The sequence below is a fragment of the Sceloporus undulatus genome, chromosome 9 (assembly GCF_019175285.1).
Source record: "Sceloporus undulatus isolate JIND9_A2432 ecotype Alabama chromosome 9, SceUnd_v1.1, whole genome shotgun sequence".
Classification (NCBI taxonomy): Eukaryota; Metazoa; Chordata; class Lepidosauria; order Squamata; family Phrynosomatidae; genus Sceloporus; species Sceloporus undulatus.
This window is the reverse complement of record NC_056530.1, coordinates 17,010,228-17,081,702: the sequence shown is the minus strand read 5'-3', so window position 1 is coordinate 17,081,702 and position 71,475 is coordinate 17,010,228. Positions and strand designations below refer to the sequence as shown.

The 71,475-nt window shown below is 43.1% G+C and overlaps 3 protein-coding genes across 7 annotated transcripts in view; all 3 read left to right on the top strand.

Moving 5' to 3' along the window:
* Positions 1–21,389, top strand: part of FXYD1 (FXYD domain containing ion transport regulator 1) — a 30,967-nt gene extending 9,578 nt beyond the window's left edge. For all 3 annotated transcript variants that reach the window (XM_042440493.1, XM_042440492.1, XM_042440494.1), the window contains exons 2-8: positions 8,411–8,475; positions 11,297–11,341; positions 12,513–12,587; positions 13,705–13,741; positions 14,921–14,970; positions 16,749–16,787; positions 18,726–21,389. In XM_042440493.1, coding sequence (XP_042296427.1) covers positions 8,418–8,475; positions 11,297–11,341; positions 12,513–12,587; positions 13,705–13,741; positions 14,921–14,970; positions 16,749–16,771 — 288 coding nt within the window. In that variant the 5' untranslated portion in view covers positions 8,411–8,417 and the 3' untranslated portion in view covers positions 16,772–16,787; positions 18,726–21,389. The remainder of the gene's footprint in view (positions 1–8,410; positions 8,476–11,296; positions 11,342–12,512; positions 12,588–13,704; positions 13,742–14,920; positions 14,971–16,748; positions 16,788–18,725) is intronic.
* Positions 21,390–33,197: 11,808 nt separating this feature from the next.
* FXYD7 (FXYD domain containing ion transport regulator 7) lies at positions 33,198–56,920 on the top strand. The gene is made up of 6 exons (XM_042438955.1): positions 33,198–33,404; positions 52,007–52,039; positions 53,547–53,621; positions 54,907–54,940; positions 55,077–55,111; positions 56,121–56,920. The coding sequence occupies exons 1-6, from the start codon at positions 33,377–33,379 to the stop codon at positions 56,138–56,140; spliced, it is 225 nt and encodes a 74-aa protein (XP_042294889.1). The 5' UTR covers positions 33,198–33,376; the 3' UTR covers positions 56,141–56,920.
* Positions 56,921–65,239: 8,319 nt separating this feature from the next.
* LOC121915066 (FXYD domain-containing ion transport regulator 5-like) overlaps positions 65,240–71,475 on the top strand; it is a 13,221-nt gene continuing 6,985 nt past the window's right edge. The window contains exons 1-2 of one of the 3 annotated variants that reach the window (XM_042438905.1): positions 65,240–65,447; positions 69,443–69,494. In XM_042438905.1, coding sequence (XP_042294839.1) covers positions 65,400–65,447; positions 69,443–69,494 — 100 coding nt within the window. In that variant the 5' untranslated portion in view covers positions 65,240–65,399. The remainder of the gene's footprint in view (positions 65,448–69,442; positions 69,495–71,475) is intronic. The other 2 variants (XM_042438904.1, XM_042438903.1) reach the window with 2 other exon arrangements.

Below are 71,475 nucleotides of genomic sequence, written 5' to 3'. Positions count from 1 at the left end.
GTGTGCTCTGCCTTAGTTCTGGCACTCAAACCAAATTCCTGGGCTCAGAATTTTGAATTCTTTTCAGTGTCTGAAAAGGCTCCAGTAGCTGGTAGATCTAGGTGGGGGTTCTCCTAAGGCAACTCCACAAACCTGAAGTCTGTCTGCTTCTGCTATAAGATGACCGTGGATTGTACAAAATGAGGCAGAGGAGAGGAGTCAAAAACTGGCTCCAGAGCAACTTGTGTCACAACTCTTCAAAAGCTCAGGAGAGTCAAGAGAGTATTTAAAAATGTACTTTGTAGGGCAGAGGCATTAATGGAAGGGGTTGATTTGCTTGCTGTATTCTGTCTGCTTTTCACAGAATTTAGGATGGTGGACATGGGTCCCTGATGCATTCCAGTAATGTGAAATGGGGAGGGATGTGTTGCCCATGATCCTCCTGTGCAGCAACAGCAGCAGCAACAACAATAACAACAATTTTTATTTACTTCTTGCCTTTCCTGCATCTCCTTGGCCCTGCTTCATGGCGATCCTTTGGATGAGACATCTCCAAGCTTACTGTACTACTGTATTTAATAGGACTTGAATATCCATATATATTGGTATTTTGTCCTGGAACCAAACCTCAGCAGATACCAAGGGCCCACTGTAATAGGATGTCATCTGCATATGTAAGATAGTTGATGTTCCTTCCTCTTTTCTTCACTCCTGAGTCTAAATCTATTATTCTTATGATGTTTTCTGCATACAAGTTTAACAATAGAGGTGAGGTCCAGCATGTTAAAATAGAAAACACAATTAAAACATATAAACCCACAGTTAAATTACATAAAACCATTAAAATAATTCATAAGAGTACATTTAAAATTAAAAAGTCATGATTTAAAATGGACTGGGTAAGCCTGCCAAAGAAATATGTCTTTAATGCTGTTTTAAATGCAGTCAGCCTTTTCAGCTGTCATATCTCCTCCAGCAGATCATTCCACAGTCTGGGGAAGCAGATGAAAAGGTCCTCTGGGAAACTATTGCCAATCTGGTCCTAGCTGGTTGGAACAGATATTTCCCAAAGGACCTGAGGGTACAGGATGGATTGTACAGGAGAGGGCAATCCTATAGGTAACTGGGACTCAAACCATGTAGGGCTTTAAAAGTAATAATCAACACCTTGTACTTTGCTCAGTCAAAAGAATGATTTTATTGGCAGTCAGTAGAGTGGTTTTAAGATCAATGTAATGTGCTCCCTCCTGGTTGTACCTGTAATCAGTCTGGCTGCTATATTCAGGACCAGTTGGAGTTTCTGGACTTGGTACAAAGATAGCCCAATGTACAGTGCTTTGGAAAAGTCCAACCTTGAGAAGTCCAGCATGTCCAGTACCATCTTTAGGTCCTCCAATTCTAGGAAGTGGCACAGTTGGTGTTTCTGCCAAAGCTGATAGCAATAGCCATGCTCTTTGGGCTGACAAGTCTCCATCACAACCTGAAGGGCCAGATATTCTTCAGCCTGATACAGAACAGGGCGAGTGTCAGATTAACAGTAACAGACATGGTTCGGATCTATTGGCCTTTCCCACCTGCAACTTCACCCTTAAGCAGTCAAGTTGCTTTGTGGTACCTGATCTGAGAAGTAACGTGGTGTTTTGGGACCACTGGGTGCAAGATACCTTACTTTGCTCAACCTTGCTTCTTCCTCTGGATCTCAGTAGTGGAGTGACAGTCTGAGTCATTTGTTTGATGGAATTCAAACATCTCATGGTTACTTCTCATAATAGCCAAACAATAGGTTACAGTCTACATTTTTACATCTTGCTTTTGGTTTGTTTGCTTGTTCTCACCCTATTTACTCTCATCAGAGAATGATAATGGGACAGGTGATGCAGAGTCTGTTAGACAGAGTGAAGCAATCTCCTCAACAAGACTAGATTCTCAGTTGTGCAAGACCATCAGTTTGCCTAAATATAGGCACCAGGTCCGACCTGATTATGGAGGCTGAGCAAGTTACTTGGATGGGATTCTGCCAACAAACACCAGGTGCTGTAGGCTATATTTCTATATTGTGCAGGCTAACTCCATTCCGGGAATACAAGCCATCAGCCGGTTCAAAAAAGCTTTATTCAGAAGGCAGAGCTGATCAAAGTACATAATTGTTTGCCAGAATGAAAGGTTTTCCCAGTTACACAGTATACTTAGAGTCCAAACAATTCACCCATTACAAAAACCTTCATCCCATTTGTCAGCAACTCAAAACCTACCATCTTCCCAGGTCTTACCCCTCTTTCTTTTGCCATTACCAAGCCACAGCTTTCCACAAGAACCACCTTCTAATTTGCAGCTCATATTTCCTTTTCATACACTTGCTCATTATGTCAGGCTGTGAATGAAAAACAATCTTTTATTTTCCCAGCGTCACCAACAGGATCGTATACCCCATCATCCTGCATTAACATGCCTTTGCTCAAGGACAGAAATTAAGCATGACAGGACCCATGAACCTGACATTTTTAGAGGAAGGAACTGGGAAAACCACCTCTGTGACTTAGAAAACCCCATTAAATTTATGGGGTTGCCATAAGTCGACAGGCAATCTGAAAGCACATACACACACAATAGGAGCATCATGGCCATGATGTGGGGGAGGATTTTGAGAATCATCATGTAAAAAAGTAACTTTCTCAAACTTGTTGTGGTAGTTCTCCCAGCTGTTCCTGTTTCTTAGAATCATAGAATAATAAGAGTTGGAAGGGACTGCAAGGGCCATCCAATCCAACCCCATTCTGCCATGCAGGAAATCCAAATCAAAGCATCCCCGACAGATGGCCATCCAGCCTCTGTTTAAAGACCTCCAAAGAAGGAGACTCCACTACACTCCGAGGGAGTTTGTTCCACTGTCGAACAGCCCTTACTGTCAGGAAGTTCTTCCTAATGTTGAGGTGGAATCTCTTTTGCTGTAGTTTGCATCGATCGTTCCGGGTCCTAGTCTCTGGAGCAGCAGAAAACAAGCTTGCTTCCTCCTCAATATGACATCCCTTCAAATGTTTAAACAGGGCTATCATATCATATCATTCTTGGCCATATCCCTCTCTTGGAGAACATTGCTATACAGTAGAAGAGTTCTAAGTGTGAACAATTGTCAGTGTCTCATTCTCAGCAAGTGAGAAATTCAGGGACTGAAGGGAAATTAATTTGGGACATAATTTTTATTTGGGGGCAGTGTCTTTTCCCAGCTGCACTCCTGCCCCACACTCTTGTCAGTGTTGAAGTAAAGTTCAGTTCTCAGTCATGGAGTGGAGATAGGAGTGCATCTTTTCTGGTTTGTTTATTGCCTTGGGCAGGAAAAGGACTTGAATCCTGGGCTGGCAGAGTGGGGAAGACCTGAGTCTGTTGCCCAATGATTGGGATTGCAGTCTGCTGCTGGAAGAAGAACTGCTCAAGCCTCCTTCTTGGCAGAGCCGACCCTGCAAGAGTGAGCCTGGCAGCCCAGCAACCTCACCTCCAGGAATGTGCTCCTTGCTGAGATTGGGGTGCAGTTGCTGAGCAGCAGGGGAAAAGCTGGTGCCATTGCTTGGAGCAATGCAAACAAACAAGAGGGATTTAAAAACAGGAAAAAATAAAAGCAAAATGGATGAGGAAGGGAAACATACTAGTTGGTGTGGCAGACGGCTACAATCTAGTAGTCCCCAGGGGTGCATTGTCTACATAATCCAATTCTTTTTTGTTTTCCCAATAAGGAATGTGGATCATAGCATCTCTTTTGATCCTGTGCCACAGATCTCAAAATTGGGGCAGGCCGTTGTTGTTTGCCCTCAAGTCACTTCTGACTTATGGTGAGCACAAGACAACCCTATTATGGAGTGTTTTTTAAAAAATAATAGAAGATTGGATTATTATTATTATTATTTATTAAGCGCTGTAAATTTACACAGTCCTTAGGACTGGAACATGGCTTTGGCATGGCTTCTGGCCTCTTAGGACGCATGCATCATTTAAACAGCATACCTCCAAAGCAGCTTTATTTTGGCCTGTCTGTATGGGCCCTAAATTATTTTTGGATAGTCTCCATCTTGATAGTGGACATCTAAAGTATTCCCAAGTTGAATGTCCATATTCCTTGTATTATAATAGTGGATTCCATTGCAGAGTTTGAAAGAAAAATAAAATGCATTGTTCTTTCTTCCTCCTAGTTTTGAGCAGAAGTGATACCCAATGTCCAGAGCTATAGAGCTCTTTCATAGGATACAAATACAGAACTATGATTTAACTGCTTTATCCTATGGAATTGTGAAATTTGTAGTTTGGTGAGGCACTAGAGCCATCTGGTTGAGAATTCGTAATGTGTGTGTCTGTGTGCCTTCAAGTCACCTTCTCTAAACTGCTAATCTCTGGATTCCCATAAAATGGGACCATGGCAGCTGAAGGTGGAGTTGAAAGGGCTTCTGGATGCCTTCTGCAGAAGAAAGCGCTCTAGCTTGATGTTTGCATTGAAAAGTGTTAGAGCATAGCCTTTTGAGAAGACAATAAGCCAGTGGACAATAGTGTTCCTGTTTCCTTTTCTGTTGGTTAGTGATAACAGTCAAACTGTAACTCAGAGGTTTATTAAGAGGACCAGATTGTCTGAGAGGGTAACTAAAATGGTGAAGGGCCTGGAAACCATGTACTATGAGGAATGACTTAGGGAGCTGGGGATGTTTAGCCTGGAGAAGAGAAAGTTAAGAGGTGATATGATAGCCCTGTTTAAATACTTGAAGGGATGTCATATTGAGGAGGGAGCTAACTTGTTTTCTGCTGCTCCAGAGACTAGAACACAGAGCAATGGATGCAAGCTCCAGGAAAAGAGATTCCACCTCAACATTAGGAGGAACTTCCTGACAGTAAGGGCTGTTTGACAGTGGAACAAACTCCCTCGGAGTGTAGCGGAGTCTTCTTCCTTAGAGATCTTTAAACAGAGGCTGGATGGCCGTCTGTTGGGGATGCTTTGATTTAGATTTCCTGCATGGCAGAATGGGGTTGGACTGGATGGTCCTTGCGGTCTCTTCCAACTCTATGATTCTAGGAGGGCGGCAGAGAGTTGTATAACTGAGCCAAGCAAGCCTCTTTGCTTTATGCTTAAAGGAGACAGATTTCCCTTCCAGCATTAATGGGAAATAAATAATTAAATAAATTGGTGACGATGGTAGTTTCTGAACAAGGTCTGCTGATGTAGGAATCTGGAAGCTTTTTGGTCACACCATTCTTCAACTGCCAGATGCAATGCTCTGTATGAGTTGGGAGCCTCTGTGTCTGTGTGTGCACCCAAATCAGGGTTTTATTTGTTGTTGTTGTTTTTTTTGGGGGGGGGGGTTGTCAAAAACCCCACTTAACTCAGGATAATCTGTATGATGCGAATGGGCCCAGATTAAACTCTGCATACCTTGAATGGGTTTTGAATATGTTCTCCATAGTATGATGCCCTTCCATAGTATGAATCACAAACCTACAAAGCATGAGTGAGGTTGCTTGCATTGTTCCATAACCAACAATGACATGTGGATGATCCCTCAGATTGTGAATGTGTCCTGCTTTTTTTATTAAGAGAAGGAAGAAACAACTCACATGCTCCCTAATACATTCTGTCCTTAGAAGGTATAGTGGGGCCAGATCTTCTCTGAAAGTCTGGTGACTTTCATTGCCTGTGGAGAGGCAGTCAGCAGAGTACTCTGAAATGGCCCTGGACACCCTGAAGACAGGTTATCATATGCAAACATTGGCAAGTGGGTTTCCAGCATTGCTAAAAGCCTCATTGCTATGGCAGCAGGCCTTTGCCCTCCCTCCCCAGGGCCACCGAGGCCAGTTCAGGATGTGAAATAATGGCTCCAGCACCAGCTGTTCCAGAAACAATTTCCTCTCCTTTCCCCAATCTATTTCCTTTCCACTTAGCCCTTCTAACCTGGACACTCCCCTCATCCTGTCTGCATAATTCTTGCCAGTTTTTCAACTGTTGTTTCTCTCCTCCCTCCCTAAACAATTCCTTGCATTTTCTTTCATTTTCTGCTCTTAGCCGAGATCTCGTTTTTAACCGAATTCCCGCTCCTTGTGGATATACTTTTTGCCCTTGTGTTGTTAAGAGCGGCCAACTTTGTGTTCCTATGGGGCTCCAGTGTTTTATCCTGTGGACCTCAGGAGCAGAAACAAAGCACATTGCTTTTGTTTAACTTGGTAGCGGTGCAATGGATGTGGGAACCTTTGCCTGTTGAGTTCCTGGTGACTCCATCAGATCAGTAGAGCTGTTAAAAGCACATGCACTCTGCCAGGCAAAAAGGTGGCAACTTCTTTGAACATGATTATTGAGAGAAAGGGAGGAATGGGGGAAATTATGACCCTGGAAAAGTGTAAGGCCAAATAGCTAGTGTGTGTGTGTGTGTTTTTGTGTGTATTTAGTGAAGAAACAGGATGAAAAAGAAAAAGATAACCTACTCTCTTGTACAGCAGTTGGACTCTGGACTGTCGCTATCTAGTGCTAAGTTTGCATTTTAGAAATCATAAATAACATCGTGATGGGGCTGACAACCAGACCAAAATTCCTGTATGAGTCCAAAATATTAACCTGCATTCATTAAATATGAAGAGAAAGGCTTAAGATATATGCTACAGCTAAGCCTCATCTCTTTTGCAGTCCCAAAACATTTCCAAGCTATGCATCTGCCCCATTCCCCACAGCTCCCTCCCAAATGGTGCTATTTCATCACATAAAGAGAAGTCCATGGTGGTTCTTCATAGAAGTGGCCCTACTGTGGTTAGCAGACATGCTGTCCATGCAAAGCAGATAGCAGCCAAACAGGGTGAGTTGAGGGAGGACACACAACGCCTCCGTCCCTTGAAACACCAAAGAGAACTTTCAAGTCCAAAGATGTTAAACATTTAATGGAGCAACAAGATGCAGTCTGTGTGCAATGCATTATGCTCTGAATGTATGCCACAATTTGGCTATGGTAGTCTTGATCTCTATCCAGCACCCCTCCTGGAGCTTTCCACACTACACAACTGTAGTGCTGTGATTCAGCATTTACCTGCCATGGTAATATCATATGGAATCCTAGGATATACAGTGGGTGTAGGTGCACGCATGTCTGCCTTCAAGTCCCCTGTCAACCTCCTCATGAATTTCATATGGTTTCCTTACGGAAGGAATATTTACAGGTGTTTTTGTCATTCCTTCCTCTGAAATATAGCCTACAGCACCTTGTATTTGTTGACAGACTCCCATCCAAATACTAATGAGGGCTGACTCTGCTTAGCTTCCAAGATCAGACAGAATCTGGTGGCTTTAGGATGTTTCAACCAAGTACAGTACAGAGAGGAGTATAAGGAAGGGTATTTACAATTCTCAGCCAGAGGTCTCTAATATTTGACCAAACTGTTAACGGTGGCATTGCATAAGAGATAATTTCACACTGCAGAATTATAGTACTGTGTTCACCTTTAACTGCCCTAGTTGCATCCTGAGGTTTGTAATCTGGTGTGGCCCTAGAGCTGTCTGGTTGTCTAAATACCACTCCCTAAACTGCAGATCCTAGAATCCCATAGAATGAAACCATAGCAGTTAATGTGGAATCACAGCATTTATAATTCTGCAGTGTGGAAGGGCCCAGGATGCCGCTACGGCAGTCAATAGAGACTCATAATGCTATAAGTAGGCAGTGAGAATGGTCCACTGATCTTTGGATGAACATTTTGGCTCACATATAGTTGTCTCATGGATGTAGCCAACCATGGGGAGGTGCTTAAAGGCACATTTCCTCAACAAGAAATGGCCCACAAAATGGTGGTGAATTGTTACCCCACATTAACTGTGGCCCATTACAGACGGGCACTTTAGTACGTGCGGAGCGCGTACTAGGGTTAGGAAGGGGCGGTGCTTCCGCACCCCCTAACCCTAGCGCACAAAATGGCAGCGGCCGTTCTGCACGGCCGCCGCCATGAGGACATAACGACTGCACCGCCTCTATACGGGGCAGCGCGGACGTGATGTCCTTGCTCCAAGCCAGGGCACTTAGTGCGCCCTTTCCACGGAGCAGGAAGGAGCTCCGTTTCGGAGCTCCTTCCTGGTTTGGTCCGCTGGGCGCAGCCTTTCTCCTTCTCCCTGCCGCCGCGGGGTGTCCTTGGGGCTTGAAGCCCCAGGGACACCCCTTTTCAGGCTGCGGGGAAGCAGCATTTTGCTGCTTCCCCGCAGCCTGAAAAGCGGCGGATCAGGGCCTCAGCGGCTGCCATTCTGACAACTGAGGCCCCGATACACCGGGGAAAGGGGTGGGTGCAGCCTGCCCCAAATGGGCAGTCTGTAACCCGCCTAAGATTGTTCAGGCTGATGGGATGCGGAGGTTAAAAGCAGAGTATAGCCAGCCCTATCTCCTTGGCCCCAGGCAGCTATCTGACTATGATTTCTCTTCTGTCTCCTCAGGACAGAAATGGACCTGTGGATCATTCTTCCTTTCTGTGGGATCTTGATAGGCTCTACAGTTGCAGGTAAGATTGGAGTGTGTGTAGCCTAAAAACACATTTACGTTACCACTTATTAATGTATAACAGCACTAGACCAAAACATTTTCAAAACTGAAAATAATTAATATGAAATGTATTATTAATACATAATTAATAATAAATATGACACTGAGATATTAAGAGCACATAGGCTGTAAGCAGACCAAGCACAGGTAAGGATTGTATACTGTTATTGAATATGCATGTAAGCTGGGATACATTAGGAGCCTACAAACATTTAGAAGTGATATTAATCTTATTGTCAATTGCATCTATATCTATTCTTTTTATCTATTCTTAATATTATGTGTTTATTAATTTGTTTTTTATTAGTAACATCTATTAATATGGCCTAAATACCCTAAAGGCATCAGATGCAGGCTAATCTTGGAAGTGAAGTAGGGTCAGCCCTGGTTAGTACTTCGATGGGAGACCACCAAGGAATATCAGGTGCTGTAGGCTATATTTAAGAGGAAGGAACTGGCAAAACCACGTATGAATATTCCTTGCCAAAGAAGACCCTATGAAATGCATGCAGGTTGCTATACGTTGGCAGGTGACTTGAAGGCATGCACATTCATATGTACACACACACTAATAGTTAACTGTTTTTTAAATAGCATATAGTTTTATCTCCATGTAGAAGATAAAAAAGTCAGGGATATGACACCAGTAAAACACGTATTTCACAGTACAAGAACATTGTGAAGGAAACCAAGTCAAACACAACTTGTTATCACGGCTGTTGTGGTCGTTTTCAATGTGGAAGTCTACAAAAGCAGTGTGAGGACACTAAAGCATATGCTGCTTTAATAATTCGTCTCAACATCTGCTTGCTAAAATCGATCTTTTGCCAAGTACACAACAATGGGAAGAATTCCTTCCCACCCCGAGTATTGTGTGGGTGGGAGGTTTCAAAATCTGCGGTGTTATGTAATAGGAATTCTGTCAATAAGAAGAAGAACTTTGCTAGGTGCTGTTCAGCATGTAAAAATAGTGTTTAAAATGTTTAACATTTTAAATTGAAACAAGTGCCATCTGTGTGACAGACAGGAGAATGTTAATGCTTGAAAGTGAAGGCTTGATGTTCCTGGGCACAAAGACAATTTAACCACAATAGATAAGACACACACAACTGTTCTCTGAAGGAAAAAAAAGATTGAAAAGGAAAGTGATGCCAATTCTTGACAAAACTGTAATCGAATCGGGAGTCTCAAATGACCATGAAATGAGTGGCCTCTGAATATAGTATAGGGAAAAACATATCAAGATACCTATCAAGTCAGGAGTGCCTCCCCAAACCTGCATTTCCCAGAAGCAATACAACTGTCCTCTGATTGAATGAAGCTACAAAAGTGGGACAAAGGCAGAAAAATGGTGATCAAGCTAAAGGCAAAGATGCTGTTGTGTGTTTGCAATTCCCAAAATGAGTATGCTGTATTTTATTTACAATGTTGTAAATTGCCCTAGCATCTAGACTGAGATGCGAGGGCAATGCTGTACTAAGTTCAAAAGTAGCTGAACTGCATTTCGTAAGATGTTAGATGCCTTTATCTATTGGAATGTATTGGAAGTGTATTGGAAATGCTGAATAATTATACAAGAATCCCTCAGTAGATGAAATAGGAGTTATGATGCCTCAATATTGTGTGCATTTATGTTCCTTACCTCTTCAATGTGCTACCAGTACCATGTGCCTTATGTCTGAGATGTGCTTCTTAGAAGAGATAATCTGCCTGGACTGTTAAAAGTCCATAGCAGTAACATGCCTAGTCTTTGTAATATATATGAAGGAGGAGATACCTAGACTGGAAATGCTCTGTGTGATTTGTTGATCCTCTGCAAGGAGGGTGTGGATGCATACGCTGTTTATCTCTAAAAAGTGAGGAAGCCACATATTTATTCCCCGGTAATATACATTTTTTAAAAGTCCAAAGTTGAAGAGATTCTTACTGATAATGATCTGCTTACCAGACGTACTGTTCTCTGCAAACTGAGCACTTAGGTGACCAAAGTGGTAAACTTTAAGGAATGCTAGCTAGATATAAATCAACAAGCGCAAGGCAAAGAGCCTTCAGTCCCACAGCTAAACTCTAACTCATAACTGATGACTTGAAAGAATTGGATAACAATCAAGTGATAGCGTATTTCAGACCACAATGTGGGCAGTATTCCAGCATAATATTAGTATAGAAAGAAAGGCATTTGAAAGCCCTTGACAGAGAAAGAATCTCTATTTGGTTCTCAGAAGAGCTTGCTGAAAGAGCTTGCCGAAAAAGAAAGTTGTAGAGTTGGTGTGCCACAACCCCAAAGGCCCTATTGCCAGTCCAGGTAGTGCTAGATTGCCATATACAAAAGAAGGCAGGGCTCCTGTATCTTCAGTAGTTGGACATAGAGAATTTTAGCAGGTGTAACAAACAACATCATACCTGCCCGAATCCATTTGCCTGTGGCCACCACAAAAGGCCACCTAACTCAACTCAGGTGACCTGGAGTGAGCAGACCAAGAGAAGGAGCCCCAAGGAAGAACTTAATTCAGAGTTGGATGGATGCCTGCGAGAAAATTCATTGGTTAAACACTAATCTTCTCAGAAGACAAGCATCCTTCATAACTTTCTCACATATTCTGTGTTTCTTTTTCTCAAAGCAATGATGAAACCCAAATATTTTCATTTGTACAACTGAGTTATTTTATTTTACATAATTGATTTGCCAGCACAGTTAAGGCTACTGCTATCATTAATTGTCTTTTCCCCCTTTCTTCTTTCTCCTCTCCTCCCCATGTCTATCTCTCTGCTTTTTTCAGAACCTCCACCACCCAAAGACCAGCCCCATGACCCCTTCAATTACGGTAAGTAAAAGATTACTAACAGTCTTACTCAGGTTCAAGAACTGTAGCACACAGAATCCCCTAAACAAAGCTTGAGGAGTTGATTGAATGTCTTGCGATGATGATGATGATGATGATGATGATGATGATGATGATGATGATGATTTTCTAAAGTGTAAAAAGCCAGACTTCAAATGTAAGCACAACAGTGATGCTGGTGAGCAGTATTTAATAGGAGATACATGCTTGATACACAGCCGTAACCAAGTCCAATTCCCTGGTACCACAAGTTGGCCAACTATTACTTGTGGTAAGAATAGGGAATGTGTGGTCCTCCAGATATTGTTGGGCTGCAACTCCCATGATTTCTCAGCCCTGGCTATGCTAGTGCCAGGAACTGCCCAGTCTCTTCCGTTCAGTAAACCAGTGTTTTGTATTTTAACAGCAAACTTTATTTCAGTAACCAATGACGTTAACAGTATGGCTTCTGCAGACAAAACTACCATTATCCCCAAATACTCACATAAAATTAGCAGTGTACCTGTCCCATACATCCCCATTTGATCACAAACCAAGACATTTCTACATCCAGTGTTATTCACTTCCCACCCTTTTCACATATATTAAGTCCTTTCAAACTGGTCACAGGGCTGGCCTTGGTTAATACTGGCACTACCAACTTCTTCCACACATCTGTTCATTATCCTAAACAGATGCTTTACTGCTCTCCCAGATTTCCACTGGCCAATAGCCATGTTTGTTACACCAGCTACAAGAGGGTTTAGTTTGGAGAGGTACTGTAGTTCAGCCTGATGGAACTTTACATTAAGTTTTCCTGCACGAGGAGCTGCTACATATGAAAGGAACGTGAGATCTAGCTGTATTTCACCTGGCAACCCTATGATGGGAGCTGCAGTCTCACAACAGTTGGAAACTTGCACGTTTCCTTGACCATGAAACAGTTGTCAGCACAATGCAGCCTGTGGTCTCAATGTGGCTCCTTGATTCCTTGTTTGTGGTCCCTGAAGCTTCCTACTGCTTAGTCATTTAGTGCACTTTAATGATAAGGCACAACAAGGTAGGAGTCTTGATGGTCCAATTTCATAGTGGGGGCTTGAGCACCACTTGTCCCATGTTCCAGGGTCCTTGCCCAACACTGACATAGCTGTTGCTTTTTTAATTTCCTCCCCAGATTATGAATCGCTGAGAATCGGGGGCTTGGTTTTTGCAGTTGTGCTGTTCCTGCTTGGCATTCTCATTATCCTGAGTGAGTAGATTCCTCCAACATTTACAGGTGAAACTGCCTTATTCCAGGTCAAGCCCACAGTCTGGACGATGCATCAGTTTTGTCCCTAATATGGTCCTCTAATAAAATACAGCTGTAAAAGCTACTGTGTGTTCATCTTTGGGGAAAGCTTTATAGCGTTCATTTTACTCATTGCCAGTACTGCCATTAGACAGAGTTAAGCAGCTGTCTCTGGTCAATTTGGTAATCTATTAGGCAACGTGAGTTCAGATTTTCAGCTTTGTAACCAGCCCTCCGGAAGGTAAAGCATGGCCACTGTCAGGCTATAGTCTCAAGATCATAACCGAAAAAGATCAATTGGCTTATTGATATGGAGTGTCTTGATTTATTTTGGTTAAAATTTAGCATCTATGGACTTTTGAAACCATTATTATCCAGGACTGACCCTGCTTAGCTTCCACAATTGGACAGAATTTGGTGTTCTTAAGCTATTTAGGCCCTTCAAGATGAGACACAGTAAGAAAAACAACAGTGTAGTGTTTGTTGTACTGGGAATATGCAGTGTAAAATATGAGAATAGTCAACGGATCAGCTCACAATGTATAGATGCAGCAAATAACTTACAAAGAGGCTAATCCTGGCCACCTTGCAGAATGGGATAAGACTCAGAGTATTCCCTCCTTGCACACATACAGGAATCAATAAGAGTGTGTGTTTTTGTTGGAGAGGATAGAAAATGAGAGGTGGGGGATTGGAAGACCATATAGTGGAAGAGAGCACAGCTGGCTGGCTAGAAGCCTGGAGTCACCATGGCAATGTTGTATTGAGAAACCACTTGTAGTTGTATGTGAAGTTTGACTTCCAGATTAATTGTCCATCTAGTTCAATATCTTGGTTCATTGTGGCTCTCAGGTCTCAGCCATGCTGCCCAGTCCTGCTACTTGATGTCATTCAGTTCTAAGAACTGGGGCTGGAGAACATCTCTAGGTGCTCTGCCACTGAGGATGTAAGCTTTCTGTTCCAACCATTAGTCAGTAGTCCCTCCCAGAGGACTGGAAAATTGAAATTAATACCTGTCGTTGTTCTAGTTTGCATGCAAAGCTCACTGCCTGGAATCACCTCTCTCTTTCTTATCTAGGTCGGCGTTGCCGGTGCAAGTTCAACCAGCAACAAAGGTAAGGCCTTTCCTTTCAAAATCTCAGTTGAGTGGGTGGTCAGGAACAGTTGTTTCCACTTCAGGAAACAATATGAAGGTGAATTACAACAGTTCCTCTGTTTCCTTCATTAATGGGTACATGTCAGCTTTTCACAACAATCAGATAGTTTTCCAGAAAAGTACCCATCAGACCAAATACAGAGTAATACATAGTTACCAGTACACTGTATTGGGACATGGAAGAGGGCCTTCTCACCTTTAAGCTAAAATACACTGACATTCTGGGTCCCACTCTTTTGCCTTCCCCCTTGCCCAAAGTTGAAATGAGGCTCCTGGGAACCTCTCTGAAGCAAAGTCCAACTCTAAGGTGAAAAGAGATCCTACATCCTTGCTATATGTCTACCTAACCAAAATTACAGTGAGATCTCATATAAAATAGTGTCATGTTGAGTGCTTATTTTCAGGAGTTTGCTAGGTTACTACCAACCATTTTTTTTAAGGGAGGATGTATTCCAATCCATTTCACTCCCATCTCACCACAATTTTCAATCTCCTTCAGTCATTCATGCAGTTTGAGAACATAATACTAAGGAGCACCATGCCCTGTTCCCTGTTGCAGCCTTTTCACTGATGCATTCTCTCTCCCCAACCCCATCACCATAAATACATTGTACCCAGAGTTCAGAAAACTGGCTGCAGGATTCTGGGTGTTATGATCCCCGAAAGTAACTTTTCCGAGCTTAGGTCCTCTCTTGTTGATGAAATCATCTTGTTTGACTACTGTGTGCTGAGTAATTACTTCCTCTGTGTGCCAGCAGGGGGAGCAATTGCTTTGCTGTTGTGCAAAATGTCCCAGTCTATAGGAGCAGTAAGTCTTGGGGGAGAGAACCCCAAAAGGGGGTAGCTCTCCAGCTTCTGTTCTGCATGCGATTCGGTCCTGTTAGTAAAATAAGTCCGTCTATTTGCACTGTAAGATATGAACACTGCTAGATGATTATTATAATTATTCTTACATTTATTTATAGCCTGCCCCTTCCCAAAACTGGGAGTCAGGGCAGCTGACAATATTTTAAAACGAGTATAATTAAAAGCATACAAAAATTGTACATTAAAACAGAATTAAATCACTACAGTATCAAAACAAATTGCATGTTACAGTATAAAAAGCTTGACATGACCATTTTATTTCTTTTCCCAGGACGGGTGAACCTGATGAGGAGGAGGGGGCCCTACGCAGCTCAATCCGACGTAAGATCTGGTTTCTTTTGATCATCCTTTTGTTTTTCCACCCTCTTTTCCTCAAACTTGAGGATGGGAAACTTGAGCCATCTGACAACAGGTTCTACAAAGGGCATATTTTGGGGGATGCCTAGAGAAAGCACAGATGCTATTAGACATCCTTTAAAAGATGGAGTGATCAATGTGAAGCAATTCTTCCTTTATCACAGGCCTTTTCACCTTTGCCAGTTATAGCACTATGATTCCATTTTAACTGCCATGGCAATATCATTGGACTCCAAGGATTTGCAGTCTAGGGAGGGATATTAAGATTCTCAGCTAGAGAGCAGCAGCGCCTCCCTAAACTACAAACCCCAGCATTCTGTAGGATGCACCCAAGGCAATCAGATAAAAATTATAGGGCTATAAATATTTGAAGTGTGAAATTATAGTGCTATAAAAAGCGTGAAGGAGCCCCATGTTAAGGCCTTTGGCAGGGAAATTACAAGGAAATTATTGAATACAGTGGTGCCTCGGGTTACGAAATTAATTCGTTCCGCCGCCGCTTTCGTAACCCGAAAAGCATTCGCAAGCCGAAATGCCATAGGCGCTAATGAGGAAAAGCCACGATTTCGTGTGAAATAGCGCCGAAAAGCACCAAAAATTTTTTCGTAACTCGAAAAAACCTTCGTAACCCGGAACAGTTATTTCCTATGGGATTTTTTCGTATCCCGGAAATTTCGTAACGTGGGTATTTCGTATCCCGAGGTACCACTGTACAAGCCATTGTCTGAGCAAGAGGGCAGTCTTCCCATCTCATATGGCCCTAGAGCAGGGGTAGGCAATCTTTTTGAGCCGGGGGCCGGGTTGCTGTCCCTCAGACAACTGGGGGGCCGAAGTCAAAAAATAAATAATTAAATAATTTAAAAAAAATAAATATATAAATAAACCAGGACAAATGTAGGACAAAATTTTCAAATGGAAGACACTTTTTTAAAAAAATGGAGGACACGTGAAAAAATTTGCTGATTTTTAAAAAAATGTTAATATAAATGCATGTTTCTGAGGCTTCTATAGACAATTGCCCCCCAAAGGCCCCGGCGGCAATCGGCGGCAGGACCGGGCTGGGGCCGGTCCAAAGGCCTCGCCGGGCCGCATCCGGCCCGCGGGCCGCAGGTTGCCTACCCCTGCCCTAGAGCATAGAAAAGTTACTTTTAGACTAGAGTTTTCCTAGAGTTAAGGGACAGTTTCCTAAATCCTCTTGGAGGGTGGTCATGATGATTAGGGGATTCCAAGAGCCAGGGACATAGCTAGGATTTTAGGAAGGGGGGGGTCCAGACTAAGTGCCACCATTATAATGGGGCTTGAGTGCGGCGGCGCAGCAGCACACACCATTCATTTTTCTAATGGAAGGGGGGGGGTCCGGACCCCAAGAACCCTCCCCTTGGCTTCGTCCCTGCAAGAGCTGTAGTCTAAAAGTAACTTTTTCGAGCTCTGTGAAAACATGAGACACATAAATCACTTTGCTGTTTAGACAATGTTTTGATGCAGTCAAACTAAGGGTGCCTTTAGGACAATGCAGTCATTCACAGTGGGAATTATTAGTCTTCTGCATCATGTGTCTACTAGATCTTTCATTCGGGAACAAGATGGGCTTTGGGCCTGGCTTGGTCTGTCATGTAACAGACACCACAGGCGACAGATTGTCCCAGCCTGAGGTATAGACGCAAAAGGACAGAATTCATTATTTTGGACAAATAATCCATGCAATAAAAATTGTATCTTACATCTTTCTGCATCTTCACTAGGTTTATCTACCAGGATGAGATAGAAGGAGCCTAGGAATGGTGAGTCATGTCTGGAATGCACAGAGATGTGCAAACACTATGAGGGAGAGGTCTTTCTCATCTCCTGCTACCTGATTCCTTTAAGTCAGGGATGGGGAATTGTGGAGGTCCAAGGGCCAATTTTCTCTGCTGGGATACACCACAGGCTGCACTTTCTGTTCATGTACACTTATTTTTGTTTGTATCTTCAAGTCATTTGTGACTTCAAATGGGGTCATAAGTGGCCCTAAGGTAAACCTATCACGGGTTTTTCCTCTGCAAGATTTGTTCAGGGGAGGCTTGCTATTGCTCTCCTCTTAGGATTAGTATGACTTGCCCAAGTTGGTTTCTGTGGCTGAGTGGGATTTTATACCCTGGTCTCCCAAAGTCCTAGTCTAATGCTCAAACCACTACACACACTAGCTCTAAACTCTCACACACAGACTCCTCAAACCAGAAGGGTCCGATTCTTGTTTCATGAAACCCCTTTTTAGGGATACAATGGAGTGGGTGGGGGGCTGCACCTTGTTTTACTCCAGAAGGCTTCCAGTAACAACAGTTGTAGTTTTTGATTAATTCACCACCATTAGAGAAAAGCATGGTGTAGTGGTTTGAGCATTAGACCATGACTGGCGACCAGCATTCAAATCCCTATTCAGCCATGGAAACCCTCTGGGTGACCTTGGGCAAGTCACACTCTCTCAGTCTCAGAGGAAAGAAATGGCAAACTGAACAATTCTTGCCAATAAAATTCTGTGTCGCTATAAGTCAGAAATGACTTGAAGGCACACAAGAACAACCATCACCTGATGGCTGCACAAATGGTCAGGGTGTATGTATGTCAGTTGCATGGTGCCCACATCTGCTTTAACTGGAGATGCCTCAGAGAGTAGATGGGAAGTTGCCATATAGCAAGTCAGACTGTGGCTCCATCGCACCTAGTATTGTCTACTCTGACTAGGAGCAGTGGCTCCTCTTGGTTATAGACAATATTCTTCCCTAATGGTGCCTCCGGACAGGAGTGCCAAGCCCTGGGAGGAAAAAGAACAGGGACATTTGAGGGGTTGTCTTTTCCTTACATATAGTAGCTCACATCATTGCAGTCCATGGTGTTACTTTCCTTTTCTCGGTTCTTTTTATTGGAAGGAATGTTTTATATCTACTGGACACTATAAGAGACACGATTATATTCTTTGTTTCGTTAATGCTGATAGTGTTTTCTGGTTTTATTGTTTTGTTTTATTTTCTGGCTGCTCTTTTGGGCAAAGCTAAAGAAGTTCATTGCAGTTCAGGTGTTCCTTACAATTCAGGTCCTTGTAATAAATAATTCAGGTAAAGTTTCATTTGTAATTATTGCCTGGATCTCAGGAATTCCATAAAATGGATTCATAACAAAATGGCCTTCTGCAATTATATGGCACAGATAAATTCGGAGGCCTCTTCCAGAGGGACAAAAGTGTTGAGAGGTTGCAGTATTTGTTGTTATAATTATCAGGTTTTTAAACATATCCAAACAACATTCCTGTTCTCCTGGACTCTTTTCTGGCAATTCCCAGCACCACTATTTATCCCCACCTTTGGGTGGGTCTCTTTTTAATTCCAAAATACTCCCTTCTCCTCTTTTCCTTTGTGTTTTTTAAACGATAGCCACAGTACTATAGTGCACCAGTGAAATGGTACTTTTGGACTCTAAAAAAGAAATTTTTAAAAATTGGATAGCAGAAATTTTGCACTTCAAACATACGTCCATTTCAGCAAAAGTTTTTAAAGACCTTTGGAAGAGCCCTAGTGTAGAGCCTTGAAATTGACACTCCAACACAATGGAACAAGTGGATACAAAGGCAACAACAAGTGTCAAAACCTAAGGAACTATATTGTAACAAATTGCATTTATTTAGACCAGTCTGGAAGAGCCCTGACTTCCTCTTACATGACTTAATTTCTTCTTTCTCATTGCAGGCTACTCCCAGCGCATTCTTCTTCCTGGACCCAGAGTGTTCTCTTCCCTGCACTGCATTGCACAGCCTTATCCTCTGCTCCCCGCAATGCTTCCATCTTTTCCACCGAACCTAGAAAAATCTAGGCCTGATGCCTCCATCCTAATGTCGCCTATAAGCTCCCTTTCCCCATCCCCACGTCTTAAACTGCTGCTCCTATGCCACTTTCTTTCATGGAGAGAGGATTATGGGACAGCCATGTCGATTAAGCGTAGTCCTAGGCAATGGGCAACGTTCAAGAAAGTTATTTTGGGGAATATAATTTCCAGAGACCTTCAGTGGGTATTGTAGTTCAAACAGTGAACCTTTCCAAGCTAAAATCTGCATTCTTACACTATTGTTATGTTTGATGGACCTTCCTAAGACCAGCGGAGGAAGGCAAACATTTTTCATGCCTACCTGAGGTCTGTAGGTGGGCTGAGAACCAACTGTCCTATTCTGTCACAAGGTATCACAAGAAAATACAAATAGTATTTGTGCTCTTTTGGTGTATGCCTTGTTGTAGATGGAGTTACCTAGAGAAGCAAACAGCACACCCAACGTCAGGTGTTAACTTCATTTACTTCCAGCAGTCCATGCTGGTTTGAGGACAAGAAGATAACTAAGAATCAGCTGCCCAGATGACCATAGCACTATACATGGGGACATGTATCACCAAAGCACATGGAAAGCCACTTCTGTGTAGTGGCTCTCCTGTATCATGACACAAAGTCCCTTTCTCTCTCTAGGCCAATGGAGCAACAATGAAAGGATTTGATCTGGCCTACCAAAACATGTATAAAAGAGCAGGCTTGGAGAGAAGATGGTAGCACATAATGATTTTTTTAAAGTGATGATAAATAATGCAGTCCTAACTCGCCAGTCATGATTTTGCATTTCCCTCCAGGCCTGTTTCTTGTTTTTAGCAGCTGGCATCAGGTCTACAGTGAGAAATGATCATCTTGTACTTGTCTGCTGGCGTCTGGGATTGCAGCCTTGCCAAAAAAATGCCTCCCCCCATTTAGTGTCCTCCAAGGGTGCTACTCCCTTAAAAGGAGTGATGTGGGATGTGGTCCCATACTTGGAAAATACAATATTAGCGAAGGCTAGTCCCCTTATTCTAAAATAAATAAATAATGGATAGCTGGGAGGGTGGAAAAGGTGCAACTCCAGTTTTGTAGCTTCTTTCCTGTCCATTACTTCCTTTGTCAGTGTAGAGTGTAACGTGCTTTTTTGGTTTAGCTCAAGAGTGGACAATCTCTGATCCTCCAGAAGTTGTTGGACTGCGACTCCCATCATCCCCATCGAGCGTAGCCAGTATTGAGGTATAATGGGAGGTACGGTCCAACAATATTTATGGGGATATATGCTACTCGCCTCTGGCTTGCACCTTTGCATGTAGTATTGCAGGCAAACTTGATGCAGATTTCTTCTAAAATTCCCCACCAAATAAATAAACTTCATTGAAGTGGGGATGTCTTGGAGCACAATACTGGAGAGATACTCTAGTTCTCTTCCTTGCCTTGAGCAATGGATGACAAAATGATAAAAGCATTGTTTCCAATGGCGAAGAAGACAAAATCCTTTGTATCTGCTTGTGTTTCACAAGCATGCATGTCATTTTCACCAGAGATGGCACTGGGATGAAAGACATGTGCATGCGCACACAATGAGACACAATTCACCTTGGTGCAGCTACTCCACACACTTGTCTCTCTGCATCCTTATCTTTTGTACAAGGACTTTGGAGTGGTCTCCCTGCATTTGCTGGGGTTAGGGTAAAGGACCCCTGTGAATGTGGAAAAACTGCACATAAAAAAACACTATTCTTTTTACCTGAGAGAACACCTCTCTAGAAATCTACAGGTCCTTCAATGCAACTCTGTGGTCAACATTTGCCAGAGGTTGCTCACAGAATCATGCTGGAGGACCTACAAATGCCTAAAGAAGCATTTTCTCTAGGAACTTCTAGGTTCTCTAGCACAACTCCATGGTCAACGTCCAGCAGAATTGTAGAATGATCTTGTAGCAGCATGAGTGCTCAAATGGAAACGATACACCCATGCACCCATGATTCGCGTCCTGATCTGCGAATCTGCTTTCTCTGAGGAAGAAGACTGAAGTCTACGAAAGCTCATGCTGCCAGTTTCTTTCTTTCAGTTAGTCTCAAATGTACTACAATATCTCTCTACATACTGATTCCACAGATTAACATGGCTATATCTTTGAATTCCAGCAGAATTGCACTGGGGGACCTGGAGATTCCTAGAGAGAACACATTTATCAAACCCACAAATAATCAAAGCCACAAAGGTGGAGGACAATTGTATACCATTGAGAACAAGCAGAATTCTCTCACATGGAGCAGTATGGTTTCTCTTCAGCAGATGGCAGTACTAACATTTGCCTACTGAAATGCCTTGCAACGGTGCAGGAGTCATGCAGCTGTGATGGCCTACAAAATCTAGCGCCTGACCTTCTTACAGCGTGGTCCTTGCCTCTATCTAGAAGAGCCTTATTCTATGGTTTTACTGATCTCTTTGTATGTTTCTGACCTTTGTGAGCCTGGCAAGTGCCTTTTATAATGTTAAAATGTACATAGATGGAGTTCTATAAATCAGTCAATAAATATGCTACTTTCTCCAAACCTGTGAGGTGCCAGGTTTGCTCTTGAGTGTGCATGCATGAACACAGATACAAGGATATGTGATCTTCTAAGACAGGGCTGGGCAACCTTTGGAATGCTAGATGCTGGTGGACATAAGCAATGGTAGTGTTGAGGGATGATGGCAATAGTAATCCATCACTCTTTGGAAGACTACAATTTGCCCCCCTTGGTCTTAGGCAGGGATGGGAAGTGGGTGCCCCTCCAGATTCAGGCAGATTCATCCAGCAGAGCCAATGATGAGGAATGATGGGAATTGTACTCCAGTGATATCTGGAAGCTGCACAGTTCCCACCCCGAGGCCCTTTCACATTATGTAGTTATAATGCTGTGATTCACTTTAATTGTCATAGGAATGTCTTGTGGAGTCCTAAGATTTGCAATTTAAGGAGAGATGTTTACTATTGCTCTGCTAGAGAGCTTTAGTGCTTCTCCAGTCTACATTCCCCAGAATTCCAAAGGATGTAGCCATGGAAGTTAAAGTGGAATCATATTGCTATAATTGTGCAGTGTGAAAATGGCCCTTGCTCTGAGCAATTCTGTCCTCTTCACAAATACGGCCCACCAAACTATCCCAGTTACCCGACCCATGGCCACCATGATGTTCCCATCCCTAAAATGCAACTTCAACAGGTTGTTGAATCCACTGTGTGTCTAGTGTACTTGAAGTGTGTCCTTGTGTGCTTCCTCTTGAATTTTTGTTTGCTGATAATTGAGCCATTAGAACTGTGAACATCCCTTTTGTATGAAGGGTGTAGCCATATAAAGGAGTGGTTCCCTGTATTAGTGTGGCAATGAGGTTGTTCTGAAAATTAGGCTGAACTTTGAAGGAGCTATTGAAGTTGCTAAACCTCATCCTCAAAACATGTCCAGCATGTACTTTAGTCTGAACTAAAACTTAGAGTGGATTCATCATTGCACAGAGTGGAGAGAGGTTTTGTATACAAGACACAACTCCTGTTCTCTCATACATGCATCACCCCTTGCTGTGGGGCTTCAGCTCAAATTGGGACCACACCAAAAGGCTTACCTGAAATGCCTTTCCAAGCGGAGATCACTTTCTCTCCTCCCCACCAACCAATTACAGGGCTGATTTCATGACTGACGTACCAGCCTTAGCTATGCCCAGCTGCTGCCTGCCAGATGTCAGCCTCTTGGGGATGCGAAGTAGTGGCAATGATCCTGTATAACAAAGCTGAAAAGGGGAGAGTATCACAAACCGAAAAACAAACAAAGCCAGTGCATAGCTAAAGAAGGTTTATTGTCTATGTGCCACTCTATTCTGCTTTGGTTAGGCCTCACCTGGAATACTGTGTCCAGTTTTGCTCCCCTCCCTTTTGTTTCATTTAGCCTGACAGGACTAGTTAAGAGCTTCACAGTTTCTTAAAGCTTTGGAAATGCCCGCATGAGCCACACTTCAAGTCTTAATGGAAAAGAAGAAAATATCAAGGGAAATGCAGGATGACATTTTGAGTTTCCATCTCTTGGGAACTTCCGTCTCCAATACAGAGTATCAGCATCCAGGGAAGTAGCAAGCGTATATGAGTCTGCAGCAAGAAAAACAACGAAAGGTGTGTTACCTTAAAGTCTAACAGATTAACTACAGCATGAGTTATTGGGAATGAGGATCCATCAAATGCATGAAGTATTTATTCTCAAAGGTGTGTACTGTATATGCCTGTGCAGATTGTGAACAGCGATATCAAATGGCAAGAAAGAAATGCAAAGAGAGACAGAAAACATTTCATGGTAATCCTGTTTAAGGCAGGAGGGGACAACTTGTGGGCCACCAGGTATTGAATTGAAATGTCCACCATCCATAACCATTGGCTATGCAGGTTAAGACTGATGGGCACTGCAGTCCCAATAATATCTGGACGGTTGCAGATTGCTCTAACCCTTAAAGGATAGCAGTAAGGGCCCCACCAATGACACTATCTTTTCATGACAATGGGATTGTGTGCTCCTGTGAGGCAAGAGGCTATGCTGACAGCAGCAGTGCTGCTGGTAGGATCTGCAAGGACAGAGAGGAGCCAGACTAAGGACCTGAAGAGACACGCCAAAATAAAGCTGCTTCAGGTCACTTTGGAGGTATGCTGTTTAAATGACACACATATCTTAAAGAGGTCAGAAGCTGCACCAAAGCTGTGCTTCAGCCCTTAGGACTGGAGTGTAGCTTTGGTGTGGCTTCCAACCTCTTAGGATGCATGCAGCATTTAAACAGCATACCTCCAAAGTGACTCAAAGCAGCTTTATTTTGGCCAGTCTGTTCGGGCCCAAAATGTACCAAACACCCACTGGCAGCAACAGTAGTGGAGGCTGACACTGGTAGAGACAAGGGCACCATAAGTAACGTTTGTTAGCACTGCAAAGAAAGAAGCACAGTAAATCACTTTTGAATGTCTTTTACCATGAAAGCCCTATGATGAGACCGTTCAAAATGAAGTGAGTTAGTGACAGAAGATTAAGCTCCCTGGTAGATGTCATTTAATGAGCTGCTGTGGTACAGCAGAAGACTACAGGTAAACTCACAATGGCTAATGATGCAGCTGGACTCAAGCTAAAAGGATTTTCAGTTCTTGACCTGTTCAGCGGTGAAAGGAAAGTACAAAGCTGCACAACACATATTACAAGAACACAGAATGTGAGAAGTATGAATCAGGGGAAGCTGTAAAACAAGAAATGGAATGTATAAACATTACAATATGCAGTGTGAGCAAGCTAAAGGGGACAGAAATGGGGCATTTTGAATCAGATAATTTCAGGGTTTCTTTTCTTTTTACCCAGGAAATGAAGATTTATGAAGAAATGGAATGGCATTAATAATGAGGAGAGGCTAAATTGTCTGGAAATGAAAAGCTAGAATCCAGGTGAAATGATAGTCCAAACTGAGTACTGGGCACTGGGGAGCATGCCTAGAATCTGTTTAAAACCAGGCTATCAGGTCATATGGCAACTCAACCCTTTGGCCTAGTGAGATATGTAGGGTTTTTAAAAGCTTGAATGCCATGCAGGCTAACATGACATAGACATTAAAGATACCTATAGCATATATCTGGCCCACCAGCCCTGCTGTATATCCATTCATGTACATTGGATGATGTAAATTTTGCTGCACAAAAACCTATATCATGACAAATCTATTAGTCTTCTGATGTTATGATCCTCCTTCTTATTTTGAATCCCTTGCCCAACTCTCTCATCTCCTCTTGAATTATTTTTTGTCAACAAGGAAGATAGTCATCTTGACAATCCATCTCAAGGTTGACATTGGACAGACTTCTCTTTCAGCTTGCTTGCCTTCTGTTATCCTAGATCCCAAGTATTAATAAATCAAGTAACTTAATTAATGTAATATCATAATAATTTCAGATGGAGACATTTGTGTCAGTACTTTCCACTGATAGCATCTCATTGGTGACCTTAACTTGGAAAGGTAATGCACATTCTGCTGTCACAAGGGTTTTGGGAATGATATGGGATCTGTAAACTCATTGTTACTGCTGAAATTGGTCACTTGTTTTGTCTTGGCTTTGTTTTTGGGGCACCAAGAATGAATCTGGGTACCTCAAGTCTAGGTCTGTGTCACTGCAAGGTGATCCTTCATGCATTTACTATTTATTGCTTACACAGTGGAACAAACTCCCTCGGAGTGTAGTGGAGTCTCCTTCTTTGGAGGTTTTTAAGCAGAGGCTGGATGGGTATCTGTCGGGGATGCTTTGATTTAGATTTTCTGCATGGCAGGGGATTGGATTGGATGACCCTTGCCGTCTCTTCCAACTCTATGACCGCTATGATCATTGCGGAATAGCGGTCTATAAATAAAACATTATTATTATTATTATTATTATTATTATTATTCTAAGTCACATCCTCTCAGCCTCAGGGGAAGGCTATGGCAAACCTCCTTTGAACAAATCTTGCCAAGAAAACCCCATGATAGGTTGCCTTAGGGTCACCATAAGTCAGAAATGACTTGAAGGCACAGAACAACAACAAGAAAAAAGGTTTAAGTGAGTAAGAAAGCCCAGTCTATTTGAACTGCTGGCTGTATCTCTTTAAAATTTATGGCAGCATGACAAGCATCTTACAAAGGTCATCCTTTCAGAGCAATGGCAGCTTACCGATAGCATTTTCCAACTGGGAAAAAAAAAGATGCTGAAAAGCACACTGACCAGAGATTACAGGAAGGATTGTTTCAGCCTGATTCTGATAAGATGCTGAGTTGGTAAAAGCATACTACTTGACAAAAATAAGGCCAGTGGAGATCGCAGATGTTAGCTACTGGGTCTCATGCTTCTGGACTCAAAGGCAATTGACTCAAGTATGAGAAGCTGCCCTGATGGTTGCAGAACAGAAGCAGGAAATTAAAAATCAGGGCTGGACAATTATCATTGCTTTCTAAGAGCAACCCCACTACTACCAAGAGTATGATCAATTAATCAATATTCTTCTTCTTCCTCTCCTCCTATCACCATCAGCACTGCTGTCTCTCAATTTCCCAGTCCATTGTTACTGACTGGACTTTTTAGTCCACTAGTAAGTCAGACACTATTCAAGAGCCCAAGAATCAGTGAGGTATCATTACATAATGTGTTATGTTCCAAGTTGTGCTAGGTGTTTTCAAAGCAAGTCTAGCTGTATTAAACAAAGCAGACTTGATATTAGACACTGTGTGCACATGTGCCTTCAAGGCACCTGCCGATTTATGGTGACCCCTTGAATTTTGTATGTTTTCTTAGGCAAGCAATACTCAGAGATGGTTTTGCCAGTTTCCTGCTCTGAAATATAGCCCATAGCATCTGGTATTTGTTTATGGCCTCCAATCCAAGTGCTAGCCAGGGTTGGCCCTGCTTAGCTTCCAAAATTAGACATGATCTGATGGCTTTGGGGTATCTATGTGGATGATGAACAAGCTTTATTCTGAGATCAGGGAGATGTAGCTATCAGGATGTCTTGGGCAGAACTGAAATCTAAGTACAGTGGGTCATTGTTATCTATGGGGGGTTCGTTACAGGACCTCCTATGGATACCAAAATCTGTGGATTCTCAAGTCCCATTAAGTACAATAGCATAGGGAAAAGGTGTCCCTTATACAAGATGACAAAATCAAGGTTTGCTATTTGGAATGTGTGTGTGTGTGTGTGTGTGTGTGTGTGTGTGTGTGTGTATGCCATGCATGCTTGAATCTGTGGAGAAATAATTTATGGATACAGAGGGATGACTGTACACATACATCAAATATAAGCCTACCAAAAGCATTAGCTCCACCTCACAAATTAGCTGGCTCAATTATTACACTGTTCTCAAAGCAGTTGGTTCTTCTTAGGTTGTTTTTTCTTCTTTCCCAGGAGAGCGTTGTCAATTTCCAGGGAATTCCCATGAATCCGGGGAATTTAATTAATTTCCAGGGATTTTGACTGAATATTCCGGTAAATATTGGGGAATTCCGGGGATTTTGGTAAAACATTCTGGGAAATATCTTCAAGGCTTGTTGGCAACACTGATCCCATGGTGCATTTTCTCCCAAATAAAGATCGGTTGGATTCTATGGATCGCAATGGATTTGGGACACTTGACAAGCCAGTAAGACCCACACCCAACACCTCTGTGGCTCTTTACTTTTAACTGAACTCTGACATGTGACACATGGAAGGCTGACAAGTTTTGTTTGGCATAAGCTTTTGTGAACTGCAGTTTAATCCATCATATGCAAGTGGGCTGAAGGCTAGGAAAGCTTATGCCAACTGAAGCGTATTTGGCCCTGGCTGGGCTTCCTTGCTTGAACTGCAGGCAGACAGGGCTTGCTGAGGCATGAAAGGAAAGATCTTTGCTTCTCTCTGTGTGTGTTTTTCCTCCTCGCTTTCTCTTCCCTTAGTTTTCTGGAAGGGGAAAGTGCTTGTAAGGATCTTGAATAAATGCTCCCACCAGTGTGTCTGAATAACATTATTGTAGCATTCCTAGAGAAAGGTGTGTATGGGCTTTATTGTGCAAGACAGTACATTGGAATTAAAGCAAGATACTAGCATGTTTGGCCAGTACTGATCACACGATATTGTGTCTGTTCAGTTGCTGTGTTGCATTTCCTTCTGTTTCTGTAGCACACCATTTCACTGAGAGGGAAGAGGTTCCTAATAAAGCTCCTATTTCATCAGTCCTTCTTACTCTGAGCCTTTCAGGTGTTTTATTTTTGCTGTGACTGAGCAATGTTATACTTCAGGATGTTTTTCCATCTCTTCTCTCCACCAGTCCTCTCTCAGCTCTTCCCTCAAATGAAGCTAGATTAGATTATCAACCTGAGTACTAATCTATTTTAGAATGGAGTTTGTATAATAAAAACTGTAGTTTGTTTCCCCAAGCCATTGGTGTCTTTGCTGCTTAATGAGGATCTCTGACAGATGCATGTAATGTCTATTAGGTTAATGTAGCCCAGGCTTATGTTTTAAGAGATCTGTGAAAGGATTAATAGAGATCAAAGAACCATGGGTGAGAACAAAGAAGCATGGCAACTTTCTGAAGGACTGATCTATGATTCCCAAACTTACAGGGAAAAACTTCTGCAACTGGATTTGCAGAAAGGAACTCGAATTAGCAAGAACCCAGTGAGGAACAGAGACTGACAGAAGCAGAGAGAGTCCCAGTTTGGGAGGCTAAGGACCTGGAGATTGACATTGTCTCATTGACAGCGCTCTCACCGAGGAGACATATTGGTATATTTGGAATGAGAAAACTGCTAAATCACTGTTTGAATACCTTGGGGAAAAATGCAGAAGCAATCAGAGGCCAATCAGTATCTTTTATTATTAGAGCAATTAATATTTATATGTATGGAAGCTGATGAAGCCATTCAAAAGTAGTTCTCAAATGTAAAAGATATCTTTGCATGGAAGCCACCTTAGGTCCCACTCCAGAATGGTGACATTAAAATGAAATAGATAGATAGATAGATAGATAGATAGATAGATCGATCATTGATGAGTTGAAAAATACCCAAACCTGTATAATAACATAAAATAAATAACTCTTAATTAACAATGTTGTATATGTGCCAGACTTGGGGTCCAATCTAACATCCATTAATTCCTTAGAACACAATGTGTTGCTCCTGGTATTAAGAGAGTCATTGTATTAGAACCTAAAGCTTGCCACACTAGTGGCACTGCCTCTTGAAGACAATCTCTCTGATAGTCTACCAGAAATTTAGCATGTGCTTTTATGAGCCCGGTGGTCAGAGTTTACATAAGGCCATAGCTTTTGGCATGAAATGCCATGACATAAGGCAAAAAATGGATAAAGTGTGAACAAGCCTTTCATTATGGTTTCAGTAATTCATTCATGTTATTAATGTTTTATCACCATGAAAATCATACCCAAGTATCACGCATACCCAGGAGTGGATAACTGAGAAGAGTCTAGATTCAAGCTGTGCTAGCCCTATTTTCCATTAGGCTGCACTGAGCCCTTCCCTTCCCCCTGAAAATGGAATTGACCACAAGGTCAGTTCCGGTTCTGAAAAACAGTATCTGGCTCTCATCCCCAAAGAAAATAAGTGTTCAAATAGTCAGGTGTAACCTCTGGGAGAGGTTTTAGGTCTTATGTTTTTGAGGCCGTATTTTTTTCCAGGCCCCAGTGTAGGGGAGTGTGTCTGGGGTTTCAGTGGTTGAACTGGTGGGCCATATGTGGCCTATACACTCTACAATTCCCACCTCTGTTCTACAACTAATTGGTCATGGATTCTGAGAGCTGTGGTCCAAAAAAAGTAACTTTTCCAAGCTCTACTCCTATATATTTCAATTTTGGACAAGATGAAATTAAAACAAGAAACATTAAAATTATCAGTTTCAACACCATTTTTTTGCTGGAAGTCCCAAGGCTTGTTCTATTGCATTTAATTTGATTTTATACCCCTCCTTTCTCCTGACACAGGAAACAAGATGAATTAAAAAAAACCCACACCAGCTAAAACCAATCTTAAGAACATCGGGGCTCGACAGACCACCTTAAAATGGTGGGCTGGAGGTGCCCGTTTTTGCTCCTGAGGGAGGAGCAGTAGCCAAACTGCGCAGCCTCCCTCTGCACCAAAAAGAACCCGCTAAAAGTGGGTTGTTTTTGGTGTGCATGGCAGATGCCATAAGTGTTCCATTGGTGCACTGTTGCGTGTTAATGATGCAAGTGTGGCGCCGCAATGCGCAGATGCTGCACCGTGCTTGCGTCATGATGGCGGCCCCCATATAGCCATGATGGCACGGCCGCCGCATGGTGGGGCTCGGGACCATGTGGTCGCTCCACAATCCCGAGCCCTAAAATCATCCCCAGACTGCTGCTTTACGGCAGTCTGTACCGGGCTATTAAGAACAATTAAAAACAAATATGTTGATGCATTAAAACCAGATACTGAATTTAGAGCATGAATTTAGAACATCATTGGCCAAGAGCCTGCATCCGCACAGGCGAAATGTATGCTCGCACAGTTGGGCTGGGATGCTTTCCAGTCCTGAAGGAGGCAAAGCAAACATCCTCCATTTATCCCAATCTGGCATGGACTGTCCCAATTAATCCTCTGTCATCCCACTCAGATACTTTGAAAATGCCCTGTTTTTGCTCTTCTCCTCCCACTTTCCCGTTTTGTCCTCACTTCAACTGCTAAAAACTGGATTCAAAAGTGCAAAAGTAGTTTGCAATGAATTAACTCAGCAGTGGGGAGAGGAGATGAATTTTCCAAATATTTTGCTCCCAAAACCCTGGGGGGGATTTGGAAGGGGTCAATTTCCCCATGTTTCCCTCTCTTCAGGGTATATTAGATCCGGGAAAGGCCTTTTCCTCCAAGAAGAGATGAGCCAAAGTTGGTTTCTGAGTCACTTTCCGTTGGGAAAAACACCGGCCCAAAGAGGGAAGAATATCACAAAGCAAGTGAAAATGAATTTTAAAACAGGGTCCTTTGTGGGAAATGCAACTCCCTAAACAGTTTTGTTGTTATGTGCCTTCAAGTCGTTTCTAACTTTATAGCCGAACCTATCATGGGGTTTTCTTGGCAAGATTTGTGAAAAGGAAGTTTGCCATTGCCTGAAGCTGGGAGCATGTGATTTGGCCAGGTCATCCGGTGGGTTTCATGGCCGAGCGGGGAACCAAACTCTGGTCTCCAAAGTCGTAGTCCAACACTCAAACCACTATCCTACGCTGGCTCCTTCATCAATTGCCTACCCATTATACCATTTATATGTGGAGGCTGGATGGCCATCTGTCAGGGATGCTTTGATCTGGATTTCCTGCAGGGCAGGGGGTTGGACTGGATGGCCCTTGTGGTCTCTTCCAACTCTATGATTCTATGATTCTACATCTTAAGGCTTGGTTTTTCCCTCATATGGTTGGCAAATCCTTTCAAAAAACATTTCTTACAGCTCATCACATTAACAGTCACAGGACAGTTCATTCCCTAAGATAGCTATGCACTGCATGAAGACAGCCTTTCTTTTACTGCCAGGCACTTTGTGTTAATTTCCCTGACTTCTTATGGTTTTCAATTTTTTGCCAACCTCACACATGATCACAGAAAGCTAGGTCACATTGCCATTACAAGGAAGCATCCCCCCTCCTGGCATTTCCTCTGCTTACAACTTTTCTTTACTGGCAGTTACCAGGGCTACGTACTGCTAGAACTGTCCCTAAATGCAAGTAGCTCCAGTATGAATTTCATTTCCCTACACAGACGTCCCCCAACGTGAGACCCTCCAGAGTGCTTTGGTACTTCAGCCTCCCCAGCCAGCATAGACAACATTCAAGTGGGGTTGGAGTTGTAAGCAAAAAGAAGTCTGAAGAGCCCAGAAAGGAATGAGGTGGCTCATTCATAACTCATCAGGGACTGGCGGAAGCCAATGGCTCATGAACTGGCAAAGGGTGGTCTGGGGACTTCATGTGATCCCAAGCTCTTTTGGGAATCTCAGGTCCCTTCTCTGGGGAAAAAAGCTGTTTGACTTAGAAGTTTCCAGGCATGGTGATTCACCATTAAAATAGGTCACAGGGATCCTCTGCACTATTTAACATTAAAAATACTGATGATGATGAGGATGATGATGATGATGATGGATTTCCCCTATTCTGTCATCTACTCCTTTTCCCTCAGGTTGAGCACCCTTTTCCTTTTGTGAGAAGATTGAGGCAAAGAAGGTGTTGAATAGTTCTGCCTTTTCCCTGTTTGGGGTTAGTACTTGGCCATCTTCTCCATGCAATGCCTTGCCATTTTTCCTTTTGCTACGGACATACCCAAAAAAGCCCTCTCTATTGTTCTTAACCTCTCTAGCAAGCCTGGGCTCATTCTACACTTTAGCTTTTCTGCCTTTCTCCCTACAAATGCTAGCCATTTCTTTGAATTCCTCTTTAATGATTTCCCCCTTTCCCCATGTCTTATACATCTCCCATTTAAGACTTAGCTCAGTTGAAAGTTCTTTAGCCATCCATCCTGATATCCCTGGATTTTGGATGATATCGTACTTCCTCATAGCTTTACATGCTGACACCAAAACCAGTCCTACTATGGCCTCCATACTCACTAAAGTTGCCCACTCGGTCCGCATCCTTCAAAATGGCTATCTTTGGCAGAGGAAGAGAGGCAGCTGCTTTATCTGTGGGGGATTTAGAGAGGACAGCCACTTATTCCTGATTTAATCCATTGCCCTTTTTGTGGTTGGAGGATTTGTGGGATCTTTCTTGCTTTCTCAGTGAGGGGGAATGCTATGCACACTGGATTGAAAAAAGGGATTTGGTTGGTGAGGGTACCATCTGCTGCTTGGCCTCAGACCTCCCCATTTCTTGGGTCCACCTTTCCCAGAGGCTGTATGAAAAGAGATTTGGGAAGTGAGTAGGCGTGTGTGGGTTGTGTGTGTAAAACCGGCAACTAGGACCTCTGTGGCTGCCTCTTCACTGTTGAACTCATGCGGTTTGGACACCATTCTAACTACCCCGGCTCCATGCTATGGAATTCTGGGATTTGTAATTTGTAGTGGCTCCGAAGCAGAATGACACCACTTTAGCTACTCTTGCTAAATGCTATGGGTTTCTGGGACTTATAGCTTGTGGTGGCCCCAGAGCCTTATTCTATGTTATTCTTCTTATTGCCTTATTCTTGTTATTTGGATACTACTTTAACTGCCCCAGCTCCATGCTATGGAATTGTGGGAACTGTAGCTTGTGGTGGCCCCAGAGCTTTATTCTGCATTCTTCTTCTTATGGCCTTATTCTTATTATTATCTCCAGTTCCTCCAGTGCAACTCTGTGGTCAACATCTGCCAGACATTGACCACAGAACTGCGCCAGAGGAGCTACAAAGGCCTAGTGGAGTGTCCTCTCTAGGAATCTCTAGGTCCTCCAGTGCAACTCCGTGGCCAACGTCCGACAGACATTGACCATAGAGTTGCGCCGGAGGACCTAGATTTTCCTAGAGAGGAACCTATGACTAAAACCCATGAATAATCCAATCTGCAAATATGGAAGGATGAGTGTATAAAGTGGAAAGTGGGAAGGTAAAGAGAAGGTGGGGAATGATGAGAGCACAGATGAGGGAAATATAAGAAGAGGTTATGCATAAGATGAGAAAGAAGGTGCCAAGAGGATTGTAGGAAGGGATTGTGGTTTGTTTGTTTTCTGTTTGGAAAAGTCAATACAAATCATTTTTTGGAGACCCTCTGCAGCTTCGCTTCCACTGGTGGCTCCTTCCCACGTGAAGCGAAGCGAAGGGGAGGCGGAGAGGGACTGAGGGGAAAAGAGAGAGAAGGAGAAGGGAGGAAAGAGGGAAGGAGGGAAGGAAGGGAAAACAAAACCCAGCCCTCTTCACCTATTATTCCTCCTCCTCCTCCTCCCGCCCAGCCGGCTTCTGCCGCATTTCGTGCATCTTCGCTGAAGAGAAGCAGCAGCAGCTGAGCGCAGCCAAGAAGACCACCACCTCCTCCTCCTCCTCCTCCTCTTCCTCCACCGCCATGGCGACCCCTGCGACCATCCACCAGGGTGAGACCCCATCTTTCTCCCCTTCAGGAAGGCCAGCATCCTCAGGGGAAGGGAAGGCTACTAGACTCTGGAGGCCGGGATTCGAATCCTGAAAGTCAAGCCACACTCTCTCAGCCTCAGCCTCAGCCAGGCTATTAGACTTTGGGTTCGAATCCTGGCTGGGTCCTGACAGCGTCTGAGGTGACACTCTCTCAGCCTCCGAGAGCAAAGCTCCCTTCAAGAAACCTTGCCCAGGAAACCCTTTTAAAAGGGTGGTTATAAAAGGGCTGCATCCACACTGGAGGAATAACCCGGTTTGGCTCCGCTTTAACTTGTCTGGCTCCAGGCTATGGAATTCTGGGAGTTGGAGTATGTTGTGGGGCCCACAACATACTCCCAACTCCCAGAATTCCATAGCCTGGAGCTAGAAGAGAGTTAAATAAACCGGGTTATTTGCCCAGTGTGGACACAGCCCTTTTTTATGGCCACCTTTTTAAAGGGTTTTCTGAGCAAGGAGCTTTGCCCTCGCCTTCCCCTGAGGCTGAGAGAGTGTCACCTCAGACGCTTTCAGGACCCAGCCAGGATTCGAACCCAGAGTCTAAGTAGCCTTGCCTTCTCCTGAGGCTGAGAGAGTGTGCCTTTCCCAGACCATCTTTCAGGATTCGAACCCCAGCCTCCAGAGCCCTGGTCCAAACACTCAAAAAGAAGGCGAAACGTGGGAATGGGGTTTTTTGAGGTCCTCCCAGATCCTCTCATTGCAGTTGTTCTCTTGAGAAGATGGTTTAGATTTGTGGGTTTTTGTGGCTCCACTTTGGGTCCCACAACAGAATCCAACTCCCAGGATTCCATATCAGTGAGCCAGACAACAAGTTAAAGTGGGAACAAACCGGGTGATTCCTCCAGTGGGGATGCAACCAAAGTGGTATCAAACCAGACCAGCCTGCTTTACCCACTCCATTTCCAAAATCTCTCTTCCACTTCTCCCCTTGACACATCTTGGCAGTTAAAAGCAGTGTCAAACTGGGTTATTCGAGCAATGCGGAAGGATGCGGTCTAAGAGATCACAGAGGCAGGTTGGGCAAAGCAGCTTCCTTCCTTCCTTCCTTCCCCTCTCTGGTCCTGTAAGAATTGCTGCAGGGTCTGTCTTTGTGTGTGTGTGTGTATTTGCAGTCTCACAGCATGTTGCCCAGCTCACTGCAGTCCTTGGGAGCCTGAAGTCATCATCATCATCACCATCATCATCCGCTTCTGCAGCAGCAGCTGCTGCTCTGTTTGACTGTCAGGAGGGAAGAGGATGCTGCCAGCGGTTAGGTTGGCATTGCTGGATCTTGCTGGGTCGGTGCACACTTCGGATGCCTGGATGGAATGTGGCTTGGGAAAGCAAGGCAAAAGAAAACAGAGGGATTCTGCTGCCTGTTTCTGGAGGACAGACAGGAACAGTCTGTGCGGTGCTGATGTGAACATAGTGGGATTTGTTGTGCTTGTGCGCAGCCGGGTGTATGGCCTGTTTTCTTTCTCCCCCCCCCCCCTTCCCACAAGTCAAGATGCCAAAAGTTTAGGCTAAGCTTCTGCCGCAGAGCCATCTCTCTCTCTCTGGGTACCTGGGGAAAAGGTTGATAGATGTGTGATGGTTGAAAGGTTGGTCATGTACAATTTAGGCTGAAATCATGTACAGTTTAGGCTGAAATCATCTCCTTTTACATTCACATTCCACTTTTCCTCTATAAACGTACATTTCTTCTCCAATAAGAAGAAATTCAGAGCTCTCTCTTCTTGTTGTAGCTACTGTTTTGGGAAGATGGTCTATAGGTTAGTTTATTTTGGAAGAGGGAGAAGACACTAACAGACACAGATAGAGGAAACTGCCTTATATCAGGTAATGTTTTCTACCTGATATATAAGGGAGTTTCCTCATGCACAAATGTTCACACATATGTATGTACTACAGTGCATATAGTGTTGGGACTGGGACCGGCAACAGCTAGTGGCTTCGATGTCAATACGGCATTGAATCTGCTCTGGTCTTTAGACGGAAGTTTAAAAGAGCCACCAAAGCTGTTTAACTTATGGGTTCTACCCCTCTGATAGCATCTTTTTAAAGTTCAGCATAAAACGAAGAGCAGATTCAAAGACTCACTGACATGGATGCCACTGAACGGGATGTGGGATATCCAGGTTCAAGTTCCATGCCCAGGAACCATGATACTCACTCAGTGACCAGAGCCAGTCACTTTCTCTTAGCTTGTCCTACCTTACAAGGTTGTTGTGGGGGCAGCATGGGGAGGAAGAAATGTTCACATATTGGAGATGATACAAGAAGGATAAGTAAACTATTTACTATTTGAGCAGTGTTAGTGTCCCCCCTCGAAAAAACACCTAACCCAAAGTATCTTCTCAGAACAGTAGCTACAACAAGAAAGAGAGAGAGAGAGCTCTAACTTTCTTCTTATTAGAGAATAAATATATGATTATAAGAAGACATTTCTTCTTATCGGAGAAGAAATGTAATGTTATCTGCCTATCATGTCCAGTGCTGCCTTTTCTAACTAACAGGGTATCAGAAGAAGGTTGTTTGCCATTATCTGTTACCTGTTCCTTTTAAGTAGAGACAGCAGAATTTGAATCCAGAATCTGTGGTTTGCAAAGCATATTGCAAGGCTACTGATAGGTGGTCTGTTCCAGTGCATCTGCACAAGCTTAGTTCAAGTTTATGCCACATCATGGCTAGGGAAGTCTAACAATCATTTGCAAGGAGACTATGAAGTCTGGCACACCATGCAATGCATGCTATTGTTCCACTTTAACTGACAAAGCAACATCCTGTGGAATTCTGGGAATTGCATTTTAGGGCGAGACGTTCAGAACCCTCCGCCAGAGAGCTCTAGTGCCACACCAAACTACAAACCCTAGGATCCCATAGGAAGTTGCCATTTGTATTGCAAAAGGGCCCCAGGCTTGAGGAATTCATTATTGCGAGCAGGAGTCTGAAACCATGGTTCAGAGTAACTATAGTCTGTGCAAACAGTGTTTGTATGTGATGACTTTATTGAATGGTCATGGCCATAGCTGTTCTGTTCCCATAGTCTACTGTGTCTAGAAGATGCAGGTTCTGGGCAGATAGCAAATGAAAAGCAATTGTCTCTGAGCCAAAGTAGGCCTGCTAGAAACTTAAACTATATTTTGACGTGTTATCTGAATGGAACCATATCCTATTTTCCTTCTTACCAACCTAGTTCCATTTATTCATGTCATCCCAGCGATTCTGGGTTGTCGTCTACGGGGTACTGAGTATGTTAGCATGTATGTATGAGGGAACTGTATGGATGCCATATTGCCAGTGTGTGCATGCAAGCAACATTTCTGGTTGTATGCATTTGATGTGATTGTGTATATATGCTCTACCATCTGTTATTTGTATGTACCGGGTATATATGTTTGAATGACATTTTGGTCAGAATGTATATGTTTTAGCAATAGGAAGTACATTTCTATGCTGCTTATCAGTGAATGTTGTACTGAGTGGGTGTTTCCGAAAGAATTAAATCTGAGCTTCTGTCCATATAAGTGTGGATACTGGTATTTGTAGGATGTTGGTATTTGTACCCTGTGGCTAGGAGTGGCAGATATTTTCTTGACGCCTTCCTAAATCCTTTGAGTAGTAGGATGCTATGCAGCAGTCAATCCTATACAGAAGCAATGGGCAACTGTGCCAGGGCTGGTGCTATTCCGTAGGGTGTTGAAACGTGTTTGGAACAAGTGGAGGTGATGTTATATCACTTCTGACTCCATTGTTCATATGAAAGATGGTCAATTTAGGAAGCTGTTTTTGTTAGTTGCTTATGGAGACCCCCTATAACAGACCCCCCAGTCCCCCTATCCTCAGCTGCCCTGCTCAGGTCCTTCAGGCCATGGCTTTCTTGATAAGAGTCTACCCATCTGTAATGTTGTCTTCCTCTTTTTTTCCTACTGCCTTCCACCTTATCAAGCATTATCATCTTGTAATTTCTTCTATAGCTAAAGTATAACAGCTTCAGTTTAGACATCCCGGCTTCTAAGGAGAGTTCAGGCCTGATTTACTCTAGGATCCATTTAATGGTCTTTTTAGCACTCCATGGTATTCCCAAAACTCTTCTCCAGTTAGTACCACATCTCAAATTAGTTGATTTTCCTCCCTATCAACTTTCTTCTCTGTCCAGCTTTCACAGCCATGGACCATCTTAATTTAATATGCAGTGATATATCTTTACATCTCAGCATCTTGTCTACTTCTTCATAGCTGCCCATCCAAGTCCTAGTCTTCTGATTTCTCGACTGCAGTCTCCACTCTTATTAATGATTGAGTCAAGATTTGGAAAATCTTGGACTATTTCATGGTCTGCTTTAAAGTTAGGTAAATCAACTGTGGTCATTACTTTTGTCTTCTTAATGTTCAACTGTAAATGTGCCTTTGCACTGTATTCCTCAACTGTTTTCAATAACCGTTCTAAGTCTTTGCTTTATTATGCTAGCAATAAGGTGTCATCGGCCTATCTTAAACTGTTGATGTTCCTTCCTCCAGTTTTCATACCTACAACTTTATGTGTGATATTTTTGGCATACAGGTTAAATAGGTAGGGTGATAAAATGCATCTTTACCTGACAATTGGAAACTACTCTGTTTCTCTGTATTCTGCCCTAACAGAATCAAATGTTGTGGCATCATTTCTTTAAGAGTGATCTATGGTTTATCATGATCTATTAAAAAAAACCCCATCCAGTCTGTACAGTCTATAAAGCAGAAATTGATGTTCTTGGGAAGTTCTTTGGTACGTTCCATTATCCAGCATATGTTTGCAACATGATCCCGAGTGCCTCTTCCTTTCCTGATTCCAGCTTGAACATGGCATTTCTCACTTCATATATAGTAAGAGTCTTCATTGTAGAATTTTGAGCATAGCTTTGCTTGCATGGGAGATTAATGTAGTGGTTATGTGATGACTATTGCCTTTCTTGGGGACTGGGATGTACAGTGAGGATTTCCAATCTGTGGGCCATTGTTTGTTTTTCCATTTTCATTAACAGATTTTAATTATAACTAGAGCACTGTGGGCCCTTGGTGTCTGCTGGGGTTTGGTTGCAGGACTCTCTGTGGATACCAGAATCCATGAATGCTCAAGTCCCATTATACACAGTGGCAGAGTAAAATGGACATTATATAAAATGGCAAAATCATGGTTTGCTTTTTTTATTTTTTTAAATTAAAAATATATTTTTAAGCCATGGATAGCTGAATCTGTGGATGGAGAATCTGTGGCTATGGAGGGCTGACTGTAGATTTTGTCTTTGTAGACTGAAGTAGTTCTGTTGATATGCCAGATGTTCTTGATGATGTATTTCTCCCTAGTACTCTGTGTGCATCACTCACTTAACATTGTAAAATTGGCGGTCCGTCCTCATATGATTCTTCTTTAAATGTAACTATCATCCTTTTATTTCTTTTACATATGCAATAACATCTTGTTGTACCTTTAAGACTAACTGCAAGAAAGAAGCTGGCAGCATGAGCTTTTGTGACTTAAGCCTACTTCCTCAGATGCATGAGGTGGAGTGGAGGGTCTAGAGACAGATCTATATAAGCACGTTGTGTGTGAGAATGCCATACAGCCAACTTATATGAGTCTGTCTCTGGATTCTCCACCCCACCTCATTCATCTGAGGAAGTAGGCTCCTTGGTCTTGGTTTAAATTTCTTGTTAGCACTGCACAGAGGGAGATGTGGTAAATCCTCATTTGAAGATTTTTTAAACCACAGACACAATCCAAGTGAAAAAAGAGATAATATCAGGGCACACACAACATGCTACAGTGGACCCTTGTTATACGCTGGGGTTTGGTTCCAAGATCTCCCATGTATAACAAAATCCGTGTATGCTCAAGTCCCATTACATATAATGACATAGCAAAATGGTGTCCCTGATTAAAAAAAATGGAAAATCAAGGTAAATTTATACTTTTTTGGGACATTCTCAAACCGTGTATGCTTAAATCCATGTATAAAAAATCCGTGTATAAGAAGGGCCAACTGTACATGAGTAGCAACAGACAAAAGGATGCACAGTCTGATGGAAACCCATTAAAATAACCATAATTCAAATTTACACTCCAACCAGAGAGGCAAAATGAGAAGAAACTGAAGGATTCTACGGAGGAGTTTCATGAAGAAACTGATCACACATCAAAACAGCATTTCTTATTTTGGTCAAAGACGGTAAATAAATTCATTCATTCATTCAAACAGGACTTCTTGTTAATCATACGTGACTAGGATGAAAAAAAATAGGAAACGCAACAGAATCCAATATTGTAGGAAGATCTGGCCTATGAACCAGAAATGAAGCAGGAGACCGACTGACTGAATTTTGCGAGGCCAACGGTTTGTTTGTTGCAAACAACCCAAGAAGTGGTTGTATGCATGGATATCAGTTGAAGGCCAATATAGAACTCATAGAATCAAAGAGTTGGAAGAGACCTCAAGGGCCATCCAGTCCAACTCCCTGCCATGCAGGAACTCTCAATCAAAGCATACTCGACAGATGGCCATCAAGCCTCTGTTTAAAGACTTCCAAGCAAGGAGACTTACATAGAATATAATGGGAAGCAGAAAATGGATTCATTCTCTTTTGCATTCTCAGTGCAAAAGCAAGACCACGAGCAGATTGTGTCACAGATCAAGAACTACTAATACCAAACAGAGTAAAGCTAAAGGAGAACACTAAATCAGCCATCTTGCTGAAATAAACCTGAAAAACATCTCCATAGAATTTAAAGATAATGTAAAAAAATGTTTACACTATTACATTCAGATACTGTAATTGTTGGAACAAGGCTTCCAACACTTGTGAGCACTAACTATGCTGGCAAGAGTAAGTCACATAATCGGCACCTTTGGCTTATTGAGCCCTCTCAGTTTTAGTTAAGATCACTGCCCTTCTAATACCTTCTAAAAAAGAGTTGGGGAGTCAGGTTCCCTCTATCCTTTCCTAATGAGTGTGAATTATATGCATACAAGATCCTTTCTCGCTATTGATGAATGCAGTCTCATTCCCTGACCCCATGCTGAACACTTTTGTAGGGGGGCATCTCCATAGGAATAATCTGAATGTGTATTTTATTTGGACTGTAAAACTCTCTGAGAAGAGCTTTGGTAGCTTAGAGTTAAGGAAGTTTTGGCCTTCCAGATATGTTGGATTACAGCTTTCACCAGTCTTTACTATTGGTGATACTGCTTGGTATTGAAATCCAAAACAGCTAAAGGACTAAAGCTTCTCCACTCAATTGTAACCCTCCTCTACACAATTCTGCTGTCAGTGAACCTGCTGTTTCATGAATGGTACACTCATCAAGGTGTGTAGGCATGACTTGATGTGTCAAGAGTGGGAGGATGTAGATAGGGAAGAAGCAAACATATGCATGTTCAAAAATGTATTTGCATATGTGTAACCCCGGCTGCACAAGTGTGTTATGAATGACATGTGAATGTCTTTCCATATAGCATAGGCATCTAGTTCCAGGATAGGATGGTGAGTAAACTTTGATTTTAGGGACTTTTTGATCAGCTGCTGTCTTACATGCATACCAGGCAAGGCATTGTACATCTGTGCAATTGGGCAGGTGTACTGTCAGTTTTTATGTGAGCGTGCAAGCATGCATGCTGCCTTTTGTTTGCAGCCCTTCCCTTCCTCCGCATGATAAAGCAGCCCTATGCCCAGGCCAAGGTAATGTGCTTCTCTGCACGCAGACTGGGGAAGAGGAGTCACACAAGGTTATTGCAAACTATATGCACAGATTCCAGCCACAGAGCGTTATGCCTCCACCTAGTTCACCCCCAGCTGTTCAGGGCTGTTTTCACACAGGGAGCAGTGACAAACCACAGTGTGTGTGCTCTGTGGCAATCAGCAGGGATGAGCAGCTAATGCCAGCTCCTTGACAACTGTGTTTCTATGGCACAGATGTTTGCTGCATTCATTCTTTATTTTATTCTTTTTGGTGTACACCTAAAAAAAATTGTTATGTATGAATTTGCCCCTAAATAACCTTGGACAAACACGTCAAACTCTTCAATATAAGAATGTGAGAACTATCTCACTGCCCATTTGTTGTCCGTTCCCCCCCCCTCCCCATGTTGCTCATGCACACCTAACTAGGTGATGGTTGCTGTTTGTCTGTTGTGAGCAGTACTATCAACTACCTGACGCAGGCAGGAGAACTAAATGTCATGCTTTGGTATCTTTCCACTCTGAGGCTACCTAGTTTTTAAAGGAACTGTGTAAAGATACCCTCTCGCTTTCTAGAAGGATCTTGGTGCAAAGCTTGGTAATTTTAAGTGAGTAGGAACTTTTGGGCATCCAAATATTGTTGGACTATGACTCCCATAATTCATTACCATTGATCCTGCTAGCTGCAGATTTTGGAAGCTGAAGACAAAAAAACATTTGCAAGGCTGTGGTTTCCTAAAAGTTTTAGACTTTGGATCTCAGCTGTGTGTACTGTATACGGTAATGCACACAAGTAATATGTCTTATTTCTCCCTGTAACCACTTTCCATGCTTTATAACTGCTTCTAATTGCTGATGTGATGAGAGCAGGGGGAATAGGGTTTTGAACCAAGATTGTTTTCAAAAGAAGTACTCTGAGCACTTCTGCAGTGGCTCAAGTGGTTAAGACACTGACTCTGTAGATTGCAAGACTGGCAGGTTGGCAGCTCGAGGTCCAAATGCTGAATGATGGGGTGAGCTCCCATCACTAGTCCCAGCTTCTGCCAACCTAGCAGTTTTTAGATTGTAAGCCTGAGGGCAGGGAACCATCCAATTAATAAGACTGTATGTACAGCGCTGTGTAAATTTACAGCGCTTTATAAATAAAGGGTAATAATAATAATAATAATAATAATAATAATAATAGCATGCAAATGCAATTCGATAAATAGGTACCACTCCGGTGGGAAGGTAAACAGCATTCTGTGCAGTCATGCTAGCCACATGATCACAGAGTAGTCTCTGACAACGCTGGCTCTTCGGCTTAGTAATGGAAATGAGCACCACCTCCTATGGTTGGACACAACTTGACAACCTTGTCAACAGGGAATACCTTTACCTTTACCTTACTCTGAGCATATGTAGTTTTCAATTTTAAATTCTATTGATAGCATGGTCACGATCACAGAAATGGAGGCTGCTCCTCCTGCTCTTTTATTTGGACACAAGCATCATTTTATTTTTGAAAAGGACATTTTGATAGTGAAAAATAAAATGAGCACCTGTGTTATAATTGGCCCTTACCTACCCCAAACTCTAGGGCCCAGGGTTTTAGCCCTAAGGTCCAACTTTTGCTTCCTCCACTGCTGCCTCTAAGTTTGGTCAGACTGCTAAACTATGACAGTGTATGTTTGCTCTCATATGCATTTGCCAGGGATAATTGGTACAAAATTAATCTTATGCAAATTTAGACATGTGCACTAATCACAGTGGGATATTCTCTTTTGGGCAGATCTGAACCTGAAATGTTTGGTTTCGTTTGGTTTGGATCCAAGTTAATGTGGGCACATTACTACACTTAAGAGGCAACGTCATGTGTGTGTGCTTGTTTGTATGTGCCTTGAAGTCACCTATCAACTTTTGGTGACCCAATGGGTTTTCTTAGGCAAGCAATACTCAGAGGTGGTTTTGTCAGGTCCTTCCTCTACAGCACCTGGTCCTTGATGGCAGCTTCCCATCCACATACTAACCAGAACTGAACCTGCTGAGCTTCTGAAATTAAATAGGATCTGGTGGTGTTTAGGCTGACTGCAGAACCATACCAACTTATATAAAGGAAAGCTCCATTGAGTTCAGTAAGTGGACATTGGCTCAAATGGCTTTGTTTTCACTGTCAGCATGGAAGTCCATTAGACAGTGTTAATTGGAATGAGACCCTTTTTAATTGTTCTTTAGCCCCTCCTTCTCCTTCTCCTTCTCCTCCTCCTCCTCCTCCTCCTCCTCCTCCTCCTCTTCTTCTTCTTCTTCTGTCAAAATGGCTTTTGAATCAGTTTCCCTCAATCTAATGCCTTTTGGATGTTTTTAGGTGGTATGTTTCCCTGACAATTGGCCATTCTGGCTGAGGCTGATGGGAAATGGAGTCCCAAACCTCTAGAAGGCACTACATCAAAAAGGGTTAGTTTAGGTATTTGTGATGAGACTCAGCAGCTAAGTGATTGTTGTGATCTGCCTAGTGACACAAGCAAAGCCTTTGACATTTCTGTTGCTATTTTTTTACTGGCAGATTAGCCTAGTGTGCTGCAAGTCTGCATATTCATGAGAACCATTTGCTCTTTGTGCTCAGTGCGGAATAATTTATAAGCCTCAGTGGGTTTCTGAAATGTTTTTTGACATTTCAGCAGAGGTATCAACTAGACCAAGTATCTAAGCTTTTGCATGATGGTAATCTTCATTCTGAATAGTTGAACAGTTCTGTGTTAACCAAAAGCCTATAGCCTCCAAACCAAAGCCAGGTGTGGGGAATGCATGACATTCCACAAGTTTTTGGACTGCAACTCCCTCCAAAACTTTTGCTCTTTGCTGTGCTGGCAATAGGAGACGCAGCTCAGCACTTTCTGAAGGGCTACAAGTTGCCCATCAAAAGAGACCAATTTCCCCTACCAGGTAATTCATCTCTTCCATAGCTGTTTTATGGAACCTATCCAGCAACAACCATTTAATATTTGTCTATATCGTGGCAAATGGGGCAGCCTTTATCATTACTTTCTTCCATCTATTCACAAGCTTAAGGAGATGGGCAAATTCGTAGTAAATAATTTGTTTAATATATTAAAATATTTGTATCCCACTTTATATTTCTGGGAATCCTGCAGAAAAATTATTTTAAACAATGGAAATTATGAGGGTACAAAGGCTTTAGCTAAAACATGGCTTACGAAGCCATGTTTTGGCTGGTGCTGTTATCACACCAGGATCTGCACTAGTCAGGCCTCCAAAGGGACCACATTCAACAACCACAGAGTAATAACATCTTTCAATTAAAATGTGGGTTTTTTTTTAAAGTTCAGATCAGTTTATAGTTTTTTGTGGGGTTTTGGGGCGAAACGTCAGGAAGAAACCCCTCTAGAGCATGGCTACATAGCCCGAAAACTATGGATGCTGGCCATGAAAGCCTTCAACTCCACATCAGATCAGATTATTTGGCACCAGAAGGAAAGGATATACTTGTGCCCCAAACCTAAGGCCTGACTCTAATATGGATTACAAATTTAAAACAGTTTTAAGTCTTCTTAAGTGTCATGGCCACCCGGAAACTAATTCGGTTTGAGGGAGCAGCAGGTCTCTAGCAAGAAATTCTCAATATCCTTAACAAAACTTTAATACCCCAGAATTCTAGTCAGAAGCCATTTGTTTTATAGCGGTGGTTCAGGGGCATCAAAAAGTGTACTTTCTCACCTGGAAATTCACACATCCACCTGTGTTGAACTTCACCTTCCACCATTCTCAGTTACTTTACAGGCCTTGGATTATGGTAAGTGTTGTCCAACATATCTGGAGGGCAGCAAAAGGCATGCATGCAAGGATAGTTTTCTGTTATTAGTCTCTAATGAGGAGAAGGCATTCTGTTCCTGCTCAGATTCACTTATGACTTTATTGAATTCTTTGTTCTAGAGCAGGGCTGGGAATCATGCACCCCTCCATATGTTGTTAGACTCAAGTTCCAGCAGCCCTTGCCAGCATAACTACTGTACTGGTGAGGAATGCTGGGAATTGCAGACTAGGAATATTTGGAGGTCGGCATGCTTCCTACCTCTGTTCTAGGCTCAAGATCTTGCTTTCCGCAAATGGCTTTTGTGGCTAACCATGCATGCCACTGGCTAGCTTAGACTAAAGCACTTCTTATGGCCAATGCATCAGTGAAGCCTGTTACATCCAAGCCACTTTCTCCAAAGAGTTACTGCCTCAAACCATTTTTCAGATCCAAGAGGTGCATTCCTACGTGCTCACAACCATTCACCACCACTTTCTCATTGCCCTGGGTGTCTGCCCAGTCAGTGTGTGCCAGCCACAAAAATGCTTTCTCCTTCAAGGACGTCTGAGGGTCTGGCCTGGAGCCATCCCCCCGGTGCCACCGCGATTCCCCAGCCTATACTCAGAGCCCATATTCTAAATAGGGTCAGTATTTGAACAGAAGCTGGAGGCACATACACCACTGCAGAGAGCCAGCATCCTTTATGAGAAGCTGAGTTTACCGAAATGCTGTGGCAACCTAACCTCATGTTCTGTTTGGGGTGCAGGGAGGAAGCACTGGAGTGGCATTGGGCTTCCTTGGCCAGCTTTGTGTCAGGAGGGAAAAGATAATAATGTTTCTCGGTTTAATGCGCAGCTCTGGGAAACGCCACTCCTTTTTATCACTCTCTCCATCTCTGCGGCTGCCCCAGTCGCCGGCTATGGCTGTCTGCAGGGTGTTTCCTTGGCTTGCTTCCAGGATGTTCTGGGAAACCTGCTGATTCAGTGATAGGGGACCTTGACCCGTACCCATCCACCGCAACAAACTCCACGTCCCTTCCATTGATTCCTAGAGAGGGCAGGACTCAGATACTAAGGAGGAAAGGAGGAAATCAAGGGGGTTGTAAAAGGACGCTTAAGGACACAGAGTGGATTTGAGGACACACATGGCGCATTTGAGGGTGGCTGTTGCTCAGCTTGACAGGAGAAGTTGCTGGGTTACAACTGAGGTAAACTGACAGCTGTGGGGAGCCATGGGAGCCTGCACCCAAGGCCTGGAAAGCTTCCTATGGACAGTTGGCTCAGGGCCAGCTCTGAGCATCCTTTCTCCTCAGCTGCCTCTTCTGAGCCCTGGCACTGGATTAAGACACCCGGCTCTCTCAATGCAGTGTCCTGTCTCCATGGCAACCCCCCATCCCCTGCATTGGAGTTTGCATTATTCATCCGCAGTCCCTGCGCCGCCGCAGCAACCGCCCTCAATCTTGCATCAGGCACTTTGGAGGCCTCTCCTTACTTATATGCTGCAGCTAGAAGGGTTAGGGGAGGGAGGAAGGAAGGCAGCACTGGTTGGCGGAAGGGAGGCAGCATGGGGGCAGATCATATTTTATAATGAAGAAGGGGTAATAGGATTGAGACATGGTCCTGAAATACCAGAATGAGGCTGGGGTCTTAATAGGGCACATGATAAGTACCGAGTAAGGAGAGATATGTGCGTGGAGTAGGTGAGAAGTAGGAAGATGTCTGCTTGGCCACTTCACTAAAGGAACTGGCGAGGGACACAGAGAGACAAGCTGCAGGTTGTGCGTGAGTCAAAACTATGGGTAGTGTGTTCAACCCCCCTTTTAGCCCCAATAATATTCCAGTTGCAAATGGGAGGCAGCACTTTACATGAGTCTACACATGTAGCAGGAGAAGCTGCAGGTGCTAATATTCTCCCCTTTATACTCTTATTAAAGCAGCTTCATGTGGAAATATGGGAGCATCTCATTAGGGTACTCAAAGGAAAGGATGAGGAAACATTGATGGGGCAGAAACAGAGAGCACTGCTTCTCAGGAGTGTGGGAGAGCGCATAACCCTGTGCTTATGGTCTGCAGGCCATTCATGGCAGGCATTGGACTTTACAAAATGGTGGAAGGATTGCCACTGTGGGAAGAGGGAGCTCTGTAGTAAAGCTACATATAATAAAAGTGTCAAAATGAAGGATGTTGTGCAACGTAGGTGTTGTTTCTCATTATAAATATGGAGTAAGATAGAATTTCCTCCTGTTCAGGGTAGATGATGAAGCTGACTCTGTAGCCTTTTATAGTATATCTGCATTTCATAGTTTTAGTATTTTGGTAGCACTTCAGTGGCACTCCCCCTAAAGAGTTCTGAGATTTGTAGTTTTGTGGGTTGCTTAGAATTCTCTGCTAGAGAGCACTAATTCTCTTAGAGGAAAAAAATACAGTTCTCTTGTGAGAATTCTATGTATTTCACCAAACTACCTCTCCCAGAAACCATTGCAGTTAAAGTGGTATCAAAGTACTATGACTGTATATTGTATGTGGGATTTAGGCTTAGTGGAATGAAAGAAGCCAGAGGGAATGGGAGAGCTTAGCTTCCAAAATAAGGTGTGTTGAAGGTGGGGTTGCAATACCAGGCACTCTTGCTCAGTCTGACCAACTTCATAGTGGAATCACAGAGTTAGAAGAGACTCAAGGGCCATCCAGTCCAACCTCCTGCCATACAAGAATACACAATTAAAGCAGGCCCAACAGATGGCCATCCAAAGAAGCATATTCCACTGTTGAACAGCTGTTGCTACAAGGAAATTCTTTCTAATGAGGTGGGATCTCTTTTCCTGTAGTTTACATGCATTGCTCCGCATCCTTGTCTCTGGAGCAGCAGAAAACAAGCTTGCTCCAGCCTCAACATGACAACCTTTCAAATATTTAAACAGGGCTATCATATCACCTCTTAACCTTCTCTTCTCCAGGCTAAACATCTTCAGCTCCCTAAGTCTCTCCTCATTGGAAATGGTTTCCAACCGCTTCACCATTTTGGTCACCTTCTGCTGGACATGCTCCAGCTTCTCAACATCATTTTTGAATTATGGTGCCCAAAACTGGACACAGTATTCCAGGTGGGACCTAACCAAAGCAGAATAGAGTGGCACTATTACTTCCCTTGATCTAGACACTATACTTTTATTGATGCAGCCTAGAATCTCATTGGCTTTTTTACCTGCAACACCATTCTGTTGACTCATGTTCAACTTGTGGTCTACTTGGACTCCTAGATCCCTTTCATATGTAGTCTTGTTAAGCAAGGTGTCCCCTATTCTGTATCTGTGCATATAAGTAGGGCAGAAGAGATCTAAATATGCCATCTTGAGCTCATTGGTGGAAAGCTGGAATAGAAATATAATTTCTAAGTAAGTAGCTGTGGCTTCCTGTGGGTTTTGATATGACTTAAAATGGAGAAAGGGAGCTGCGTTTTGTTGTCTGTCTGGTAGCAGCTCTCCAGGATCTCTTTTTCATTCTGCTAATTTAAGGATGAGTCCTAAAGACGTTTTGGATCTCACTACCCAGAACCCCCAGCCAGCACATCCAATCATGAAGGATTATGGGTGTGGTACACCAAAACAACTAGAGGGCAAAAGATTTCTCCGCCTTGTGCCATTTGATCCCTTTAACTGGAGTATTGCAGATTGAATCTGGGCTATGCAGGCAAAGGAGGTACCCTCTCATTGAGCTGTGCCCTTGCGAGAAGCATCTACAGTTAGTTTTTTGGCATTCCAGCTTTCCGTCAAGTCAGTGAAATTCTGTACTCCGTTGAAGGTATTGTTTGAATAATTACTGTATTAGGGTACATCTACATTGCAAGTTTAAAAGTAGTTTGTAACCTACATACCTGTCCTAGCTTCTTTAAAAAAGGAAGGAGAGAATGGGATATATCTGTGTTAAGAGATTACTTAACACAGAGGCTGCAAAAGTACAGTTTCCATTAGAGGAGGCTACCGTGAGGCATAATGAGGTTGTTGCTTCAGGTAGTACAGTAGGTACTACAGTCTAAATGGCTTTTGTAGATGGTGTCATTTTGTTATTTGCCCCAGGCACCAATTGTCTGATTATGACAAATGTCTTGTCCTTCTTACAAGATGTCCCTCCTCTGGAACTGGCAGTTCAGATGTGGATAACTGCATAGGAGGCAAGGGCCAGTTCCCTTCACTAGACCCCATGTAGACCATACCCATCACAGCAAGTCCAAATAACTCCAATTTTCTTTGCAGCCCATCTCAAAATGGCAAAAGGAAGTGACTGAGAGGGACTGCAGAGGAAAACTGAAGTATTCTGGGGCAGTAATTGAACCTGAGATGCTTGTGGGTTTGGGCTGGGGCTATTTTCATGAGTTTCCACAATTTTTTGGGTGGGTAGGGACTGCATGGCTTTGGAGAAAATGGCTCAAAGAGGGGGTTAAGGAGGCTTTGGGAGACTGCTGGGTTTTTTTTTCAGAGGTGCACAAAAGTGGGGTGCAGCCCAGTGGCCACACTGAGCCCATTTGGTGGTAGTTCTTGAGAAAGCATTACCATAGGGAATCAAACATATTGTTATCTTTTATAGAGTCCTAATTTCACTGCACAATCCCATTCTCTCTGCTCTATAGAAAATACAGGGAGAGAAACCTACTGTTCAGCATGTGTCTTTTGTTCTGCCTTAACCTTCTTTAATTTTTTTGCGCTAGCAAATCTCACAAGATTGGACAATAGATAGATAGATGTAGGAAATAAGTTTCCATAAATATCCCCAAGTATGACCTACAATTTAGCCTCATTTTTCCCTCCTCATTGTAACATGGTTGCAGAATGGGCCAGGCCCCGCTGGACCTCCAGCATACCTTACACCCTCCCTCTACGTAGACCCTCCTTCAGGAGACATCCACACTGTTGTAAAACATTTGCTGTACTCCTCTAGAAACATGGATTCTTTCTTACAATATTGACGTCGCTCTAGTTGTTTGTAGCATCTTTTCAGGAGACATACAGGACTAAGATCAGATTCCTGAAATTCATTCTCAGGATCAGTTGTCATAGGTATATAATTTAAAAGTGGCACCCAGTGTTATTCAAATCCAGTGTTGGAAGCCATGTTCAATCCTCTCTTTATGCACAATGAAGAACCTGCTTCATATCACATAGAAATACTGAAAGATGTGAAATTATCATTTTATTTAAAGTGGCAGTTTTGTAAACTACACTGTTATTTATTTATTTCACTTCTACCTTGCATTCCCATTATAAAAATGTGGCTATCAATATAATTAAAAACAAATTAAATAATAAATCACTAAGTAATGAGTAATCAATAAACATTTGAAAGATCACTTTGAAGTACCAAACTATCTTGAGATTGGAAGTGAGACCATCTGCAGAATGGGAGCCTGGCCTTCTTGGAAAGTCAGAGACAGAGCCACAAATCTGCCCATCCATTTACATTTACATTCATATACATTTATATTCATTCATATATTCATATTCATATTCATTCATATACATTTATAGCTTTTTATTCATTGTCATAGTGTTGGGAAATGTCTCGCATTGGGAACATGGCCAAATTTATGTATGCACCCACACGTTCCCATCTGTTGCAGCTCAGTGTCCTCACTCTCACACCAATATGCCAAGGTAACTGCCCAGTGTTTACATTCACTTCAGATTTCATATTAAGAGTGATCACAATTCTCTTGAGTGCCAGTCCCTATGTAGCCAAAACAACAGCATCCATGGACAAAAGAGAAATATCAGCAGGTTGAGAGGAATCCCATGGTTTGTAGAAGTACAAAACATAATACACAAGGGAGAAAACTCAGGAGGGATGCACCTCTTGCCCACAAAAGCATTATGAGTCTTCAGTGGCCACAATATTTTGACTGAGTATGGGAAGGCAGGACTTAAACTGGGACCTGTTTACACTAAATAATTGGAGCACTATGATTCCTCTTTAAAAACCACGGCTGCATCCTATGGATTCCTGGGACTTGCAGTTTGGAGAGGGATATTTAGAATTCTCTGCTAGAAAGCTCTAGTGCCCCACGAACTACAAGCCCCAGGATTCCATAGCATGCAGGCATGACAATTAAGTGGAATCATAATGCTATCTTAGTCTGGTGTGAAAGGGCTTTTGGAGAGGGAGTGCAATAGATGGGCTGGGATTTTGAATACTAGAACTCCACATTACAACATTTTGTTGCAGGTGCTGCTTGTATAATATAAGATCAAAATATATGGGAAGGACAGACTCTTACAGGGGGTTTCACTAAAATATATCAATAACTACCTTTTATATTAAGGACAAGTTTAGCTTTGACCAGAATCAAAGATCAAGTGCAGGAAGCTCAGCTGCTGTATCTTTGCCTATTCCTTCATTTTTCAGAGATGTTTATTCTGGGTCATTGCTTGGCAAATCCATTTAAACCCATTAATGGCAAACTTCAATGCTGCATTGGCTTGAAGGGAAATGTTGATTTTGGTATCCCTGAAGTATGCCTGACATTATCAGGATCGTGCATTCTGACTGACTGAAGATTATCATGAACACATGCCAGTCTGGAAGCGAGACATATTTTTTCTTCTCTAAGCACAATAAATGTAGTTAACACCTGACTCCCATGAAGTGCAACTAATGTCCAAAACACACTGCAGACATAATCCAGTTTGAGACCAGGGCTTTAACTGCCCTGGCCCAGTGGTAGGGAATCCTGGGAACGGTAGTTTATTGTGGCACCAGAGTTCTGACAGAAAAGGCCAAATGTCTTACAATATTACAGTTTTCAGAATTCCCTAACATTGAGCCAGGACAGTTAAAGTGGCCTAAAACTGGATTATTTCTGCAATGTGTTTAGTACCTAAGTCTAGTGCCGCCTAGTGACTGAACTGTGTAATGAAACCATCCATTTAAGGAGCAGAGCAGTGCTATGCAATATTTGTTTATTAAGCTGCAGTTTTGTTTTGAATTCTGTTGGATATAATCTTACTTAATGCAACATTTAAGCAGTCAGTGAAACATAATACTTGGCAAGCTTGGTTGCTCACTATCCTCTGACTCTCTGCTTTCTCCGCAGATACCAACAACCACATGGACCCTTTCACCTACGGTGAGTGATATTAGAGAAATGCTGTCCAGTTACTGGGATTAGAAATCTTTTGTCCCAAACCGGGGGGGGGGGGGGGGGAGTAACTTCTAGCTACTCCAGGAGAAAATGTTGGGCAATGGGGCAGATATGTCACAGGCTAGGCAGAACCAGAGGAAACTAAGATGTGACATTGCTCAGGGTGATGAGTTGCCATCCACGACATCTTGGTTTGGGTGCTGGTTATACTGGTTGTAGGGATGCAGTGGCTTAGTGGTTAAGATGCCAGTTCTGATGTTTGGAAGATCAGAAGGTTGGCAGTTCAAAGCCTGAGTGCTGTATGATGGGATAAGCTCCTGTCATTAGTCCCAGTCTAGCAGTTCAAAAGCATGCAAATGCAAGTACATTGATAGGTACCACTTTAGCGGGAAGGTAACAGTGTTTGGTGCAGCCATACTAGCTACATGACCACATGTCTTTGGACAACGCTGGCTCTTCAGCTTAGAAACAAAGGCGGGATGCAGACCGTCCAAAAAGGGTGGTCTGCCAGTGCCTCCTTTTCCACCAGCGGGAAGCCGCAGCAGATAAACCATGCGGTTTCTCACCGGCAAAAAAGGAACCCACAAAAGTGGGTTCTTTTCCTGGTACACTTGTGGCGCCCGAGTGCTCCAGTGGCACACTTGGGCCGTCACAAGTGCATCCCGATGTGCGGACGCTAAGTGTCCATCACGTCAAAATGGCAGCGCTTGTGTGTACAGGGCATTGCCATTTTGACGTATGGAATATGTACTAGGGTTGTGGGGCGTCTGTAAGCGATACCCCAAGGCAACCCTAGCACGTATTCCTTACGTGCTAAAAGGCCCATCTGTACAGGGCCCTACAGTCGGTTACTACTAGACATTCATATGAAGAGACTATCTTTACCTTTTACCTTTTGATCCTGGTTGTGGGGACTGGGAGCATACAAAGGAAGAGATAGGAAATGTCAGACAAGTCCACTTGAAGTAAATCAGGCTGAGTCAACTAGATCAGTTCCAAGGCAATCAGGTCACAGTGTGTCAAGTTCAGTCAAATATAACAGATTAATGTCAGTCTGACCACAGTAAATGACCTGATCAAGGCACTGCAGAGTTTATAGAGTGAGGTGAGCTAGTTTACTGATGGCTTAGTCTTGACTGAGTCAGGGAAACAAGAGTCGGGACCATGGATAGCTCCCAGTTCACTCAATCAAGCTGGGAAGAGGCGATGTTTCAGCAATGTCAGTTCAAGCCTTTCAGAGGCTGGTGGAACTTGGCATTTTCTGGATGTTGAGTATAATTCTTAAAAGCTCCATAGCTGTTTCTGAATTTCACGGTTTGCATGGCTGAGAGATAGGAGAAACTGTAGCAAGTCATCCAAGGAGAAAGAGGTGCCCATATCCAAAACAGGATGAATTATACCTTTTCTGAATTAGACTCCTCCTTGGATGGGGGACAGGGCAGGCAGGGATGACTTTGAGCATTTCATGTTCTGACTTGCGTTTCCCCTCTAGACTATGACACGTTGCGCATGGTTGGGCTGGTCTTGGCCATCGTCATGTTTGTGCTGGGAATCTTGATAGCACTGAGTGAGTTCCATTTTGTTGATGCTTGATTGTTGTTTTTTAATGTCTTCTTGTCTTCTGTACTAACATCTAAATCCCATCCTAAGGATGCCACCACTGCTTTACATTGATTCAGAGAAAGAGTCTCACCATCCAAACACAGGATTTTGTGTTGGCCCATGGAACCATCAGCATCCCCAAGAAAACCCCACGGTTTGCCTTAGGGCTGCCATAAGTTAGAAACAACTTGAAGGCACACAACAATGACAACAACAACCAGCGGCCAAATCTTGTACTTGACTCAAGTAAAGCAAGTCCCATACTTGTGAACGATGGTCTCTTGTCACTCTTTCTCTCTCAGTTTAACTTACCTCACAGTGTTGTGTCTAGATAAAATAGAGAGAGAGAATCATATGCACTTCACCATAGATTCCTTGGAGAAAGGGTAGCATTCAAATCTGGCAGATGAATACAAAAGCCTAGATTCAGTTGCTAGACCCCAACTAGAGTAGAGCCATGAGATCATTGGGATTTCCATCAGTGTTGACCATGTCACACTTGGTTTACTAGATTTACTGGGTTTAGGATGAGGATTAAAGGGGGGGGGGGGAAGATTACATAACATAAACAAAAATGTGCCACATAGAAAAATTCAGTCTTTTGGTGAAGCATAATGGTTATTACTTTTATTACATAATATATGCAGTTTTGCCCAAAGGGAAACTGGGAAATAAAGAAATTGGACATGCCTGAAGAAATGGCTTTCAAAACTTTTGGTTGTCCAGGAACATGTCTACCCCAGAGCTTCTTAGGGCCTAGGCATTGTGGTTGATTATTGAGGCATGATCAGGGATGAGTGTGCCCCTTACACAGGGCAGAGAGTAATACTGTGTATGTGTGTGTGCATGGTAGTGGTAAAGAATCATTGGGAAATAGCAGAAAGGGGAACAGTTTACCTCCTTCTTGACTGTGGGGTAGTGTACACATAAGTGTAGTATGTGCATTACTGTGGATTTTCACACATTCACATAGATGGTTAATTGTCTTCACGTTCCTGTGCAAATTTGTATCTGTTTAAACCCCCCCCCCCCTTGCCAATAACATGGAGTCATCTGAATCTATGTCAAGCAGATGGATGGCCAAATTTCTGTGAATTCCTGTGCATACGCCAGTAAAAACTATGAAGCCTTTTCCTGTGGAGTTTAAGGAGCCCTACATAACACACACACAGTTTACGCATCTTGCCCATTGAATACATCTCTGCATCTTTTCTTCCACTGATACTTTGCTCTTTTATCCCTTTCTGCAGGTAAAAAGTTCAGGTGCAAAAAATCTGACCCCAGGTAGGCACTTCTAGCTCATCCATCTGTTTTGTCTTCATTCCTCATCTGAACTCTTTACCTGTCCCTCCCCATCCCGAGACATGGTACCCTTTACCCCCTATTCACTTGCACCCTTTCTGTGTCTTCCCCTCTGCAGCCTGTCGGATCCCAGGGCAGCAGGCAAGACTCCCAGTAAGTGATGTGGCACTCGGAGGGAGGAGGGCACAAGGCAGGGTGTACCTTATTGGCATGTTCATGGATGTAGCTCCTAGCTGGGAGCTTAGCCACGAACTCATATTTTGTTCTGTTTTAGTTTCGGGGATGGCTCTACCATTGGGGCAATCCAAAAAGCTGTTGGACTACATCATCCCTAGCCAGCATTGCTAATGTTGAGGATGGGTGGGAGTTGTAGAACAACCTCTGGAGGGCCACACAGTGTCACATTGCTCAGACACACTAGATGTGTGCATAGATATGGGTAGCCTCCTGCTTTTCCTCCTGAAAACCCCGCTGTTCCCCTCTTTGGGAGGATAGAGTTGTTTCTGCCATACAACTTAGTCTGGGCAACCATAAAGTAGTCTGCTGCTTTAGGTGTGGTGAAGAATGCTATTTCACCTCCAATGTCTGAAAAAGATACATCTATCAGTCCAGTAGCCTCCGTATGTGAAATGACTAATGGCTAGGGCAGGAAGAATACCATCTTTTCTTTTGCATCAGGAAGCCAAAATGTCTTGGGCTGCCCCTGTTGAGTTTCTGCCAAGAAGTGGCCTAAAGATCCACCTTAGCCCAGAGCAATGCTTTTTAAAACCAGTGAAGACTTAAGTTCTTCCTGTTGAACGGGGCTGGTGTTCCACATGTGCTTGTTAATGTGCGTCTGTCTGTCCTACACCATCTCATTGCGAGGTAATGAGGAATTGTATGAGTGGGTGGCTGATGCTCCCACACCTGAGGTAAGTTCCCACCCACCTCCTGTTACCATGGAATTTGCTGACGTTGCAAAGGATGCTGAGGACTGTACCGTGATGCCATGGCAACAGAGAACACTATTCCAATAGCAGCTGGGAAGCCCGCAGGGAGACATTGTTTGCCAGGGCTCCTAGATTCTGGGATTCATCTCCCTCTGTCTTAACCACCACTGCCTTCTGTCTCTTTCTCATATTCTTTACTCCTCTCTCTTTCTCTCTCTCTCTCTTTCTCCTAGCTCCAGCTGGCAGTGCATAGGCGCCATCTCCAAGATGTGCTGCTCTCAACTGGCTGGGGGATGAACTGCGCCCAGGAACATTTCTCCTGAGACCTTGGCACCTTGGCACTGACTGCCCGGGAGGGGGAGGGGCTCTCCGTTCTATCCTCAACGAGGGAGGGGCAATTTTATAACCAAGTTAGCTCTTGCGCTTCCATTGCATGATGGGAGCAAGCACCTGGGCAGGGCTGGGGCGCTGCTCAGGTGATGTAGTAGCGTGGCAGACCCTTCTGCCTGTCAGTTTCCCAGCTGGCACCTGCCCTGCTGGGGGGCTGGTTCCTATAATCCACCTCCCCCCAAAGGTCCCTAAAATTGCAATAATGCTGCCCGCTGTCGCTGCTACCACCGCCCTCTAGAAAACATCCACCAAAAAGAAATGCCCCCTTACTGTAGGGCATAATAAACCTCCATTGCTCTTGCTGCTGCTGCTGCTTTGCTTTCTCATGCTACGCTGTGAAGTCCAATGACCATCATAGCCCCAAGGGGAAAGAGCCACATTGGCCCCTTGGCTTTTTAAGAACAGAAAGGCCATTCGTGTCTGTAGTGGATGGGCAAGGGTGTTCAGTCCGCCCTGGACCCCCAAATAGGACTGGAATAAGAATGTGCAGGGGAGGGCTTGCTTCTGTGGCATACTTTCTGCTTTCCCTGGGGAGGGGGGCTCCCCACAGCTTCTCCTCGCTTGTACCATCCACATCTCCATGTCTCATCTACGCATGGAGCCAAATTTGACAAATCAATAAATGTGGGGTTTTTCTAACTGATCTCTCTTGTGTTGGTTATTTATTTATTGTTGTTGGATTGTATTTTATTGATTTTATTATCGTGTGTATTTTATCAGGTTGTAATCCCACCTCGATCCACAGGGAGAGGCGGAAAGTATAAAGCAATTACTTGTTTATTATGATTATTTATGTACCTGAAAGAGGTTAGAGTTCCTGTAGGTCCCACTTCAAGGCTTAGGAGACATTTGCAGTGTTAAGTGGTACTGGCCACAAGGTGGGGGTAGAAATCTAAAAATCAAGTCATAGAATCATCATAGAGTTGAAAGAGATGGCAAGGGCCATCCAGTCCAACCCCTTGTCATGCAGGAAATCTAAATCAAAGCATCTCCAACAAAAGGCCATCCAGCCTCTGTTTAAAGACCTCCAAGGAAGGAGACTCCATTACACTCCGAGGGAGTGTGTTCCACTGTCGAACAGCCCTTACAGTCAGGAGGTTCCTCCTAATGTTGAGGTAGAATCTCTTTTCCTGTAGCTTGCATCCATTGCTCTGGGTCCTAGTCTCTGGAGCAGCAGAAAACAAGCTTGCTCCTTTCTCAATATGACATCCCGTCAAGTATTTAAACAGGGCTATCATGTCACCCCTTAACCTTCTCTTCTCCAGGCTAAACATCCCCAGCTCCCTAAGTTGTTCCTCATAGGACATGGTTTCCAGACCCTTCACCATTTTGGTTGCACTCCTTTGGACACGCTCCAATTTCTCAACAACCTTTTTAAATTGTGGTGCCCAGAACTGGAGACAATATTCCAGGTGAGGCCTGACCAGAGCAGAATACAGTGGCACTATTACTTCCCTTGATCTAGACACTATTGATGCAGCCTAAAATCACATTAGCCTTTTTAGCTGCCGCATTGCACTGTTGACTCATGTTCCATTTGTGGTCTACTTGGACTCCCAGATCCCTTTCATACGTAAAACTCTTGTTCCGCCAGGTGTCACCCATCCTATATCTGTGCATTTCATTTTTCCGCCCTAAGTGCAGTATCTTGCATTTCCCCGTGTTGAAATCCATTTTGTTAGCTTTGGCCCAGCTTTCTAATCTAGTAAGGTCATTCTGAAGTTTGATCTTGTGGGACCCCACTGGTCACTTCTCTCCAGGATGAAAAGGAGCCATTACTGAGCACCCTTTGGGTTTGGAAAGAAGAGCTTCTCCTGAGGATCTCAGGCCCTGGGCTGGTTCATACAGGGTACAAAGATGTTTCTCTCCTAAACCTTGTGACATAGATCATCTTTTAAGAAGTCCCTAGCACAACATTCCTTCAACTGCTTCCTTCATCTGCATTTGATACACTATCTTTAATGCAATGTATACTTTTCAATAGACTGGTTGATTTTGTAGTCTATCATTTCTTCCCTCTTTTCTCCCTGCTCCTGGATCCAAATGTCTGCAGATCTAGATAGGAACTTTCCTGGTGAGGGCAATGGGACCAGATGGCCTTGGAAAGCTCAGATTCCCCAGAGACATAATGAGCTTTTGCATGCAATAAAAAAAAATCAAACAGCTTCACTACAAAACAAGAAGTGAATTAATCCATGTTCTGCTACAATCATAATGTAATCCAAATGTAATCCAAAACACACTGTAGAAATAATCCAGTTTGAGACTGCTTTAACTGCCCTGGCTCTGTGCTAGGGAATTTTCAGACTGGCAATTTACAACCCCTTTTTTGGCTAGAAAAAGGACAGTCTGGGCTGCATCCAGACTGCAGAAATAATCTAGGTTGACACCACTTTAATTGCCATAGCTCAATGGAATTCTAGGAACTGTAGTTCTGATAGACATTTAACCTCCTCTGCCAGAGAGCTCTGATGTCACAACAAACTACAGTTCCCAAAATTGCACAGCACGGAGCCATGGTAGTTAAAGTGGTGTAAAACTGGATTATTTCCAGTGCAGATGCATCCTTAGATGGAAGCCATCAGCCACCACTGGTTACATGTCACCTTGGTTTTCATTCATGTGTGTGTATGCATGTTGTCATGCTTATTGTCTGTTTAAAAATTAGTGTGATTTATCAGAACACATCTGAAGAAGGCCCTTGTATAATCTCACCCTCTTCATTGGCCCAGATGTCACAAACTATGTCCCCATCTTTTCCCCCACTTAACCCAAACTGTTTCTTACGGTGCTGCTTCAGTCTAGGAGATGTCACTAAACATTTTGACGTTGCCCAGTTTTCAAGCAGTCAAGCAAACAATGTCATTTTCTTTCCGGAGTTTTGTTTTTAAAAATATTCAGGGGAAACAGATTTTATTGTTATTTTGCTTTTTATTTTTACTTTGCCCAAATGTTATACATAAACTGTTCAGCTGCAGGGTGGTAAGGGGAAAAAATAGTCAAGGCATTTGAGGATGAAGTTGACAGGAGGTCTTTAAATAGAGGCTGGATGGCCATCTGTCAGGGATGCTTTGATTGTGAGTTCCTGCATGACATTGGGTTGGACTGGATGGCCCTCAGGGTCTCTTCCAATCCTATGATTCTATGATTCTACAATTTTCTGAAGCTGCCTCATACTCTTTTTAAGAATTGATAGACTGTAATTACTTTCCAGGCTTCTGGAACAGAGGTCTGATATGAAGGATATTACACATTTTTTTGAATAAAAGATTAGCAATTTCCTACCCGAGTTCATAGAATCATAGAGTTGGAAGAGACCACAAGGGCCATCCAGTCCAACCCCCTTCGGCCATGCAGGAACTCTCAATCAAAGCATCCCCGACAGATGGCCATCCAGCCTCTGTTTGAAGACCTCTAAGGAAGGAGACTCCACTACACTCCAAGGAAGGAGTTTGTTCCACTGTCTAACAGCTCTTACTGTCAGGAAGTTCCTCCTAATGTTGAGGTGGAATCTCTTTTCCTGTAGTTTGCATCCGTTGCTCGGCTCCTAGTCTCTGGGGCAGCAGCAAACAAGCTTGTTCCCTCCTCAATATTACTGAAACTCACATCTCTTTCTCTCTCTTATCCTAAATAGCTATGACCCTTAACTCATCGCTGTCTCTGACCCTAACTCTCCTAACTACTCAAATTCCTAACCCAACCTAACTTCCAGTACTGGAAGACTCCAGTCTTACTCCCCAAGTAAACTTTCTCCTTCTCTTCTTAGCTCTTTATAAAATTCATATATTCCTTATTCCCCCTTTCTAAATATCCCAGTAGTTGTGATATTTGTTCTGTAGAGCATGAAGAACTGAGTCATATCCATTGCCCTCTTTCACTCCCCCTCCCAAAATGTTCTGCTAGTATTTCTGCCGGTGGAAAGTAAGTCTCATCTGGTTTGCCACTGCACGCAATAAAAAAGCACAACTAATTAGACAGGAGATTGGTGAAAGGACTGGATACACATGTCACCCCATGTGTTTCCAGAATTAACAGTGATAGAAACACAGATAGATCACATAAATACATTCCTTGTCAAGCTCAGATTGAGATTGCTCACACCAATGTGCACATTCTCCGTCACTGCAGTTATTAATGAAATAAATAAATTTACCATTGCTTATGCCTCAGAAAGTCCACACTGGCCTAATTCCCACTGACCTGTTAAACCGCCTCGAACATGGTTCCCACTATCTTTGCACCAGAACAAGGGTGGTGCCAGGAAGGCTGCGGGAAGGCCAGGTGCAGAGAGGTCAGGCTGCGTGGCAGAGAGGCTTGGGGCAGAGATGTAGCTAGGATTTTAGGAAGGGGAGGGTCCAGACTAAGTGCCACCATTATAATGGGGCTTGGGTGCGACGGCGCAGCAGCACACACCATTCATTTTTCTAATGGAAGGGGGGTCCAGACCCCAAGAACCCCCCCCCCCCTTGGCTACGTCCCTGCTTGGGGGATGGAGGAGGTAGGCCGGAAAGAAGGCTGGGGACAGAGGGAAACACGGCCGGGGTGGAGAGGCTGGGGAAAAGCCACTGCCAGTGGGAACCAGGGTGAATTCAAATCCCATTCGAACCCACTTGGTTCCCACTTGGGCTGAATCAATTTATTTCTAAATAAATCGATTCAGCCCCCAAAACACCCCATTTTACCAGCATCTTTTTGACGCGGGTTAAATGGGCAAAAACCATGCGCCCCCTTTCTGAATTGCTTTAGCGATTCTAACTAAGTGGGAACCATGGTGGTTTAAACCGAATCATTTGGAATCACGATCCAGTTTAAACCATAGTGGGAATTAAGCCATTAAGTCCCAGTCAGACTCTGTGGCCCTCCCATCATTGCTCTCTGCAGCAGCTGATACAGCTGATACAGGAAGACTGCTGCCTTTATTAGAGGCAATGGATGGTGTGTCTGGGAAATGGTCCACAGGATACAAGGTTAGGGCTGTTTCATCATAATCTAGTGTCTGGGATAGGTCAATTTCAATTATGAATTAAGATAGCAACAGTAAGTACACAAACCAACCACCCTGCTAGACCTGACAGATTGTCTGCCCATCAACAGAAGGGAAAGCTGAGACCAGTATCTTTGGAAAGAGTACATTATTCCAAAGGTGTTTAACCTGTGACCTTCAAGTGTTCCCACATTTTCAAAATACACAGCAATAAGGGACAGTTGAAATTTATGTCATGTAGGCTTGACAGTCAGGAAGCAACTATACTCAAGTTTGTGTTCTACCCAAATACCAAATTAAATTATTGATTTCAGTTAACCTAGCAATGCGCTTCTCTGTAGAATTAACATATTGTCCACATCCATAAATTACATAATGCACACATTTCTTTATGAAAGGCTCCCACCCCAAAATGCAGGAATATGTTGGCATTTTGTTCAGCCATATAAAAAGGAAGGCTTTCCTAATCATATATAAGACACATCCCTCATTATGAAGGACACTAGCCTAATATATAAGGGACAACTTTTCCAATGTTCAAATAAGGGATATCCCTCATAGTACAGGACACCTCACTGGCAAAGTCCAGAATTTATTAGACTGCAGATCCCATGGTCCCTCACCATTGCCAAGATGGAGCTATTGGGAGCTGCAATCCAACAGCATCTGGGCTTGATGTTTGGTTATGCTCATGCAGTTCCTCCTTGTTAATCATTGCAAATACTGCTCATGTCTTGATAAAGCTTATCTTTTAACCTCTGCGTTTGTCAACTGCATTAAATGGGCCAGTCTCTCTGCTCTGATCCTTTCCCAGGAGGTGAAGTCGAAGGCTTTCATGGCCAGCATACATGGTTTTTTGTGGGTTGTTCAGGGTACGTGGCCATGTTCTAGAAGATTTTCTTCCTGACGTTTCGCCAGCATCTGTGGCTGGCATCCTTTTCCAGGATGCCTTGTCTGTTCCTTTTCACAGTGCTTGCTAATCGGTAGGATGATCAGCAGAGGGTGCAATGCCACAAGCAGAAAATTTGAAATAGACTATTGGAGGAATGCTGTGAGCTGCTTTCAAAAGCAAAAGGCGAGGCAGCCCTGCAAACCAGAATGAAAACTCAAAAAGCAAAATAATCAAATCAAATCAATAGAGATACAGAACATGCACACAAAGACATGATTCTGTACTATTTAGTAGTCCATACAGAGAGTCCAATGATCAAATAGAAAACCAGTTCTTTTGTGACAATTCTGGAATATTGATGTTGTTTCCATGCTTCAGTGGTCCCCCACATTTGCTGGGATTGGGGTGAAGGACCCTAAAAAAATACCTCACCAGGTCCTGCAGTGCAAGTCTATGGTCAACATCTACCAGAATTCAATCATGCTGGAGGACATAAACGTTCCTAGAGAAGTGTTTTGTCTAGGAACTTCTAGGTTCTCCAGCACAACTCTATGGTCAACCTCTGGCCAAGTTACACTGGAAGACCTAGAGGTTCTCAGAGAGAACAGATTAATCAAAAGGGCAAATAATCAAATCTGCTAAAGTCAAAGCCACAAATGTGCAAGATGTGCACGATTTGACAAAACAAAGCAGCTAAATATAATTCAATAGCAAAAGAGCAGGTTAATTGCTTTTTTGCAGTTGCAGCCGCCCACACTAGTTATATTTAATCTTTAATTTCAAACCAGATAAAGAACTTTAAAGACAACAAATGGCAACATTTTACCAACTTATTTACAAAAGCACTCACCTTCTGAAGAGACAGAGCAATGTTTGAAACTGAAGCAACTTCCAAAAAAGAAAAATAATAACAATTCTTACCGATTTTTGCAACACCATTCAATATCTGCACTATAGAAGAGTTACCCAGTGATGGAACAAATACCAAAGGAAAGTGTTTAAATATAGGAATTACAGTAAACATTCATATTATAGCTTAAAGAAACACGGTATGTTTTATATTCTTTTGTTTTTACATCTTATCCTACAAGGTTTTCCTTACATTGTAGTGAATGTCTTCTAAAGTCATGTCTACTCTGGCTCTCCCTCCAAGCCTCCATAGGGCTTTCCAAGATCCTAGCTCTGTGACTCAGGTTAAATTCATGTAGAAAACTAAGCAATATTAAATTTTAACATCATCACCATTTAGTTTTAATAAGGGGGGTAAGTCAGCATGGTATAGTAGTTTGAGTGGTGAACTGTGACTCTGTTTGGGCATGAAACCCACTGGGTGACCTGGGTGCAAAGGCAAACCTCCTCTGAACAATCTTGCCAAGAAAAACCCATGATAGGCTCAATGTAAGTCTGAAAGAACTTGGAAATACATAACTACAACAAAAACAACAACAACAACAACAGGGAGGGGAAGAGCAGAATTCATCTATCACTTATTGCATGAGTTGGAAGTCAGTCCCTATCAAGATTTTGGGAAAGTTTCGGGATTTTTTGCCTATAGCTCCCAGAATCCCTCAGCTAGAATACAAAAAGTGCTACTTTTCCGAGCATGGTATATGTGGGGCAAGAGATGCACCAAATTGAAAATGTTTTTATCCCACAGCTCTTTCCAGATTCTCCTAATAGCGTCTTTGTAGAGCTTGCAAACGTTATTTTTCTGGATTAAGCATCTTAGAATTTCCCAGCCACTGTGGCCATTGTCTTTGACTAAAAGCCATTACAAGGATTTGGGGGAGTTGTGATCAAAACCATTATTTTTCCAAACTCTTCTCTTTCTGCCCAAACACTGGAAAGAGGAAGATTCCAGCTCTGCAGCATTACCACTAACCTCCTGCCAGAACTTAGGAAAGTTACTTTTTTAAAACAACTGCCAGGGAGATTCTGGGAGCTGATATCCAAAATGATAATGATTCTGAATTCTGTTTTTTTGCAGCATTTGCAGCAGGTTTCACCCTGTGAGAGGAAGAAACCAAAATAGGAAATGACTGAGAGACCTTCAGTGGGAGAAGGAAGGAAGGTGGTTTCCTGCAGCCAAGTTTCTCTGCTCTTCTATATACTCTCTCTCACACACACTCATGCGCACACACAAACATTCATGCTTAGAGGGGATGGTCAGGTGTTATTGTTCTTTTAAAGCAGATGTTTCTGGTTGCTCAATATGTTAAAAAAACATACTTAGACACTCTACATTTTTTAAAAAAGTGAAAGAGAAGTCACACTCAGAGTGTAATTGGTTCAGTTGCTTTCTTCAGAGATGAGCAGCTTTCCTGGGTTCTAGAACAGATAAAGCCTGAACTCTCTTTGGAAGCTAAGGCACAGTACAGACCGCCCGAAAATGGCAGTCTGCAGGTTTCCCAGGAGCTAGCCTCAGTTCCCATGTTTAAAGAGGGAAGTTTAGACAAAGGGAAAGGGGCAGCTGATCTGGGTTTTGTACCTGAGTCTTCCAACTTCTCCTATTTGTGATCATGAGAACTGGGACGAAGGGTTCATTTTTGTGTAGGTGGAGAGAGGGAGAAGTTCTCCAAGAATTTCTTAGGTGTGGTACTCAAAGTTAGTGGTGGCAGTTGAAGCCCTTCTTTCTTTTATCTTTAAAATGTTTGTCGTGCTGCAAGCACTTGGAGAAAAACTGTCACTTTCTTGGACTACAACTCCCCAAATCCCCAGCTGGCTTTAAGTGGTGGCATCTGTGTTGACGGTCTGACCACCATTTTGCATCAGCTTCCCAACACAGGGACAGTACTCACCTTGTAAGATCTCTTTTTGTACTATTTCCATCTAGCTAACTTTGCACCAGATCACCATTTCCAGGGCCTCACTTTCCTCTTCTTTAAAACTGCTCTCCCAGAAAACTGCCCTCCAACTGTGTACATATTGGTTCCAGTTAAAGTCTTTGGACAATCCATGTGGCCTTTGCCATTCGCCCAAGCATGCCAAGAAGGAGGGCGGAAAGGTTGTTTTTGTTCTTATTAGCAGCTCTAGATTTGATTACAGCCTGCCGTCATGTACAGAGAGATGCGGTACTTCTGCATCATGCTCTTCTGAAGCACTCACACACACCACTGGCTGGATTTTATATATACCCACACACTTGGAAATGTAAGAACACGTGCCTTGTGACTCACGCCCACTCCATAAGTGCCAGGAAGTGGCAAGAAGAGGAAATGACTGGTGAGGCCTTTCGTTCACTCGCAGATGCCCGGCATGCCGCACGCTTGGTGTTGTGAAGCATCCGCCATGAAGGTGAGTGACCTGAACTCTTTCTAGCATAGACCAGACCACCCAGGTCTTTCTTCTAATAATAACTTTCATCCCTCCTCCCACTTGTTTCCTGTCTCTGGAAAATCTTACCAGCCTGGAGAAAAGTTTCTGCCGGGGATTAACCCTTTGGGATGGAATTGGCGGCACAAGAAGAAGGCCTTTGGAAATGAAAGCCACATGTCCCTAACTGAGAGCAGGAAGGAGTTTAGCAGTGCAAAGCAAGGGACCAAGCTGTAGACTAGGCAGATAAGCTCCATGACAAATGCCCTACCTGCTTTAGATCACATTTACTGAAGTCCTGGTCTCCCTCTCCAGGACCCCCTCTCCTTGGACAGGAGCTAAAGACTCAGTGTTATATATTCTGGGCAGCGACATAAGACAACACACACAGCCAAAGTCAGGGAAAGTTGCTTATTAAAATAAAATGCAGCTCCCCGACTCCCTCAGCTGGCTCCATGGATTTGGGATTCTGGTAGTTGTAATCCTGAAACTTAACTTTTCCAGGCCCTGCCCAAGCTTTTGATTCTAAAAGTAGAAGTTTCAGACCAGCTGGAAAATAACAAAGTGCCAGAGCTTTGGTATGAGCCTGTGGGATTGTTCAGTGTGGGAGAGAGAACACATTCGTCTTCTGTTACAAAGCCAAGAATGAGGGGGTAGCTGGTTAATTTCAGTGATGCTGGGACTACAGTGGACTGGATCGGATCCAGTAGGAGAGGCCTAGAGAAAAACACCAATCGGTCTTTGAGATTCAGTTGGAAAGAGAAGCCCTGATAGGTTTTAATGAACTCCAAGGGACTCCTTAAGACACTAGTGGCTGGATCGCTCAGAGCTGCCTGACTAGACTTTTGCATCATGACTCACATCCTTTGAAGGTTTCCTACAGTTGTAAGCCACCATGTCAGCAGTTATCAGAGTCAAAGAAGAAGTGCACCTTCTGTTGAGTGGAAGTATCAGTATTTTTCCATCTCCAGAGACTGGACCAAGAGCCTGAGACTTCTGCTGAGCTGTTGAGGCAGAAATGCCCATCAGGTTGCTGAGATGCTCACCTAAAACTGTCGCAAGCAAGATGTAGGGTAGGGTTCTAGCATGCATGTTGTGTGTGTTTATTCGCTGCCTTGCCTCAGGCAGCAAACTGTATTGGGGTGGTTCTGCAACTTAAAGAAGCTAAAGCAAACAGTGGCAATGATGAAACTTAGGACATGTCAGAGCCGGAAAAATGTTTCTGGTTAAATACCATTATGATACCCTTCATTTTATATTCTCTTCATTATAGTCTGTAATTGTTTTCTATGTGGAAAAATATGTTGAGTGTACGCTCTTTTAAAATGCAGGTTTTAATGTTAAAATTAATTGAAATGATCTATATTAGAGATGACCAATTGTGGCTCTCTGGAGGCTGTTGGACTGCAGCTTTCACAATACTGCACCATTAGGTTTACTGTCTGTGGCTGATAGGAATCACAGTCCAAAAGCATCTGGAGGGACCACTATTGCCCACCCTTGTTTTATTTATTTGTTTATTTATTTATTGAATTTATGCTCCTTTCTCACTGGAGGGCTTTGGCTTAGGCCATAAACCTGTCCGGATAGGGAAAATGTAGGCCTGGCAACAAAGAACAGGCTATAAATAGGCATTTGTTTTTGTTCTGCCCTCAAGGAATTTTCTTCATCCAGGAAGTTGACGTTCTGCAACAGGATAGTTTAAAATCTGTGACCAGCCTGCATTGCACAAACCAGGCAAACGTATATACTTCTTACATCATTGCACTAACCTTTCTTCAGAAAAAGTAAATAAATTGCATATTTTGGGGTTTACTTTTCACAAGAGGAACTATGGTCCAAAACCCACTGCAGAAAGAATACAGTTTGAGACTGCTTCAACTGCCTTGGCTCAGTGTTAGGGAATCCTGGGTATTGTACTTTATTGTGGCATCAGAGATCACTAACAGAGAAGACTAAATGCCTCACAAAACTGCAGTTCCTAGAATTTCCTAGCATTGAGCGAAAGCAGTTAAAGTGGTTGCAAAATGGATTATTTCTTCAGTGTGTTTTGGACGTATAAGCTTATACCTCCTTAGTGGTTACTGACTGACTTACAGGAGCTGTACACACAGCCCCAAAGGAGCCGCATCCCACCACCCGTTTCAGTGCCAGATTGGGGCTACAGCAACCGCACGCCGCTGCCCTGATCCAGCGCTTTGCCAGCTCTACAAGATACAGCAAAATGCCACTCCTTTCAGAGCTGACAAGAAGGTGCCCTTGCCACCATGGCGGCACATTTTGGTGCTCCTTTCAGCATGCATTGTATAAATGCTGTGCTGAAGGAGCACTGTGGCATCACCTGCCATGTGGTTAGGCGGGCATCATGACGCCAGCATGGGGCGGCATCAGGGCATGTGTTGCCCAAATGCCACTCCTCCATGCCACCCCCATGCCTGCACTTCATGCTGGTCTGTGCAGCCCCTAAGTGGGACTTATTGGTTTCTGAGTATGCAATTGTACTGTGAATCCCCATCTCCCCAATAAATTGAAAATCCTATTGACAGCCACTTCTTGGACTAGTGAGTTTTTTTGCAGGCATTGCTACCATATCAAGTATATCATTGAACATAAGAACTAGAAATTTGCATTTATTAAAAAATAGGAAGAAAAGAATAGAAAGATTCTTTGGAAGCTGAACTGTACATCTATATAGTCATTCTGAAGAAAGGGGAAAGTAGATGAAGGCAGCATCAAATATGTGCTTGAGCTGAACTTCCAGGCTTCATAGTACAGGGTCGTCTAACACTAATAGCTATGGGGAAAAGGATATCAGAAACTACTTTCTGGTTCAACAGGCATAATTTGGAAAGAGCTGTTCAGAATAAATCGACTATTTCAATTCACTGAGGATTAAAAAATATATAACAAGGGACAGTAAATTTATGGTTTTGTTTTTAACTTAACCTGGATTCTTTTAAACAGAGACTGTAGGTGCTTGAAAGCTTTGGAAGGTTTCCCAGTCAAAAGAGCTCTAGTTGGCCATCCTGGAAGCTTTTTCATGCAAGGAGAGCTTTTGTGTGCAGAATGGCATGGAACAGGAGCTCTGTTTTGCAGACTCCTGGTTTCTTGAACTAATGATTAACATAAAGATTAATGTGATGATCAACATAATGAATTAAAGATTCACTACTAACATGAACAACAAGAAATTAATTATTGGATGCATGCTAATAATTAACAAAACAAATTGATTTTTAAAGCTAAGGTCTAGGCTTTGTCAGCAGAACTGATTGTTTTTGTTTCATTTGGATGTGGCTCTTGATGTGCCTATTTTTATGTGAGCTGTTCTGTGAATTGTAGTCATAACATGATCTCAGCATTAAAAGATACAAAGAAAACCTGTAGCACCTTTGCGAGACATTGCTAACAAAACTTTCAGTTGACTCCAGTCTACTTCATCAGATGCCTTTATCCAATGCTATCCATCTCAAAGTTGCTACACAATTCCTTCATATTTTTTATGCTGAAATAGATGAATATGGCAATGTCTTTGAATGATCTTGGTGTAGTACAAAAAGCTAGCAAACAGGCAAGTAGGGAGCTGGGGATGTTCAGCCTGGAGAAGAGAAGGTTAAGAGGTGATATGATCGCCCTGTTTAAATATTTGAAGGGATGTCATATTGAGGCGGGAGCAAGCTTGTTTTCTGCTGCTCCAGAGACTAGGACCCAGAACAATGGATGCAAGCTACAGTAAAAGAAATTCCACCTCAACATTAGGAGGAACTTCCTGACAGTAAGGGCTGTTCGACAGTGGAACAAACTTCCTCGGAGAATGGTGGAGTCTCCCTCCTTGCAAGTCTTTAAACAGAGGCTGGATGGCCATCTGTTGCTGGTACTTGTGAGTTCCTGCATGGCAGGGAGTTGGACTGGATGGGACACAATCCAGATTTGGGGCATAACAATTGAAAACATGTCTTTGTGTATTTCTTTCATAGCTCTTTCTGCTGTTTGGCCTTGTGAGTCTCACAACCGCTGTGGATGCAGAAGGTAAGATGTTGCCTGTTCATGACATTTTTCCAAGTGCATGTTCTAACCCTATGTCAGTAGATAACAATGGAGTCACACATCCATGTGCTCCATGAGCTACAGTTTTTCACCTAACCTCACTTGCATGAGTCATCTTGGCCTTGCTTTGACTAAGGCAGTAGGGCCTTGCCCTGAATGGAGTCATGGTTGGTTAGTGAGACAAAACAGACACTTCTGACATTAGGAATAGTAGAACAGCCCTCTAGAAGACAGATATTGGTCATCTTAATCTACATAATTGAACTTCAGCTTATAGATCTCACTTCTGCAGTTGTTCCCATGTTTTTGGAATAGAAACCTAACCGGGGAGTGGGGATAAATGTCAGTAGGTACAGAAGTTGAAATAAAACTTGTGTTTTCATAACATTGCAGCTTGACATTAAATTTGAGGCCAAGTCTGGATGTTTTGAGGACTACCAGTATATTTTACACTAGAGGTTGTTGGTCCTTCCTGGATTTGGGGAAATACAGGAATTAAGGGCTTTCTGCTTCTTTCCAGTTTATTCATTCTTTGTTGAAGATGGCTGTTAATACTCAATAGGCTAATGGTGAAAGCAGGCAGGAATTAACAAGTATGGAGCACTAGCAAATCATCTGAGAGATCTATTCAGGCAAAAAGGGAATTCCATGCTAATCCAAGGTGACCCATAAGAAATATAGCCTGGAAAATTTACTCTTGGGGTGACTGTTCCTAGAAATGCTATAACTATGTTGGTTGCAGGCTATAGGATCCAAAAAGTATTTTTTTTTCAAACTCTAGTAAGAACACAAGAAGATCACATACACACACAGAAAATCTACTAATCTAGTTTTGCACACTGACTAGCCAAGTACCTATCAGAAGCCTAAAAGGATGACAGGTATGCAGTCTACCAAAAGGGCTGTACCAGAAACCTTATCAATTTAGCAGAACCTGCCACATCTTATGCTGCAGAGGCATAGCCTTCAAATAGCCAAGGCTACCTTTTTGCAACAACGAGGGCACAGGGTAAGACATGTGTGTCTTTAATAGGCAACTAAAAACCACACTGATCAAAAACGCCCAATTTCGGCAGAGATATTATTCCACATAGCGAGTACCACCATGTAAAATGTTCAGTTCATGAACTCTATAAATACTTAAGCAAACAAACAAATAAACATTTCTGAGCAGACCTCAAGGGGAGTGGACCATATATTGTAATCCAACGTTTCACACACTATCTGGGCTGGAGGACCAACAATCCCCCCCCCCCCAGTGTGTCAAGGACTGCTACCGTATTTGTGCCCATTGGCTACAATTGTTTCTTTCATTCCTGAAAACTGATCAGGGGTTGGTAGCTCGTGGCTCATGGACTTGTACTAGTCTAGGGACCATCACTTTAATGTAAGTCACACTGAGCCTCTCGCAAAGGTTGAACATCAAGGAAAGAAAAAAGGAATGGAATTCAAAAAGACTCAAGTGACCTTTTCAGATGCAATCACACTGGAAAAACTTTGGCTCTCTAAAGGGCTTGTCCTACAATTCCCACAATGCCTTACTATTGGCTATATTGAGTGGGACTGGCAGGTGCTGCATCTGGAGAGCCAAACTTTCTGCATCCCTGCCTTGGATGTTTCTGCCATGACCTTTGAGAGGGAAATGCTATGATTGTCGTCCAAATCCCACTTGAGATAAATGATTGCGAGTTGTACTCTGTGCAGAAGAACTGTAGGCAGAGTCGTGTGTGTTTTGAAGAGATGCACGCAGAGCTATCAAGATGTGGCAATAAAGAGGAAAAGCCTGCAGTGACAGGCAATACCCAAACTAGGAGGGAGGGAGATTTGGGCAAATGAAGAAAATAGTGTTGTAAAATATTTTACCCTGCAAATGAACAATATTTTTTTTTTGTTCAATAAGTCAGAACATATGCTGGCATTTCCAAGAATTCACAAAATGCCATGGTTTTTGCTTCACAGCCCA

Excerpts from the sequence above, each read along its gene's own strand:
- FXYD7 (XM_042438955.1), top strand. The coding sequence starts at position 33,377 with ATGGCGACCCCTGCGACCATCCACCAGG. Across the intron at positions 52,040-53,546 it reads CATGGACCCTTTCACCTACG|ACTATGACACGTTGCGCATG; the intron begins GTGAGTGATATT and ends TTTCCCCTCTAG. Across the intron at positions 54,941-55,076 it reads TGCAAAAAATCTGACCCCAG|CCTGTCGGATCCCAGGGCAG; the intron begins GTAGGCACTTCT and ends TCCCCTCTGCAG.